Below are 71,112 nucleotides of genomic sequence, written 5' to 3' on the forward strand. Positions count from 1 at the left end.
TTATTTTCAGAGCCATTTTAGGCACAGAGGCTATGATTCAATTATTCCTGCTGCATTTCCTTCTGTGGGTCACTGCCCATTCTTCACTGGTCTTGCATGGAAACTCATCTTGCATGGAGATCATCTAGCCTGGGACATTTTTTGTGAAGGATCAAATGGTTGCTAAGAGATAATGAAGGACTAGTGATGCAATATGTGCTTGTGGTGGCCACAGAAAGATCCCTTCTTAAACCAGCAGCAAAACCAACCAGGAATAGGGTGTCAGCCTGCCACTAAAGACTTGGCAATATATGGAAATATCGATTCTGTAATATCTGAGAATGAAAAGAGAGGGGAGAAACAGGTATTGCTGCCTGAGAGCAAGCACCTCAGCACAGACATTTGAGGACTCTACAGCACTCACTGTCTCCACAGGTTTGTACTGTAATTACACCAATTTAGCTTACAAACACAAATTAATGTCTGGACAATTCTTGAGAAATTCTAAACAGCGCTACAAAGACTACAAAATGGACAAGAAAATTTATTGTCTATTAAGAGTAACTAGGCCTGGGCATGTCTTGACAGAGCAAAAAAAAAATAATTGAAAAATTGAAACTATTCTTAGATAGAAAACATCAGTCTACTAAAAAATAGGACTCAAAGAAATTATATTCTTCTAGATACCTCTGATTCCACTTGTGAATGGGCAAGGGAAGATTGTAAAAGATGGCCTAATATCAATTTCTCTACAGCATAAACCATTACATTTCACTCACTCCTTTGTGAACCAAAGGACACTTGGGCAGAAATGCCAGGAAGTGCCATCCAGTCTGGAGGTGAAGGCATTGAGGGGATGAAGACCCAGCCCATCAATTATGTTCTGCCTGTAGTTGATCGCCATTTATCATCTAGGAAGCCAAGCCCTTTTTTTTTTTTTTTGTTCAAATCTATCTTGTTTAAACTCCAGCTATCCATGTCTCTCTTTAGACTGAAGTGAATTCCTAGTACCAGGAAAGCACTATATGATTCATGTCTACTTTTTTGTTCTTGTTGGTATTAAACAGCTACTGACTTTTTAAGCATCCAAATTCTTTTATAATTCTTTGTGGCCTCTCCAGTTTTTGGTCAATTTAAAAAATACAACCCAGCAGATACAAACTCACCTTATTTCTACTACCTGCTCCACTGTGAGCATCCCCAAACAGCACCAGCCCTTTTTGTCCCCCAAGTATATGATGCTCTTTTTGAGGTGTCCTGTGATTGTGTTAATATTTTCTGAAATTTCTGCTTTCCAGGATTCAGAAATATCCTCTAGGTACATGATTTGCATTCATTAATCCTAGACACTTAATTTTGCACTTGGACAGATTAAGACATAACTTATTTAAGTGGTTCAATGTACAGAGTAATCCACTCTGTGTAAAATAACGCACTCTGCATTATTGCCTTTCCCTCATCATCTGTATGTATTTATTCCAGCACCTTCATCACAGCCACAAATAAAAACAGGAATGACTCTATGATGACATCTAGATCATGATGGAAATGTTGGGCCATAACTAAGGTTCCATCTCTTTGAACAATCCAATTGTTTGGTTATTTCTGCAATATTATGTATTTCTTCACAACTGTCAGTCCATCAGCTTTTAAGCCATTTAATGTATGATACTGAAAGAGAGACTTGGGGTGTGTAGGGTGAACCACCTTACCCAAGTCTGCTCCATCTACACAATTAATGTTGTGCTGAAGCTTCTCACCTACTCTAGTAACGAAGTTTGGTGTGTCTGACATGATCATTTTCCCCTAAGCCACACTTACTGGTACTAGTTGCACTTCTACCCTTTTATGCCTTATGAAAAAAATTCCATGTTTTCTTTTCCATTATTTTGAAAGAATTGACTTTAACATGACAGCCAGCTTATTACCCAACTCAGACAAATGGGCACAGGCCTTTTGAGATTTATTGTTATAAATGAACTAGCTAGCTCTTCTGCTGACAAAGGCAGGCAGGAGTGCATTTTAAAGCACATAACTATATTTCCCTATACTTTTACTTCTCACTAGGCATTTCCTACCGATTAGTGACCTTATGAGGTCTTACAGACTTTTGGTCCGACAGTTTCTCCTTTGTTCCACTCAATTTTAAGACTTCAGGGTTGTTTGGACCTGCAGATTAAACTACCAATAGAAAGGCTGCTTATCCCTCATACTTTCTTTGTTCTGGGACATATTTTCACAAGGATTAATTTTCAGTAAAACTGTCACAAATACCATACATGAAAGTCAGCAGCTACTACAGTTATGAAGTAAACCTTCATACCACTGCAAGGAACAATCTCATTAATCCTCCTTATTCATTCCTTTGTAGTCCAATGACTGCAGGTAAATATTGGTGCACTTGCAATATTATTAACAATGAAAAGAGAACATTATGGAACATTAAATACTTGATTTCCTTTTTATAGACAAGTTTCAAATAGAAGTTAGAAGACAGAAAAATTACTCCAGAATTTCCATGAGAATATATTAACAGAGGACTGTTCTGGGAGAAATTAGAACAATCCCCCTTCACTTTCTTTCCTACCCAACCTCCATCACTGTGGTTGCATAGGAAAAACATGAAAAGATAACTTCAGCAGGCTCATGTTTACTGTACAGTGACGTAGCCAGCTCACAATGAACCCTCAACACCAGCTGAGGGATCTGTGAAGGTCAAAAAATGGTTACCGAAACATAATCAGGTAGCTAGATAGTAAAATAATTCTATTTCCTCTATTTCACAGATGAAGAAGCAAACACATGTATACTTAAAGACCAGTCACCAGAAAGCTGCCTAAACTCAAGTTACTCTCTTATAACCTGGGGCTTGGCAATAGAGGTCCTACAGCTTGAGAAACCTGGGAGTGTTACCCGGCACAATGGCGTTTGCTACACACATTGCCAGTACCTGGAAAAGATCTAATTAACAAAAAAACCAACAAAAAAAGGAAGGAACTGTGACTAAAAATGCCTAATTAAAAACTTCCATCATTTATTGACAAGTAAATTATCAGCAAGATGGATGAAAACATTAGCCACGCTGACTTGGAACTGTAACCCATTTTTCAAGACTCAACAGTAAGTCTTTTAAGATTCCAAGATGGAACCTGATCACAACATAGCCATTGTGATAAATACATGTCTAAGTATGAAATTAGCAGCAGGTATCTCCATAACTAACTCAACGACTGCTAAGGTCAGGTATGACTTTAAGAAGACACTCAGCAAAAACCACCAACTTAATTTGTTTTTGTGAGCACAGTACCTACTCCTGAGTGACACCAAAACAAACTCTAGGGAAAAATACAAAGGAACAGTAGATGACAAGTAAAATTAGAGTTGTACTGCAAGGGGTCTGTTCACTGTACTGAAAATAACTGAGCTATAAACTTTTCTATACAAGTTGTATTCTCTCTCTGGTGTACCAAATCTGACATAACCTAACTACCAGTCAAGCTCAGAAATCCTATTGCTTACAATCTAGTTTTACCCTTCGCTTACTGAATTCCAGAAAGTGCAAGTTACAAAAACATTTCTGCAGGTAAGTAAACCTAAGTTGTTCAAAAGTGGTGCCAGCACACCCATGGTACCTGCAGTTTCCAAGAGTGTTCTGCCTTTGGATACCTCTGTTGAATGTGGGAGCAGAAAGGGCTGTGAATATCAGCTGCAAACACAGCTTCCTTCCTGGCAGCTGCACCCATGGGAGTTACCCTGTTTCTGACCACACCAGGGTGTCTGTGGCCTATTGAAAACCAGAGTGGCTGGAGAAAACATTGAGGTAATGGCTCCATCAAGTCAAAAATTACACAAAAGACTCAAAATATGCTGGTATCTTGCTCCCCAGTGGTGAAGAACAAGGAGGTAAATGTGAAATAGTTATATACAGACAAGATGAATGGCCAGCCAGTCAAGAAGATAGGATTCAGGTCTAGTAAAACATCCAGCCATTTGCCTTTCAATGGTATTATAGTTTTCTGAAGCTCTTCCCCTGCAATAACATGAAAACTGGCTATGCTGAATTTTTGAGGGCAACATCCCCTGCATTCTAGATTTCCACTGCCTATGTGAACAAAATTAATTAATGAAACGTCCCTGGAACTAAAGACCTGATAGGATATTGTGCTGTTCACTGGAATTTTCTATGCACTTTATGTTTGTTGGAAAACTGGCTCAGAAATCGTAGAATCGTTCAAACTGGAAGGTACTTCAGAATGTCTTCCCCAACCCTCCTGCTCAGAGCAGGGTCACCTACAGCAGGTTGCTTAAGGCTGTGTCCAGCTGGGTTTTGAGTATCTCCAAATCCAGAGGCTTCACAATCTCTATGGGAAACATGTTCCACTGTTTCAAAGAAATTCAGTCTTAAATTCAAATATAAGGACAAATAAATAAATAAATTTTCCACTTTTAAACTTATCTATACTAGAGTTATCTTGCTATTGATTGTGAACTAACCATCATCTTTCTCTGTTCTTTCCCTTAGCCTCTTCCATCCTGGCAAAAATATTTACTTAAGGCTATTTTACATTAATATTACATGTATGGTCAAACTCAGAAAACTTTGTTAAGGTCAGTATTTAGGACCCCTTCCTGAAACCGTCTGGGCTGAGTCTACAGAAGTTTTACTATAGCCTTCATAGAATTAAATAAAATTAATTTTTGAAGTATTACTGTTTCCATTCTGTTCTCAGTGTCCTGGTGTGCTGGGTTTATGCAGGCAGGTCTTGGTAGTAGGGGTGCTACAGGAGTGGCTTCTGTGAGAAGCTGCTGGAAGCTTCCTCCATGTCCAGCAGAGCCAAGGCCAGCCAAGACCAGCTCCAAGATGGACCTGCTGCTGGCCAAGGCTGAGCCCATCAGGAATGGTGGGAACACATCTGTGATAACATATTTGAAAAAAGAAAAAAAAGGTTTTTTGTGCAGGTATAATTGCAGGCAGAGAAAAGCAGGGTGAGAACCTGTGAGAGGAACAACTCTGACACCAAGGTTGGTGGAGGAGGGGCAGGAGGTGCTCCACGCACCAAAGCCAAGAGCCTGCTGCAGCCTGTGGTGCCACCCATGGTGAGGCAGCTGTGCCCTGCAGCCCATGGAGACCCAGGCTGAAACAGGGGGATGCCTGAGAGGAAGCTGTGAGTCCATGGGAGGCCCATGCTGAAATGGGCTCCTGGCAGGGACCAGCAGACCCAGGGCAAGAGGAGCCCATGCTAGAGCATGCTTTCTGGCAGGACTTGTGACCCTTTGGGGGACCCACACTGCAGCAGGCTGTGCCTGAAGGACTGCATCCCATGTGCAGTGTGACCCACCTTGCAGCAGTTTGTGCAGAACTGTTGCCTGTGGGATGAACTCATGCTGAGTTCATTAAGAAGCTAACTGAGAACTGTCTCCTGTGGGAAGGACCCCATCCTGGAGAAGGGGAAGGACTCCCATTTCTGAGCAGCAGCAGAAAAAATCTGTGATGAATTAATCATAACCCCCATATTCCCATCTCCCTGCACTGCTGAGGGAAAGGAGGTAGAGCTTGGGAAGAAGAAAGAGGTGGGGGGAATGTGTTTTTTAAGATCTATTTTACTTCTCATTATCCTATTCTGATTTTGTTGGTAATAAATTAATAACCCCAATTTGAGTCTGTTTGCCCTTAGGTATTTGCTGAGTGATCTCCCCGGGTCCTTATCTCAACTCATGAACCTTTATTATACTTTCTCTTCCCTGTCCAGCTGAGAAGGCAAATGACAGATCAGCTTTGGTGGGTGCCTGGCATCCAGCCAGGGTCAACCCATTACACACAGTTAAACTTTGCAGGGTGCATGTTTATCAACTATATTGAAATAAATTCCAAGCATCACCCAACTTAAGTTTTATGCCTGTGTATTAAGATAGAAAAGACTAGAACATAAAATTAAAGTGGAGTCAAAGCTGAACCAGAGGCTTATTGGCAAAATAAACACTACATATTTGCTCTTCTCAGCCAGATAAGTCACATTTGCATCATTTGATAAATGCAACAGCCAATTTCCTTCCAGTTTCCTTAAACGTTAAAAACGCCCCTTGAAGAAACCTCTTCAAGGCCTGGCCCCACAATTATGCAACAAATTTGAAGGTACCTCCTCACATCCATGAGGTTACCCACTTAATTTCTGATGCCTCGAAAACTTTAGGGTGCATGTCTCACGGATCAACAGCAACTCTCCCCTTAAAAAAAAAATTAAAAATAATTCTCATTAACATTTATGACAAGGATGAGAAAACGCCTCTAAACAGGCCTTAGGTTTCAACTCCAAATTATTTCTAACTTTCCATAGTCCACAAAATGCGACCCTCGCCACCCCCGTACTGCTTTTACGCGAGTGCTAGTGGCCCCCGCGGAGCGCTGTCCGTGTTCTAGGTGGGGACCCGGGGTCCGGCACCGCACCCCGCTGCTTTCCGCAGTCCTTGTTGCTCCCAGCAATTCCCGCCGGCAGCCGCGCCCCGCACCGGGGTGACCCGAGGCCGGCCAAACCGCGGCCCTCGGCCCGCGTCCACCCCTGAGCGGAGTCCCCGCACCCTAAAAACCGCTCCCCGCCGTGCAGACCAGAGTCCAAGCCTGCGGCGGGGACGCGGAGCCTCCGGCCCACACTCCAGGGCTGGGCCGGGCCGGGCCGCGGGCCTGGCGGCGCGCGGGGGGGAACTCGCCCGGCATGGAGGGGTCGGGTGGGGAGGGGGTCCCGGGGCACCGCTGCGCTCCGCGGGCGCACGCCGAGCCTCGGGCGGCGCAGCGCGGCCGAGCCGCGGCGGAGGCGGCGGCAGGAGGAGCCGCGGGACCGAACGCCGCCGCCGCGCCGCCCCCGCCCCGCCGCCCCGACCGCCGCCTCGCCCGCCCCGCACAGGCCCCTGGCCCACTCGGCCGCACCGGCCCCGCGGGCGGGCGGGCGGACGGCCCGAGGCGGCGGTGGCGGCGCGCTCCCTTCCGCCTGCTCCTGGGCTCTCTCGGGCAGTGACGTGACGTGCTGACGGCGGGCCCGGCCCGGGGAGCTTGGCCGCTTCCACTCAGCTCCGAGCTCGGCCCCTCCCTCCCCTCCCGCCCGCCCGCCCGCCCCGCCGCAGCCGCCGCCGCCGCCGCCGCGCTCGGCCCAGTCGCGCTGAGAGAGGCCGCGCCGAGCGAGCGCCGCCGCCCGCCACCCGCACGGTAAGAGCCACGGGCCGGGCCCTGCCGCCCGCCCGGCCCGGGCCTCCCCCTGCCCGCACAGGCCGCGGCGCAGGCCGCGAGGAGGCCGCAGCTAGGCCGCGACAGGGCTCCGCCACAGGAGCGGGCCGCGGGCTCTGCGCCGGCGGGTCCTGCGCGCCCGGCGCGGCCCGGGGCGGCGGGGGAGTTGGCGTGAGGAACGTGGAGTGGAGGTGGGTGACTGCGGGCCCGGGGGGAGGCGAGTAGGGCCGGTGAGGGGCCGCGGGCCCGGCCGGGGGGGGCTCGGAGGTGTCTGGAGGAGGAGACAAAATGGCGGCGCGCGGGGGGGGGCGGAGGGCGCCGGCGCCATCTTGAATTAATCGCTCGCACAGCCGGGGCCCCGCGCGGGCCGGGCCGGGCTGGGTTGGGCCGGGCCGGGCGGGGCGGGGGAGCCTCGGGGCTCCAGCAGGGACCGCCCGCAGCCTTCACACCCTCCCCGCCTCCTGCTGCCACACTGCGAGGCGCAGCGGAGCGAGGCGCGTTCGGCCCGCGGCGGCTCCCTGCGCGGCCGAGCGGGGTTGCCGGCGAGGTTCTGTCCTGCCCCGCCATCTCCTTCCTCTCCTTCGGCCGGGGATTCGGGCGGCGCGGGCTCGGCAGCGCCGAGAGCTCTCCCGCAGCCGCCTTCGCCCACACGCCCCGTAAGCAGCCCCCTAATCCCCTTGGGGCCCCCCTGGTGCTCGTTCAAAGGTGCGCCTGGGATCGGTCATTTTCCCTAATTTAGGTTAAGAATTAGCGTATTTCCTTTGGAATTACTGTCGTCTGGCGCACAACATGCCAGTGAAATCTGGAGAAAACCCTTTTCTTCAACCGGTTTCTGCAAATACCCCACCACTGAACTACAACAAAGGGGAGAATGACTTGAGGGGTTTTTTTTACGGAATTGCAATGAAAACAGCAGCACTGATTCTCCTGCCAAAACTGAGGGAGATGCGTCAAAAAATTAGCAGCTGAATGATCACATTGTTACATTTGTAACATCGTTTTTATTCTTCTGTTTCCCCACCTAGTAATAACGGGGGTCGTTTCCAAGGCAGGGATTCAATCCTATAGGAGGGTAATTTTTTTTGCTTTTCTTGTGTGTGCGACCGAGGGCAGTGTGCGTGTGTGTGTGCCTGGCATTCCCCACAAGTGGGTCACGTCAGGCGAGTTGTGACACTGCAGCAGTGGCGTGGAGCGAGCCCAGAGCTGCCTCGGGAGCACCGCGAAGCCTCGGCGGCTCGGGGCTCTGACCCAATTGGGACATGCCAGGCGTGCCGCAGTTTTTAATGGGATGTAGCAAGGCACGACGGGAACATGGTTGTGGCTGTACACTAAGTCATCCCAGCGTGGGTAGGGGCCAGCACTTGCACGTGGGGAATTTTGCTGGTTTATGCCTTGATTTGTACGAGTTTCGCTACCTGGATATTCGGTTTCTGACCTTATTGCAAATTAGAAGCAGGCAAATGACTATGCTATGTATTTCTTTTTCACTAGGATGGCTTTTCTGAAGTTTCCCATTTTTTCTCTTTTTCCTTTTTCTCAATTTCCTTTCCCCCACTCTTTTTTTTTTGTTAATTTGGTGAAAGCAGAGAAACAGTTTCTGTGGAATATTAAACCTCTTTTAAGGAACTCTATTTTTAAAGTTGCTGCTTCTTTAAAGCATGACAGCTTGTCTATTTCTTTTTGTTTCATCTTGATTACCTTGCTAGGTCTATTGAGTCAATGAGTTGTAATGTGGCAGGCCTGGTGCACTGTCTGCATTGCTTTTCTTGACTGATTGTTCTCATGATCATTGATATTTTGGAAGATTATTGCTGATATAGTAATACCTTTTCTTCCATTAATATGTGATTTTCCATTTGTCCTTCCACTTGAAAATGTTACCTTGACTTCCATAAAGCAAAAAACAGCCAAGTCTGAGTAAATAGGTAAAAATCAGTTTGTTAAGACTAACTGTATGAACAGAATTAAGTGTATTGCAAAGTTCTGTTGGTTCTTGATCCATTTGAAGCTGGCATGGACCCAAGCCAAGTAAAAGGTGTAGATGTTTAGTTCTTTTCAGAGATTATAAAACCTGATTCTAGGTGCCTCAGGATTTTTTTGGCACAGTGGTAGAAAATTGTTACTGGAATTCCTGACATTTGAACAAAGAGCCACATAGTTGAGAAGGATTAAGTGTAGGGACATGGCTGGGCAGTTGCTTTTCTTTGACAATTTGGGTTCCCAAGCTGGAACTGAAAAATTGATTTTCTTGACTTTGGTGGCACAACCAGGTCCTGAGGTGAGTGTCAGCTAGAATGTTTTGGAAGGACTGAGAGGAGTTTCTGTCCTTCTTGAAATCTTGCAGAAAAGTGAACAGCTGGAATTGCTTCCTGGCCTTTATGGTACCACAGAGCTTTGGGTGCATGCCAGGGAATTGAAGATATTCTCTGTGGTGCTTGCAAGAAGCAGCTCTGGTATTTCTCGTGTCACAGAGCTGCTGTTACAGGTATAGAGCCCTGTGCTGTTCCTTCTTTTGTGTGGCTGCATCTTGTGCTCACCCTCTGCTCAGAAGAGCAAGCAGGAAGAAACAGTGTTTTCTCATCTCCTGGTTAGAATGCTCAAACCTTGAAGTGATTTTGGGAATATTTTCTATTTTTTTTACCTCAGCCATAGACAAATTACTTTATGCCTCTTTGGACTGCAGATTCTGATTCAGACACTTTCATTATTTCAGATAGTTCAGTTAATTCCTGTTTTAAGTGCCTGCATCCTCTTTTGGTCTTCTTGTGCCAGATTTCTGTGGATGTGGGGCCTATGCCCTTGTGGAGCATTTTCAAGCTCTTTATGGTCCTACACAGGGGTAAGAGTTGGTTTGTGTTGATGTGTTATGTTTTGTGCTAAAGCACATTATGAGACACATTAGTAAGAGATTCGCTGAGTGAAAGCATTGAAGTTTGTTTCTACTCTGGAACAAGCACCAAAGCAAATGTTGGTTGCCTTTTTAAGACTCAGACTTGAAAGCCCGTGTGGCCAGGAAGTGTATTTGGTGTGTTGGAGCCTGAACCTTTGTTTTGAGCACATTTTGCCAATGTGGGTGAAAAGACTTGGCCAGTGGAAAAGAGGCCAGAGTTACACAGTGTGCAGGTGGAGGGTGTGCTGTGCTGTCACTGCTGTGAAACTGCACCTCCTGAAGACCACAGGTCTTTGCCTGGAATCCAGCAGGAAAAACAGGAAGAGATTGTGTCAGCAGGATTAACAGGAAGCTGGGAAATAGGTGATGGAGACCTATGCATCTCATGGGTGAAGAGGATAGATAGAAGGACAGTGAAAGAGTGCCTCACTTAGTGAAGTGAGGAATTTAGGGAGCAGATAGGATAGAGAAAGTACAGGCATGAATCATAAGAAGTAGGAATTTGTGGTGGAATGATGGTCAGGTGGGTGGTGAAAGCAGGAAGCAGAGAAAACCAATGCCAGTTCTTGCAGCAGCTGGTGGTGAACTGACGCTTCAGGCTGGTCAGGTCGTAGCAGATCACAGGCTGATGTGTGTGATGTGTATGTATACAGCCCTCAGAAGCACAGGCACAAAGGGCATCTGAACTTTTCCCACAGAACTGGACAGAGAGTTCCATCTTCTTATGTGTGTGTTGTCTGAAGAGAGGCAGTTTTATTTCTGCCAACCCTTTGTACCCCACAGGGATGAAATGAGCAAGGTGAGGTAATGAACATAGTACTGGTGCAGGCACAGCAAAAGTTGGAAAATAAGTAACAGAAGAGAAGAAACTGAACAGTGAAGGCAACATGGAAAGTATGACAAGAGGAATAGGAAGGGTATTGGTAGTAGACTGACTGGGTGTTTACTGAATAGATGGAAGGAGAGCAATTTGGGTATGAATAATTCTTGCTAGAATTACTGTATGGGATTTTGTTACTCTGTTCTTGTTTCTGTGGTATGGCAGAAGTTAATTGCCATCAGTCAAGCTATTTCTTGCATCTGAGGCTGAGAAACACTTCTCTTCTGCTCTTGGTTCTGAATTAAAGCATTGGGTGAAGAACTGTTCCTCTTAATAGTGGGCACTTCTGGTCAAAGTGCTTCACAGTCAGAATAATTGGGAGGTGATTTATGTCCAGTTGGATACCACAATGACTTGTTAGGACAACTGTCTTCAAAATACAGAGGCCTTCTAGCTGAGCATCACACAAATACAGAACACCTTGGAAAATTATTAGTGTTCCACTATTTTTCATCCAGTTCAATGTCTGGCTATATTTCTCCTTCAAATTCTATAAAAGACAAGGCCTGAGTGACTGCACTGGAGGCTGGACAACACCCAAGGGAGAGTTCCAGAGGTGAAGAGTTGGGAAAATTTGGGCTAAAAAGTGGGGCAGGTTTAGAAAATACTTGTTCTAGATTAAGGGTTTAGATTTGTGTTTCGGACTAGTTAATTTTTTCTTTTGTATAGCAGTTTCCCTGATACAGACTTAATGAATGTAATGTTAGTTGATGTAATTTGGGAAGATTGTGATTCTTTTGGAAACCTTGGGTAGAATCTTGATATTTTGTTTGTCTTTTGTGAAAGTATCACAGAAATGGGGAGCTTTCTGCCTGAGAGAAATGTTGGGAAGAAGAAAAATAACTTCTTCCACTTCTGCAGGAATACAAGCAGAAACATGAAGCAACATTCTGTTGCCTCTTGTCATTCTGCACAAAGAAAAATAGTTGGATTTAAGTGCAAGGGAGTAGTACAAGTTTCTGTTAAACTGCATTTCACCTAACTAGGTTTGCCTGATGTAATGCACATATGTCCTGATGTAATGCACATATGTAAGCAGCAGAATTTAGATTGCAGTTTCACATTTTTGCAAGTATTTTGACTTTGTGGTTTTGTGTGGTTCTTCCATGAAGAAGATTGAAATATGAAGTCATTATGCACTGAAATGCTGGCATGCTGTTAAAAAATTTTTGTAGAACTTGACATTTGGTAATTTTTGAGAACTTACTTGTGATACTTATGGTACTTTGTCTTAGGGCAAGAGTTTTGAAAATATTTACAGATCTAGGTTTGAAAACGTTTGATGTTACACTATGGAAACAGTTTACATTTATTTCAGTTCCTGAAGTGACATAAGAGTGAACTCTTCCTGACTGTCCAAGAATGAACACAAGGACATCAGAAATGGTGTGCATTTCTGATAATGAGCTCTCTGTGTTTAACTTAGCATATTGAGCCTTGATGATTTGACAGTTCTGTATTCCCATCCAACAAGGACTTGAGTTCCTTGAGTAGGAATATGTCTTAATTTTATTTTTTTTTAAGATGATAAAGAAATAGTGTTTTCACATTTCATTATGCGCTACCTCTGTGTTTATGAAGCCACAGGGTTTTGAGAAATGGACCCAGAGTGTTGAACCTCACAATCTATTTCAGACAGTGGGTGTTTGGTCATCCAGAGTAGTGTTGCTAGAATCCCAGACTGAGGGACCCTGAGTGAAATCTGATTAATTTTAAAGTCATGAGGTGCTGTGTGTTAACTTCTGTGTACCCAAAATTTCAAGTTTCTGTGCATAGACAGAGGCAACCTTCTTCACCTAATACAAGTGAAATAACGTTTCTTCTTTATCTTCTACAGACACTGTGACTGATGAGAGTTAAAGGCCATGGATGAAGATGGGCTTGAATTGCAGCCACATGAGCCAAATGCATTTTTTGATCCAACAGGTCTGTAAGGAGATAATACGTAGATAAGAATGTTCATATTAGATGCAATTGACTATTGTTTATTCTGCCTTTGCTTAGAAGTGCTCTGCTGCATCAATGCTTTTCTATAGAGTAGTCGCTTTTGAGTTTGGGTTGTTTTTATTACTCAGAGCAGTATGAATGAGCTACTGTTCTTTCAGTCAAGTAGTAGTTGTTTGGGTATTGGGGAGAGTCTAAAAATTGCAGATCTTTTCTGGGAGAGAAAATCTTGTTCATCTTTATGTTAGCATCTACTGAGGGCTTGCTTTATCTACCTATCTTAATAGTTCATATGCTGTTATACCTGTTTTACTAAAATGCAACATGGTGTAAAAGTTGAAGTGAAACAGAAGTAATTTCAGTTATTAACCGCCTAATGTGAGACAGTTTTACAATTTAAGAGCCATTTTAATTGTGTTTTTCAGGAGCTGATGCAGCACATATGGATGGAGATCAGATTGTTGTGGAAGTACAGGAAACAGTATTTGTTTCAGATGTAGTCGACTCAGATATAACCGTGCATAACTTTGTTCCTGATGATCCAGACTCTGTAGTGATCCAGGATGTCATTGAGGATGTTGTTATCGAGGATGTTCAGTGCCCAGATATCATGGACGAGCCAGATGTATCTGAAACAGTCATTATTCCTGAACAAGTGCTGGACACAGACGTAGCCGAAGAGGTTTCTTTGGCTCATTGCACTGTCCCGGATGATGTTTTAGCTTCTGACATAACAGCAGAGACAATGTCTATACCAGAACATGTACTGACAACTGAGTCAATGCATGTACCTGAAGTTGGACACGTAGAACACGTAGTTCATGATAACGTTGAAGAAGCAGATATTGTCACTGATACTCTGGGAACAGATGTTGTTTCTGAGGAAGTCTTGGTGGCAGACTGTGCATCTGAGGCAGTGATCGATGCCAATGGAATCCCTGTGGAACATCAAGATGAGAAGGGCAACTGTGATGATTACCTTATGATTTCCTGTAAGTGTTTGGGTAAAGCCATCAACGTTCTTATGATATGGGCTTGAAATATCTGAGGGAGGGATTAAGATCATACCCAAAGCAGAATTTCTGTATTTTTTATTGAAAGGCAGATTGCACACAGAGGGATTTTTAGGAACATGTACCCGCTAAAAGTTCTGGTGAAGCTAATGGAGAGAAATACTGGCAAATGCACCTCTGATAATCAGTTACTTCTTCAGCAATTTATAGCATATGAATGAAAGAGTAAGAATTCCAGTAAACCAAATGCCACATACTTAATAAGAACAGAAAGAAAATTAATGTGACAATGTTTAAAAGTACTTATATGTGCAGGTTACTAAGATGACTAACAAGACATTAAAGGAACAAGAATATTTCATGGAAAAGAAAGAGTAAAAACCTGTGGTTTCTGAAAATCTGATCCTTGTCTTGTTTTTTTGCTAAACCTCCACCTTTTGCACTTTTGTTGGATACAGATGGCAGCATGGTTTTCTTTGCTGTTGTGTTTTCTTCTCTTGATTAAGCAAAGGACAGAGGTATGCAGCTAACAAAAAGACTAGCTATTGCTCCTCATAACTGAGAAACTGAGAAGTGAATATCTTAATCTCCCTTAGGAACAGTGGCACAATCCATTTGAATCATATTTCAAAAGGCTTAAATAGAAAAATAGAGTATATCATCAATCCTTTTTCTACTGAGGATATCCATTTGTGTGAACTAGAGTTTACTCTAAGTATGTTACTTACTATAGTGATTACTCAGTGCAGCACCTAGGAACATCACAGTGTCATGCTGAACATTTATTGTAGAAATAGAAAAGCCTTGTTGGGCTGGTTTGTTTAATTGCCATTTCAGGCACTTGAGTTTTGTGTGGTGTTAAATGATTCCATTGATCAGGTGTACTTTGTGCTCTGCTTCAGTTACCTTTTTTTTTTTCTTTTTTTTTTTTCTTTCCCCCCACTTTTTTTCCCCTTCTTTACTATTGGACACATTTTTGAAATGTATAATAGCTTGTTTTAATTTTATATTCTGTACTTACGAATTTTAATGTTGCTTCTCCTTACCTAGGATCACTGCATTTCTTAATTTATCATCTCTTGAGTTCCTTGAGTAACCTTGTTGCAGCCATGTTTTGAGTTTATATGAGGTACAGTTAATTCTCTATTATCTGGGAAAACAATGAAATGGGATAATGCAAAATGTGGATCATACAAAATACTGTAAATTAAACTGCAGGATTGTACTGAGGTGAAATAGGTCAGGGGATCTGTTCTTAAATTGTATTGATCCAGACTGATAAATGCACTCTTGTCTAGTGTGGTACAGATAAAACTTTCTGATTCTGGACTCAAGTCAGATGAAAGCAGCTCAAATGCTTCTGAACCTGCTGCATAGTTAGACAACAAACTGGATAATCTGCCTATGGATAATTGAGGCCTGATTATGGTGGTGATCCTTCCCTCTTCCATGTCCCTGACTGTAGCTCTTCAAGGCGCTGTTGCTCCTGTCTCTGCTCAGCCCTCCTGTGCAGGTTTTCCTCCTGCAGCAGAGCAGGGCCTCTGGGCTGCTGCCATGGAGCACTTTGCAAACCATGCCTGTGTAAATCACGGAGAGGGGTGGGTGGATGTGTGTCCTGTTCATCACTGGCACTGGCTGAACAAGGACAGAATGTCTTGGTTGAGGCCATTTTGGATGATCCCCATCTAGCTGGGAAAGCTTCTTAGATGTACCAGTTATCAACAGGTGGTGACTTTCAGGGAGCACAGAAATTCAGTTGTTCTCTTGTGCTGGGGTATTCTCCATTTTCAGTCACCTATTTCTGCAGTTTCATACTTTGTTTATTATTATTTAGATCCAGAACCTTAAATAAGCCAGTATTTAAAATAATCGTTACACTACAAAATATGCATTCTGTTTGTGTTTAATGTTCTACAGTTCATTTTAAAGGGAAGTCCCTACTACCACCTACTGTGTTTAAAGCCTGCATAACAAGTTCTTCTGGTTGTGAAGGCAGAGTCTGGTGCTTTTCCATCAAGTAAAGGCTGTCTTGCCAAACAGTCTCTTTGTTGTATGAAAAATACTATTTGAATTATTTTTTTTATTTTTTGTTTGCATCAGCAGTGTTCATTGATCTGATACTTGTCTCAGTTCTTCAGTTGAACTTAGTTTTCAAAAGGTAGTAACATCAACCAATTAAGTTTTGGGTTTTTCATCCTGGCAAACCTCCCTGAACTGCAGGGACAGATGTTGGAATGTAAATCTTGTATGCCATTACAGTAGCCAAATGTTACTGCTTCCCGGATCTGGGAGCTAGACTGTGTTCTTCAGAATGCCTTTGCCTGTCTTCTTTTAGATAGGCACTTGAAAAGCAGGGATGACACTTCGTGTTCTTTCTGTCGTAGGTTTCTCCATCTGTTTTCTTCAGTGGAAGCTATTGGCAAAATCTTTTTGCTTTTTCCTATTTTGTGTCTCTCTTTAAGTGTTTCCATTTTTTGTTCCTAACAAGATGAGTATACAGACATCTTCTTAGGATAATTTTCTTAGGTTTATCCTGAAAATTCATGGTTTGAAATGGTTAATCTGTGTGTACATTTTTTTTAATGTTATGTTTCTACCTTCTTTTTTGGTTTCAGACTGGTTTGTCTTTTCAATGAGTATAGTTCCTGTGGGTTTCATTCTGTGACTTTGCTTCAATGAGCTCAGTATTTTAATACTTCTTTTCCCAGATAGATTTAATTTAGCTTTGGCATTAATATCGCTTTACTATCTTCATTTTCAAGGTAATGTTTCTTGGCACAGCTTTATATCATCAGTTACTTTCTGATGGACTAAATTTTTTTCTTGGATACTTTGTCTTTACCCTCAAGATTAATTCTTGTTCCATGGTAGATTTGGGGCACTCACAGCAGAGTAGAATACAAACCTACCAGTTAGTGGCTTGAAAAAGATTGAATGAGGGTTTGAGTTTGATAGTTTCTTCCTTTATTTCTTTTGCATGTTCCATAACAAACCAGTTTATGAGTTAGGTCAGGAAAGTATAAATTGTGCTGTGACTCACACTGGTACTAATTATTTGGTAGCATGGAAAACCATTTATTTGTAAGTGAAACTGAGTGGTGTTTGTCAAAACAAAACAAACATCCTGAATTTACTAGCCAAGGAAAGCAGTGCCCTGCGCCTGACAATGGTGGCAAGATGGAAGTTGAAATTGTTTTTTTGTCTGATTTCATTCTGTTTGCCAAAGATAGACACATCCTCTGGCATTAACTGATTCTGTAAGATGAAAAGTTGTATCCTGATACACTCTTACTGCAGTAAAAATAATGAGGCACAGAAGTTTGACAAGAGTAGTCTGGAAAGAGTGAAAGGCAGCCCCACAAGGCTTAAACTGCAGCTTTAAGAATTTAAATATTTGCAAATAAGGGAGCTGTGTTATATCCATCCATCCATCCGTCCATCCATCCGTCCATCCATCCATCCATCCATCCATCCATCCATCCATCCATCCATCCATCCCCTTGCTTTTCTCTGAGTTACACACGTCTCTTGTTTGTTTCATTTGTATTAACACTTTTCCTTACAAGAGTCCAAACCCAGGGTAACTCGCAGAGGGAGAGAGGTTTCACCTAGGCCTATGAAAACCAATCTTTTTTTCATCCTTGTTGGATGTTTAAGTTGAAAGCAATGGATCTGATGAACCAAGCCATAGGGTTCATGCTTTTCCTTAGGGCCATCCAGTAGACTTAGAGTCAAGAAAGCAAAATGCTTTTAATTGCTTTTTTTTGGTGTAAATATCTCCCTCTTTTTTTTCCCTGGAGGTTGCTAAAGATGCAGGAAATGACATTTTTCTTTCTCAGAGGTAGAGCTTGCTGCCGTGCCTCTGTCTGACCACTGGAGTGGCACCAACAGTTGTTGCAGCTCAGGCTGCTCAGGTGGTTGCCCTGAAAGGTGATGGAAATAAATCACTCATTTGGCCTGAGTGATGTCTCAGAGCTTAGTCTGGTTTGTGTGCTGACAGCAGAGGACAAGAAGGACAGTGTTAGATCCCAGCTGGGAGCTCAGGAGATACATCTCTGCTGGATTAGTACCCTGGAGGGACCTTTAGATGCATAGGATATACTCATGTGTAAAGGCAATGGATTAAAATGAAAATGGGGCAGATTTCTCTTTTCCCATAGGTTAGGAAACCTGCTTTGCCATTCGAAAAATAAGTGTATGGTAAAAATAACTTCTTCCGTGGACTTGGAGTTGTGTGCTGTTGAGTGAAGTAGATGTTTTTGTAACAAATCACTGAACAAAGTCAGGGGAAAACAGAACGCTTTTAATCTATTTTAGAGAGAATAGTTAGTAATGGCTTTTTTCATTAAATATGAGTAAATAGGGTTGTTTATTTTGTAAGCAGATAAGTGTCCCATGATACACATTTTTTTAGCAGCTAAGAGAGCCATTTGGGAGCGTAAAGGCTGACAAAATAGACAATATTTGTCTAATTGTTCCATTGACACATTTTTAAGATCTGTTTAACTGATATAGATAGACTTTTCCTTAGGTTGTTTTGGGGTTTTATTTAGCAATAAGTTTTTTTTACTTGAGAAAGCTTTGTGCTTAAGGGACTTTCATTTTTCACAATCCCACACAGAGGAGAAATGGCAGGAAAGAATAAGTTTAAAAAGTTATGGAATCCATTAAAAATAAAGGCAGTTATATTTGCATTTTTAAAATAGAAATACACCACTGTAAGGGTACAAAGTCTTTATCTTGCTTCAAATATTTGCTATAAAAAACTAAAAGCAACTTCTTGGTGACAGTGTGTGTGTCATGGTTAAACAAAAGATGTTCTATTGAAGCAAGTCAGGATCTTGGCCTACTATTTATGCTTCTGTGTGGGGAAACTGGCCTCAACCGGGTTTTAAATATGGAGTTTATTGTCAATGTATAGGAGCTTGTTTCTGTCCCAAAAATGCCATTGGATGTGTTTTAATAGAAGGGTAGAGATATTGAAGGTAATTGTTCCTTGGCTGTTACTAGTTTAACATATGATTTTTTTAGAATTAAATTCAATACTTTCTAGGAAACAAATGCTATCATTGTGATAGATCACATCGAATCTGTTGTTATTGTTACCTGTATCTTTTATTTCTTTGCTTTATTCTTTATTTCTTACTCTTTTTTTACCTGTTGATCTTTTTGTTGATCTCCTTGTAAATGCTAACTAGACAGGTTTTAGATATGCCACGGCTTTCATGTTGTGTGACACACTTTTCCTTCTCATCTGTTTGTGCTTTTAATAACAATTCTAGCATTATCTTTGTATGGAAGCAATTATTGCAATATTGTTGGAGCACATACTTACTTGTTTCTTGCAGCTCAGAGTATGCAAAGAGCAGGCTGCTCTAATCAGTCAAGTTTGTGAAGAATTTTGGCAAACTAACCATAGACTGCATTCTTGCAATTCATGTAAAATAATTACTGTGTCTAGTAATTCTTCTGGTTTTTGTGTTTTGGGTTTTTTTTTTAACTCTGAGACTTAGTCTGTATCTACTTGTTTACTGCATGAAAGCTAGTAGCTAGTATAGGAGCTAAAAATCAGAGATATAAAGTTTCTAGTGTCTAGTTCATAGCTGATAAAATGGAGGCACAAGGTATGACAGCACTGCAGTATGCTAGCCTGAACTTTTTTCCTAGCATGTGACTTGTGATTAGTTTAGTAATGCTCAGTGGCTCTACTTAAAAGGAAGTGGTCTCTTAGAAGCTTAACTAATTCTTTTAAGTACTTTCTTGCTTAGTTGGGGTTTTTTGTTGTTTTTTGGGGTTTTTTTCCCCCATGTCAAAGAGGAGCGATATGAAAGAATATCAGCCATGGATGGTAATTTGTGGCACCCCTCGATGGGCTATGAATTAAAATGAAAAATTAATATCTGATCAAAGTTCCACCTTCAATACTTGATCAGTCAAGTATTTCTGAATATCATTTTCTCTGATTATGAGACTGAGATACATAGAGCATGCAAAAACTTTGGCCAAATGTTAAATAGAAAGCAGATTTCATGAAACACCGTCAGTGAATCAGTATAAATAAATGCTTGTGTAGCCACAGGACAAATTACCTTGGAAATTGTACTTTCTGTAATAAATACCCTTTCTCTGTCACCTTGTCTCTTCCTTTGATTTTTATCTTTTTTCCTATCTTTTTCTTTCCATGCTATTTTTCATCCTGTTACCTGCTTGTTACTATTCTGCAAATATTACTGCTTTTCAAGCCCATCAGAGATTTAAGTTTTTAATGTGTTACCACCTGTCAAGAGCGAATTATTTTCCTTTTGGATAAGAAAAGTTGTCCTCATACCTCCTACACATCAATTTCCTTACAGTTTAATGACTCTGTTAAAAAATATTTAAACCAATTGTTTATTTTTAAAACAATCCTGAATATAAAGGGAATTCAGGGATAAACAAACTCTAAATTGTGTAACATTTTTTTATTATGTTGGATAAAATTATACTTAGAATCAAGTACAAGGCTTGAATAGAGCATGTTTTTAAGACCTCGAATTCTTCTTTTATGTGAAAGTATCAATGGATAGTTCCATATATAAATGGAATTTAAAATCTCTGGTTTGGTTAAAAGAAATGGGCCTGTTTCACATCAGGCACACAGGTTTGTTTTCTCTCTGATTGACTCAGCCATGTTTTCCTTCCCTGTGGGTATGTTCCAGCATCAGTTGATCTTGGTGGCAGTCTTCCCTTTTGGCTTCAGAGGTGTAAAGTCAGTCTACAGTGATTTGAAAACTTTCCAAGTACATGTGCCTGACACTGGAAACAGCCAAGCTAAGGGAGACAGCTACAGAAATGTAGTGTAGGAACAAAAGCAAGTTTTCTTTTTTGTCAGAGTTCCAATGACATTTGGTATACCATGGATATGACAAAGAAGTCATGAAAGTCTGTTGGTAACTGAATATACACACTGTGGAGCTACGTTGTTAATGTGATTCAGAAGAACATCTTGCGGTTTTTACTTTTAAATGCTTTGGGGTTTAGCTACAAGATGTTACCTTGTCCCATGACACAAAGGAATTTTTAAAACATCCTAGTACTTGAAACAGTCTGTGTGGTGGCCACTGATCATGATCTTGGCATTTGAGTATTTAATGTTCTTTCTGCTCTTCTTTTGGTAAGGAGAAAGACAAACTAATTTATGCTAGTGCTTTGTAATTAATGTTATTCATATTTTTTGTGAGTAATGATGCCTAATTGAGAAATTGTACTTAAATACATTTGTGTTTGATACATGAGACAGAACATGTGATAGTTTATCTAATTCAAAGGCTAATTTATTGATTTCATGGCAGGAAAATAATAGTAATAACGTTTTGAGCTTTTTTTAAAGCATGTATTAAAATAAATGTAAGAATGCAGTTATTGAGTAGTAAAGCTATGATTTATTGATGAGGGTAGTTCAGTGAGTACTTTGTGAAGTATTTGATATGTGCTAGGCATGGTAGGTAAATATCTTTCACCATTTATAGGTCAGTTCTTAGACTTGTATTAGTATAAATTCCATGTCTTTTTCTGTCATGAACTGAAGTCATGCATAAATTTGAGGGAGTCTGTCTCATTAAGAATTCTTAAATAATCTCAACACTGAAGAAACACCTGGGGCTTCTGAAAACTGGTAGATTCTCCAGAAGTCTTGAGACTCTGGATTTGGTTTTTGGTGAATGCATATTTACTATTTTTTTCTTGAAAAACTGTTCTTGGTAAAGTAAGATGAGGGGGAGATGCCCATGTACAGTATGCCTCAAAAATCCAAGTGTGTTTGTCACCCATGGGTATGTGGGATTCTGGGCAAGTTTCAGCAGTTCAGGCTGGAACATGGTGTGGGTGCCCTTCTGGAGGCAGGAGAGCAAAGTTTGGGAGTGCACAGGGCTGCAGCAGGAATGCAGTGCAGGGCCCTGTCAGGAAGGGCACCAGGGACAGGTTCCCAGAGCTGCAGTGGCAGGGCAGCGCTCGGGCACAGTGCTCCATCCCCAGCTGTGGAGGACATAGCCAAAGTGGAAGAGTTTCATCCTACTGTTCAGGTTTCCTCTCCCGACAGCTGGAAAAGCATCAGTACCACTGCTTTGCAGGGAGCAGATAAGGCTTTTGAAAAGAACTATTAATGGCTTATTAGTTGTGAAGGAGAAACCAATTAAAACTGAGAAAATGAAATTATGCCACAGAGTGAAGTACTGATGTGTACTTGCTTCCTACCATCATCTTGCTGCAGATCACAGTTCCCTTATTAGTATTGCCTGATGTGGTGCTTGCTTCTAGTTCTGTCACTGCAGCATTCTTGCACTTCAACCTTAACTAGAAGATAACAGCTTGAATTTATTTTTGTGTTTATTGTCACTGTTTTCAAGGATATGAAAAAAAATATTAATAGGTAGGTTCTTTATCACAGGTTTTTAATTTTAAATTGCTTCCAAATTTGAGTCATAAATTAATAAAGTCTTTCATGTATGTCTGTCTGCATATGACTGGGTAATTGTAATAACTTGTTTTTGTAGTGGATGATGCTGGTAAGATAGAACACGAAGGTTCTGCTGAAATTACCATGGAAGCAGAGTCAGAAAGTGGCTCTTGTAAAGTGGATGGCATTTGTCCAGAAGTCATCAAGGTCTATATATTCAAAGCAGATCCTGGAGAAGACGATTTAGGTAAAATACACTTGTTTGAGAATACTCCAATCTGACACTTGAAATTTTGCATGAGACTGTGGTTTCTCTCAAGTGGTCTGTAAAGACCTGTGAGTCTGATACTAAAGAGTTGACAAACTTCCATTTTTTTGTGGTTTAGCATAGATTTTGGTCAAGTGTATTTAAAATATTTTGCTCTGGTCCTTCTCATTAGGGGGCACAGTAGACATTGTGGAGAGTGAGCCAGAGAATGACCACGCAGTTGGATTGCTCGATCAAAATAGCAGTATTCGTATTCCAAGGGAGAAAATGGTTTACATGACTGTAAATGATTCTCAGCACGAAGATGAAGACTTAAGTAAGTAGGTGGCTTTCCTTTGGGAACAGGGATTTTCACTTTCAGCAGTGCAGCATTCCTATTTTTTTTTAAACTTCTTTTTCTCTTAGATGTTGCAGAAATAGCTGATGAGGTTTATATGGAGGTGATTGTCGGAGAGGAGGATGCCGCAGCCGCCCATGAACAGCAAATCGATGACACCGAAATTAAAACTTTCATGCCCATAGCTTGGGCAGCAGCTTATGGTAAGTAATATTCAAAAGAATTATTCTTGGTGACACTGCAGCAAAGTGCCAGAGATTGGTTTTTGGAGGGTAGTCTACAGTATTTGTGCTTTTGTGTTTGGTTCTAGAGTTTTAGTAAGAATGATTTCTTAGCTTAATGAACCTTAAGAAGGAAAGGAGAGAGAAATTGTAAGACCAGCTTCTTCTTGCTCTATTTTAAAAGACATTTTCCTTCAGATTTTCATGATGTGAGAGGCAGAAATACATGAGCTTCCAGCTAAAAAATTGAATCTCAAGTACATCTGTTCCTCAGATTTTTGGGACACAGGGAGAGTTGGCTTGGGAGTGGAACTGAGTATTTTTATTGGGGGGAGAAAAAAAAGAAGGCGGATGGGAATATATAAGATTCAGTGTAGCAGTGAAAAGCGACACTGAGTTCTAGCTTGATTTAGATGTTTTCTAGAAGGGTCGTATAAATACATGATTTCATTAATGGCAATAATTAATTGATTAATGACAAGAAGTTGGAGCGAGATACTAAAATTGTAGCAGAACCTTGAGAGTATTTCCAGCATGCAGAACTGTTTTTCTTGATCATTGGTGTGTGAACACTAACTGCTGCACAAACTGATTTCCCAAACTTTGGTAATCTTAAGACCAGAATTTCATCTGAAAAAATGTTTCTGTGTTGCCCCTTTCTCCTTCTAAACAAAACAAAATAAATACTGGAGTAGAGGACAAAACACATCTGCATGATGTGGATCATGGTGTTGGTGCCAGCAGATATTGTGCTGGGAATACAGTGGGGGCTGGAATCTTGGAGGGCAAGATTTCAGGGAGCAGCAGTGTTTGTTTAGAAGTTACTCAGAGGATGGATGGTTGTGCACCCAAAGCCTTATCTTAGGCCGTATACTGGTGAGTCCAGTTTGAATGAGAAGGAAATTACATAAGCCAGTCTGAGCGGGCATTAAAAATGAAATCGAATTAACTCGAAAAATTGAACAAATTTGAAAAGAAACATTCAGTGATTTTGGAGGAGGGGGAGAAAATTGAGCCGAATGTATTAAAAATAGTGAGATGGAATTGCAAGGAGAATTTAAGAATGTGGGAAACAGTGGAGTGGTTGCTTTGTCAGCAGTAAGCAACCTAGCATGCAGGGTGAGAGATGGTGGGGACAGGAGGAAATTAAGCATGGCCTGAAAATGGCAGAAGAACACTTGAGCTAGCATATAGATGAGAATCTTCAGGCTCTGCACATGTGCCTAGCTCTGAGTCTCCTTACCTTAATCATGAATATTAATTTTCAGCACTCTATGAAAGGAACAACTATTGAGCATCTTGCACTTTCTTCCACTTGAGTCTTCCTGTCTTATTTGTGTGCTTTGCTTTCACTAGGAAATGTTGGCTTTTATTCATTCAAGTAAATACTTGACCACAAAATTTATTATTAAAAGTTTACTTATACCTTTAAATCACCAATGTTAAACTGATTGCCAATAAATACCTTCTTGACCGTATTTGTAATTTTCATGTTTGTTTTACATACAGTGATACCATTTGTGTGTTAAACACAAAGCTCTGTGAGGCAAAGACTCTTTCCTTCTTTCTGTTACACAACACTGAGCATGCTCTTTGTTCCCAGTAGAAAGAATTTGTAAGTGCTAAAGCATCAGGTGTATAAATAGTAAGTAGTGTACTTTGTTTGCCACTTTATGGGCTGTTCAGAAGGATTCTTGGATCACAGCTCCAGTTCAGAAACTTGGTGTGTGATAAACTTCAGTGAGGTGAATTCAGACATACAGAAGCGAACGAGAGCTCACACACAAATGTGTTTCAGGACTGAGAAGAAGATTGGGCATAGTAAAAACTGTGACATGCTGTTATTTACTAATGTTAAACATTTTGGGTATAGTTAACCAAAGAGTTTTTAAAATGTTATATTTGAAGGAGAATTCTCTGTGTATTGAAAAGCCATTAATTCCTGTACAATTAGGTTAACAAAGCAAATGGCTCATAATACCAAGCATAATTCCTAGGTTGCATGGTGAGACATGTAGCAGCTTTTGCTATACATGATTACAGTTTGATTAAATGACCAGATAATAGTTTATAATTTCTGTTGCTACCATTGTAGAATTTGTGCTCGAGTTATCTGCAGTGCTGGTAGGTAACGTTTTAACTTCCCTTGGTAGGTAATAATAACGATGGCATCGAAAGTCGGAATGGCACTGCGAGTGCTCTTTTGCACATAGATGAGTCATCTGGACTTGGGAGACTGGCCAAGCAAAAACCAAAGAAGAAGAGGAGGCCTGAGTCCAGACAGTATCAGACAGGTGAGTATGTGGTGCCTGGCTCTCCTTCATCCAGGCACTTGCCCATAAACAGATGCATGTGGAGTGTCTTGTAAAAAGAGGGATTTGGGAAATTACTTGGTTGACAACACTTCTGCTTTATAAATGAGTGCATATTTTACTTTATAAATTTTAAATACGTGGGTGATTTGGATTGTGGCAGGTGTTTTAAAGGAAGCCATCTCTGACACAGGAAAAGGTATTACAGCAAAAGTTTAAAATGCTATGTACTTAACTTGCCACGCCCATTTTAATGTTTTATGTGACTTTTTAAAAGGTGATTTTAGATAAATGGTGTTCTGTAATACTGCTTTTAAAAATCCTTTTTGTCTTTATTGAAAATATATAGAACAATGCATTTCATTGTATCAACTCAGTAGGTAACTGGAAAGTCTGAACATGTTAATGCTCAGTAGTGCAACTTCTATACCCTTTCCTGTTTTAATGGTAAAATAAAATTGCTTTGATGTTTGTGCCCTTTTCCTTTCATCCGTAAGAATGGAAGTGTTCTATGGCATAATTTGGTTTCTGCTGTTACTGTGTTACAGTCAGAATATTTATTTGGTTTGATAAAGTTGAAAAAAACACAACTTTTTTCTTCAGTAGCCTTGCCTTCAATAATACTGAAAGTTTCTTTCCAAATTGTGACTTAACTGTAGGAGTTCTGTTTTGTTTAGCCTGAGTTAGTAAACTGTGCAAATTAAAGTTGGCCTTTAGTCAGTTCTCCTTATAAAACATTTTTGGACAAGACAGCTTTTTTAACATGCCTAGGCAAATTCGGGGTAAACAAATCAGGGTGATAGATGAATGCACATAATTTCCTAAGCTTTCAGGTTCCTGTGTGTGAAACATGTTCTTATTGATTCCTGCTTGGTACCTCCTCAGACTGTAGCTGTGACAGATGGTGTAAGGAGGAGGTGTTAGTTTGAGGGCATCTGAATTGTAGTCAGTGGTAGGTGATTAAACTGCCAGATTAAACTTTTATCTACAGATTTGTGGAGAGTCAAGATTGTGTGCTTTGCTTACTAACTGATTCTCAGTTTAATAAATTGGCTGCTGTTCTTTGCACCAGCCATTGGTTTCTGCATGTGTTTAATGTGTGAACTTAGTCAGAATTCTTCAAAACAGAATTAATTGAGGTGAAGAACATCTTTGGTTGTCTCCATCAAAAACAGTATTTCTCTTAGTAATAAAAATGAGTGAAAGTAGTAATTCCCTCAGTTTCTTCTGTCTAACTCAGTAACAAGCTTGTGTATTATATAGTAAAACGTATGTATTCCATCTTTCTCAACAATTCATCCTATTGTTAACATCTGGCATTTATTGAAGTGTAGTATTGTTGTATAATACTGATAGAGGGCTTTTTTGTTGTTTTTCAGCAATAATCATTGGCCCCGATGGTCATCCATTGACAGTCTACCCCTGCATGATTTGTGGAAAGAAATTTAAATCCAGAGGTTTCTTGAAAAGGCACATGAAAAACCACCCGGAGCACCTTCTTACTAAGAAGAAATACAGATGCACAGACTGTGATTACACTACGAATAAAAAAATAAGTTTACATAACCACTTGGAGAGTCATAAGCTGACCAACAAAACAGAAAAGCTTATTGAATGTGATGAGTGTGGGAAAACCTTCTCTCATGCAGGAACTTTATTTACTCACAAGATGGTGCACAGGGACAAAGGAGTTAATAAAATGCACAAGTGCAAATTCTGCGATTATGAGACAGCAGAACAAGGGTTACTGAGTCACCACCTTTTGGCTGTCCACAGCAAGAACTTTCCTCACATTTGCGTGGAGTGTGGCAAAGGGTTTCGCCATCCGTCAGAGCTCAAGAAGCACATGCGGATCCACACTGGCGAGAAGCCCTACCAGTGCCAATATTGTGAATACCGATCTGCCGACTCTTCCAACTTGAAAACCCACGTAAAGACTAAACACAGTAAGGAAACGCCGTTGAAGTGCGATATTTGTTTCCAGACTTTTTCAGATACCAAAGAGCTACAGCAGCATACACTTATGCATCAAGAAAGTAAAACACATCAGTGTTTGCATTGTGACCATAAGAGCTCAAACTCGAGTGATCTGAAACGACACATTATTTCAGTCCACACAAAAGACTATCCTCATAAGTGTGATATGTGTGATAAAGGCTTTCACAGGCCTTCGGAACTGAAAAAACACGTGGCGGCTCACAAAGGTAAAAAATTGCACCAATGCAGACATTGTGACTTTAAAATTGCAGATCCGTTCATTCTGAGTCGTCACATACTCTCAGTTCACACAAAGGATCTTCCATTCAGGTGCAAGAGATGTAGAAAGGGCTTTAGGCAACAAAACGAGCTGAAAAAACACATGAAAACACACAGTGGCAGGAAAGTTTATCAGTGTGAGTACTGTGAGTATAGCACTACAGACGCCTCAGGCTTCAAACGGCACGTGATTTCCATTCACACAAAAGACTACCCTCACCGGTGTGAGTATTGCAAGAAAGGTTTCCGAAGGCCTTCAGAGAAGAACCAGCACATTATGCGACATCATAAAGATGTTGGGCTGCCTTAAAGTCTCTTTCACAGACTTATGGCTGGAATTATAAAGGAAATTTGCCTTTCAGGCAGTTAGCTTATTTTAAAGCCAATCACCTGCGATCACACACACACACACAAAAAAAGAAAAACAACAAAAAAAATACTGTGCATTTGATTTGTTGCTGTATAAAAATAGGATTATTGCTTGTAGTTGACTTTTATACCTTTTGTTCAATAGCGTGTTCTGAATTCTATTCAGTTTGTTTAATAAATGAAGAAAAGATGGCAACAATAAAGTTGCATTTAATAAAGTAAACCCTGTCTCTTACTGAATTTTTCAACCGTAATAGTTTAAGTATATTTATCTTACTGACCTCGTTGATACTCACAGTGTCCATGTTAATGCAGTTTTGTCGTGAATTTTAAAAATACGAAATTTCTCTTTATGAAATTGTCAGAGGTGTGTATAAAATGGGGAATTGTCATGTTGACAGTAAAGTCACTAGGGCCCACCTGATTGTCCTGTTTTAACTATACAGACTTTGTGGCAGGTTAACTATTTTCCAGTTGAGGAGTTACAAGTCTCATGTCGTGTTTTCATTCTGGTTTCAGAGAGAAAAATATTTTAAAAAATGGTTTGGGGCGGTTTTTATCTTTCCTGGGCAAATTTAAAAGTATGCGCAAATATTACATTTATTGTTCTGTGCTTCTTTGTCTTTGAAAGGTTTTGTGTGTTACAAAAGAGTTGGGTTTTTTCCACTTTACTCCTGTCTTAAATGTTGGAAACGTAAAGTACTCTTGTTCCATTTGCAGAGTTAACAATAGATCACAACTGTCTGTATGTGCTGGTAAACGTACCTCAAACTTTATGCTTTTATGTATGTTGGATTTCTTTGAAAGAGCAGTTTGTGGTTCAAGTCACATTTTTATTGTTAGTTGTTTTAGAATAAAATTTAAGACCAAGAGGTGCCTCGATTTTGGAAACCAGATGTTTGCAGTGAGAGCTTAAGGAAGTGGAGCAGAGCAGATGAGTTCATAAGGAGTAGAGACGTTGTAACATAGATATCCTTAATAAGAAAAGTAACTTATGATAGATGCAGTTCTGGTATTAAATTAAATGTTTTTCCTGAGCCATTAGTAGCTGTGTTCAGCTGCTGTTTGTTAATTAGTACAGTATCCAGAATTAACCTAGTTCTTTTAATCTGTTTATAAACAGCTGGGAGAATATTACAATTATTAGATGTAATTTTGCCACCTGAAGACTATTATAAAGTAGCTCCGTATCATTTGCTAATTGCAGTGTAAATGTACCGAGCACAAAGTAATGTACTTTAAGAACAACCTTGGAGCAAAAAGCCCAAACCATTTTAATTACAGGCCAGATTTTAGGACCTGGCCCTGCTCCCCTGGGTCAAATTTCCACCCCAGCCACTGTTTGATGGATTGCAGAGTTCAGTCCCGGCTGCCTGCCAGATTAAGATAGATTTGTAACCAACAATTCGCTAATGGAAAGGCTCCAGAGACTGGGCCGGTGTTAATTCCTGTTTCTAGGCAGGTAAACTTCCAGTTGAAATCAAACTGGAATTGTAGTGATGGCTTCAAGTCTGGGGTGATAGAGGGAGAAAGGTTTCCTTTTTGGATGTGCATCTTCTAGGTCTTTTGTATTTTGTCTTGTTACCGAGCCCTGCCCCTACTGCTCATCCCTCCTGTGTCACTGTAAGCTGAAATACTCGTCTGTAGTGTGCAGTTCAGGAGAGTCCAATGCCATGTCACTGCCTGTGTTGTAGGATGGTTTTTTCTTTCTTTGCCTGCTTGCAGTGCCCCCAGACTTGCCAGGTGTGCTCTTGTGTAATATTGCTACTAGCAGGCGTGACCCTTTAGCGTGTAATTCCTGGCTGTGCTGCATTGTGCCTTCCTAGAAATCCCTGCTGAAGCCAGTGGATTTCCTACATGGCCGTAGTGTCCGCTGCCTGCTGATGCCAAACCAGATGCAGTAAAACCCAGCAGAGATTCCCACTTGCTTCTTGCAAAATACCTGCCTGTGACTACTTTTTTTTTCCTCTCTTATGTTCAAGCATTTTCTAACTGGAAACCTGGAAAGTGTACAAAATCTGCATAAATTCCCATAGTAGTGCTGAGGACTTTAGCCATTTTGAACTTTATTTTTTTAAATAAGCTGAAAGACAAAGAACACAATTTTACACATTTTCTTTCTCTTACATAGCCTGGAATCATACACACTTTTTTTTTTTTCTTTTTTTTTTTTAAAGCACAATGTTGAAACTTTTTTTTTTTTAATAATTAAGGGTTTGGTCAAGTGGATTTTGTAAAATGTATTTGTCTGTATAAAGAGAAAATGAAATTATAGTTATTGTTAATGTACTGACATTAGTTACAGGTTAGTTTTAATTCTTAAATAATTTGCTTAGCAAATGCTATAAAATGGATGTTTCAGTTTAATGTTTAAAAAAGGTACAGATTTTTACAAGGACATAATATAAATTATTGTTCTGTAGAAAATACCCTGTTAAATATTGTATATGTCCTTCCCTCTGTACACTTTGTAAAAAAGACAAAAGAAAAAAACAAAATACATAGAACCATATAGGGATGTGTGACATTATTGTAATTGTGTACTTGATAATAACGTGAAAAAATAAAATTCAAAATATTTTCCTTTTAAATGAACGTTTAGTCTATTTGATGCCAGTTCTGAGATGGAGCCTTATTCTGAGGGACACAGTCACCTGCAGCTCTGCTTTAACATCCTTTCTGCTCCCTGCTCTTCAGCTCGTTTTGTGTAGTGCTGGAGCAGGGGCGATTCAGTCCCTGCTGTGGCTGAAACATTCCTTTTCCTGGAAGTCTGCAAAAGTGAAAGGGATGGCAGGTCTTCGAAATCCATTTTAATGCCTGGTTTTATATTAAAGAATTCACATCTGATAAATTTCTGATAATGCCTCTGTGTTTTTCAGCAAGGTGGTTACCTACCAAGTTCTACTACACTGTCCCAAAATGCCCCACCAGACCTTGAAACAGATGAGGGGCGCTGCTGTTGCTGGGACTGAATAAATGTTTCCTGGTGCCGTTTTTGCCATGTGAGGCTCAGCAGGAGCCCAGCTCCCGCTCTTCCCGCGGGGATGGATGAGCATCATGCAGCTCCCGAGGGAGGATGCCCGAGCTCGGCCTCTGCCCGGCTTCTCCTCCTGCTGCTCCCTGCGCAGGGCAGTGGCCGGCTGGGGGTGCAGAGGGCTGGTGCCTGTTCCCACTGCTTCAGCCCAGTTAGACCCAGGTGGGAGCTCCTTTGGGAATGCTCTGTCACCCAGCATGTCACACAGTGCCAGCCCGTTGGTCCCACGAGTGCAGGAGGTGCTGCTGGGTGTCACTGCCCTCTATCTGCACCTGCCTTCCAAGGGAGGAGGTGGCGTGTCTGCTGGCCCAGATACCTTCAGGACATTTGTACCAGTTAGTTCACTCTCACTGGCACCTTTAGGAAATGCTGACTTACTCCTCATCTCAGTGATTCAGCCCTACTGGCGTTGGGGAGCTCTTCACAGTAAGGATCTGTCACACTGCAGAGCCAGAAATCTCCCTTTGATTTGGTTTTTTGTTTCCTCCATCTACCTGATACTACTCAACCACTCATCAGGAAATTGTACATTGAGTACCAGAGACATTCAGGGCACTGGAGAAGAAATGCACCTGCTTCTGGCTGCATCATTAAACGGTGAGGAAGGGCCAGGAGTAGTTACCAGCTTTAGGCTCCTGCACAGTAGCAAGTCCCCCCCCATCTCTAGGATCTCCCCTTCTTCATCTTGGATTGCTGTAGCTGTGGAAGCCTCACTGCTCTGCTGGAGGATCCTCCACTTGCCCAGTGCCTGCAGCCCACATGGGTGATTTCCCACTCGCTGGGACACGGTAGCTAAGGCACCCAGAGCCTGGATGCCAGCCTGAGAGTTCTTTAGCAGCCTTGCAAGCCAAAGGCTGTGTCACTAAGGAAAATATGCAGCTTCTCACTGCTGTTCCTTGGCTTGTTAAAGTAGTAATTAAAATTAAATAATGTATCATTAATAGGAAATACAATTAACACACTAACAATTAGGACAGGTAGAGAACCGACCAAAGGAGGGGCTGGCTGGAGCCAATGAGAAAGTGAGTAGAGGGGTTGGGGCAAAGAAGTGGTTGTTAATACAAGTGGAAACCTTTCCTTTGGTTTTTGAGAAGTTTGAAGAGGGGATTGGTTGATTTGGTTTCCTGTAAGTGCTGATGCTGAAAAGGCAAACATTTTGATAGTTTATTCTTCTATAAAAGTTGCTTAAGTGTCAAATAAGGCTGGGGATGTTTTTTTTCAGACCTGTGACAATCAAGATTACTATAGGCCAAGAGCATTTAAAATCTACAAGCATGGTTCAGAGGCCATGTACAACACAGACTTTTATAATATTTACTGAAATCCACAAATCTGGAAAAAATGTTACAGTTCTAATGAAGACAAAAATTTGAGAATCATCTCAGCGCCAGTCCAGGCAAAATCAAGATAAAGAATCACAGCTGCTGGGACCAAGTAAAAAAGGAAACATAAAGAGTTAAACGCAACAAACTCATATTATAGTTAGAACACATATGCCCTAGCTTTAAACAAACTCCTCTAGTGCTGTGGTAGTGCTTGGCTGTCCCTGGTGTGACAGCACAACTCTCCAGAGCCAAGCCCCATGCACCACCACTGCTTACCCCTGCTCTGCCCCTCATCTTATTTTCTGCTGTGGTTTAACCAGTGCTGGAGGTTCACTCTAACCAGCTCCACCATGCAGCCAAGTGTGGGGTGTCAACAGCTTCAGACAGGTGACTCCCGTTGTGGTGCTTGTTCTCCTTGCCTCCTGGCTGGGGGATGCCTGTCAGGCCCACTGCCCTGAAAGGACAATGCTCCTGTGCTGGTCAGGTGCTGAGGAGCCTGAGTGAGTCAATGTTGAGGAGCCAAGTGCTTGAAATCAGGGTTTTGATGGAAAAACATGCTCTGTAATCAAAGCACCACAAAGCACCAGCCCCGAGGAGAGTGTTTCCAACAGGGACCACACAGATGTTCCTGCCCTAGGAAGCAGAAAGCCACATTTTGAGATTTTTAAACTAAAGTCTATCAGGTTGGCTAGAAGCTCAAAAACCAACCTATGAGCACAGTGTCAGGGTTCGAAAGCCCTGCCTTGTCCTGTTTAGATTTCTTGGTCATAGTTCAGTTGCTCACATCCAGGTACAAAAGCCACCTGTGATTGATTGTCTTGGGACTCTCAGGTGCATCCTGAGGGGAATCTATGCATGATGTGTGCCCAGAAACAAGAACAGATGAAAAGACACCTCATGACAGACAAAAGGACATAACAGACTTGCTTTTTCTCTTGCACTGGCATGAGAAATTTTTTTGTTAAGTCTGATACTGTAAAGTTAGTTCTAAGAAAACTAGGAGATATTTTGTTTGACACAGCCCAGGAAAAAAAAGAAGGCCAGGATTGTATCCATTTGAAAGCATGAATCATAATGAACAAGCACTCACAGGTACAGAAGCTGAGGTGTTACAGCCAGTCAAATGACTTACAGAGGCAGAGAATGCTAAGAATAAAGAAGTGCCTGAAACGAGGAAAATTAATATATACTTTATATATTTACTCTATTTTAAAATGTCATTATGGTATCATTAGTACCATTTTGCCTATCTATCATGGCCCTACTAAGAGAGCACTTTGGTTTTCTTACTTCTCAGGCTTTTAATGCAGCAGTTTTGTGAAAAGTTTGTGGCATGGAGCAGTGTGAATTCTCTGTGAGTAGTCAGAGCAAAGCCAACACTTGTCCAGACTCACTGAGCTCCTTTGCAGCAGTACCCAAAGCTGTCACCACACTGGACAGTTGACCAGTATCACAATAAAACTAACATGGATGCAGGAGAAAACACCCCACAGCCCTATATTGCCATGCAAGAGATCCTCCTGTAGTGCAACAAACACCTTGCAGAAAGACCCCAGCAAGCCAGGATCGTGACACCATCTCAGGGTCACTGCAGAGCAACAGGAGCCCTGACCCTGCTCCTGTTGGAGCAGCTTGGGGCTCAGGGCTGTCACCACAAATCCAGATGCTTCACATGTGCAGGCACAGAGCCTGGGAAGGATCAGAAGAAGCTACTGCTGCAGAAAGACGAAGAGTCTGTGCTGCAAGTAGCCTGGGCCAGGATTTCTGTGCAAGCCTGAAGAGAATCCTGGCAAGAGTGCAAGATTGGCTCCTGCATAAGGCTGGGTGACCATGGATCCATGCCACTGAGGCCAGGTAGCTTTACCTGCAAATGAAGACCAAACCTTCCCCACAACGTGGATATTAAGCTCCTGCTCTGGCAAGGCTGGCAAGCAGGATCCTGGTTTGGACACTTTCCTGGGAGTCCCAACTTGTTCATGGGGCCTCCTGACAACTCCACACAGAGATGGAATCAGCCCCCTCTCCTCCTCTGGCCCTGCCTGGAAGGAGAAATGGCTGCTGGGCTGTCAAGAGTGGCTAAGCAGCAATTCCTTTTCTTACTAGATATTCTTTTTCTTCTTGAAATGAGCTTAAGACAATGAAATGAAACCCAAATACCAGCCTGGCCACATGCAGGAGGCCAGTTACAGAAAGGACTGGATAAAAAGATATTTCCTTCTTGCATCAGGGGGACAAGGAGGCTGGAAGGGTGCACCAGCAGCTAAGCACGAGCTGCCATGCATTTCCCAATGTAGAAGACCATTAAAGCAAAAAGAAAGCCCTGTACATACAGGGCCATTGCTGGCTTCTCAGGGAGGGGAAGGACTTGATTTACCACCTGCGTTCAAATACAAATGGGACAAGTGATATCCCCCAGAATACACACCCATCTGTCAAATACACCAGTGCTTGAAAGACAAAAAGATTTGGAAAGTGATGTCTCTTCAGTATGACACAGCTCTTACTTAAAAGAAAGCTAAATTAATGTGATCTTGACTCTGAAACTTGAAAGCGATTTCACATTACAAAACAGCCTCCTAAGAGCTGAACTCCAAGTGCCTAAAAATAACATTTGTTCCCCTTCTTATTTATTTATTTATTTATAATTTTTGGAAAAGCGTACAATGAGCTATATTGCAAATGGCAGGTAACATGCAACTGGTCCTGATGGCTTTGCCTGTAGTAATCAGGAGGCTGGATACAAGAAGAGCACCTCTAAAGGAGAGAATCAATGCTGAGGGCACCATGCCCATCCTTTAGTCACCCTGGTGGCTTCTGCATGTTTGGATGCCCAGAGTCCCTTTTGGGGTGCAAGATCACCCCAGCAGTGCTGGAGATACCATCTGAACCAGAGCCCTGTGCCAGCACACCCTGCTGCTTCCTGTCAGGTGGGCTTTTCTTCTCCATTTCATGCGGGAGTAAATTCTTGTATCCAAAGCCTTATCAGACCTACTGGTACTTAGCTTATTAGTACTAAGAGGCTTGTGAGTCTTAAATCGGTGATCCTATTAGTGGGAACAATATTAGGAATCAATATCAGGAGTCCTGTTCCCTCTTAGTGCTGCCGAATTCAAGGGGCAGAAATCACAGGGTTTGCTTTTGGTTTTTGGTTGACCTGGCCAAGTTAAGCTCTGCTGACCAACCAAATGATGGCCAGGTCATGGGTGCACGGCTTTTCCTCCTCTGTCACCACAGAGGAGAGTCCATGAGCGTGTGATGCTCCCGGCTGCAGAGAGCGGATTTGAGCACCAAAATGACACTTGGAGAGCTTTGGGGAGAGGCGGTGGAGCATGTCTCCAAACCAGAGCAAGGCTGGGCAGCTTTCCCAGCTGATGTGTGCTTAGAAAGCTTGTGGTGCTCCTGACCTGTGGCGCTCCTCTTTGAGGCCAGCAAGAGGCAGAGGGGGCGAGAGGAAGGATCGGCTCCGGTGGAGCTGAAAAGCCTGGCTGCTGCAAATCTGCCAGAGTCACGGTCCCAGCCCCTCCGCGGCAGCACCGAGCCGCTCCTGGAGAAGTCTCCCCTGTCCCTGTCCCCGTCCCCGTCCCCGTCCCCGTCCCTGTCCCTGTCCCTGTCCCTGCACCTGCTCTGCCCCTGTCCCTGTCCCTGTCCCTGTCCCTGTCCCTGTCCCTGTCCCCGTCCCCGTCCCTGCCCCTGTCCCTGTCCCTGCCCCTGTCCCTGTCCCTGTCCCTGTCCCTGTCCCTGTCCCTGTCCCTGCTCTGCCCCTGCCGGTGCCTCTGCCCGGGCGCGGCCGGCAGGGGGCGGTGTCGGGCAGGGCCGGGCCCTCAAGCACCGAGCGGCTCCGCCGAGGGGCCCCGATCCCCCGATCCCCCCGATCCCCCGATCCCCCCGATCCCCCGATCCCCGATCCCCGATCCCTCCGATCCCGCCGCTGTGCCCCCGGAGCTGCGGGTCCTGGTCCCCGCGCTGTGTCCCGGACCCTGCTGGCACAGCTGCTTCCCAGGGCTCCCCGAGCCTCGGGCATCCCGGACTCCCCCCCCCGCCTCGGCCCCTGCCGGCCCTGCTGCCTTAGCCCGGGACGGAGCGAGACCGGAGGAGCTGCCCTGGCAGCCAGCGGAGGGACTGCCCCAAACTTGTTGCTCAGACTCGGCGTGACTGGTGTCCTGCCAAACTCCCGGACCGGACAAAGCCCAAAAATGCCCACCCTGTGGGCCATGGCAATGGGCGAGGAGAGCAGGACACCATCCCATGGGAAAGCAAGCTCAAGCCCCAGCCGCCGATCCTCCGCGAGGGATGCTGCTCAAGGCAAAGTGAGGAAGGGATTATCCATTGTCTCCCTTACTCAGGCAAATTCGCTCACCACAGCCACTGTTGTTACAGCGAATACCAAAGGAATTAATGATTCATCACTTAATTTCCTCTTCCCCTCCTCCCTCCACCTTGATTTTGCTTTAATATACTGGTCTGGAGCCAACTGCAGCATCAGGTTAATAATGACTTTAAGCACCATTTATGCCGCTATCGTGGCAATTTAAGTTGTCACTTTCTATTAAAAGGTCTAACTCCGAATGGGTTTAGCTGAAAGCATTGGCACTGACAGTGCAATTAAATAACGAAACTCTTTTTTGGGGATGTCAGTGCAAACACATTTTAAATAGGGGGTCAGAAGCACCTAGCTAATTTAAACTACAGTATAGCTTTCTTGTGAAGAATAATACCTGATGCAGGGATTTTTTTCCCAAGCTGCATGACAGTTTTCATTGTGATTGTAAGAGACTTAAAGAAGTGATGTGCCAAAGGAGTCCAGCAGCCTTTGAAAACCTCTTGTCTTCATGATAAACTTGGGCAGTGCTGCACAAGCAAGAGCCATCATTTCTCAGCAGATACACACGAAAATATATTGATCCTAAAGGACTCAGATTTACAATCTTGATTTCCTCCAAACAGTTTGTAAGAACAAATCACTTTACTGGGTATCCATCTGATCTTTTGTCTCTAGCTTTACTGCTTGTCTTTCAGAAACATACTGCGTATGGCGCACCTTGCATGTCTCACATTCTTTTTATCTGTGGCTGTGGAATCATTTATAAACCATACTGTTCTGTGGGAAATACACTCCTGTGTGTAGGATTTTTACAGCTCACCGGTAAAAATCACAACCAGTTCCTCAACTGGCTGCAAAACAAAAGCTCTGTATTTGCAAGCTCTGTGTGGCAGCGGCAGTGCCAGTGCCAGGCTGTCCGGCCAACTCCTCCTTCGCTCCTGCTCTGCCGCAGATCTGCCTCCTCTCTGGGTCTGGCCCTTTCTTCCTGCACAGGGCACAGGCTGCTCCTCCTTTACCAAACACCTCCTGATCTTTGACTCTATCCCACATGTTAAGCTGTTTATTTTTTTGGTATCAAATAAAAATCCTTTTGTTGCAAAAGGGAGACTGTGAGGCTATTTCACGTGTAGAAAGTGTTTAACATCCTAATCAAATTACCTAGCATGAATACTACAAACTATAGCATCACAAAAAGATGCTTGCTCAGCTTGTGTTCCTTATTCCTACAGAAGAGGCAGCCTGAAAGCAGAGCCCTTTGCTAGACAGCAGACAGAATAACACAACTGTGATCCTCTGTGTCTGTGCCTTAAACACGAAGTTAAAAAGTACCTGAACAGCTTTAATGGTTTGTATTTTAATTTTAACAGTTTTAAAAGTTCTCCAGTATATGACAATGTCCCTTATGTTACGACCACTGTGGATTTCCTGAAGTGCACTGCATGTGCTGGGAATAAATGAATGATTGCTCATCACATTTAAGCTCCCCCATCCCATTCTCAGTTGCTACAGTCATTGCTCTGAAGGACACAGTGACACATCTTGGGATAAATATTCCTAGGATGGCTAAGGATACAATATTTATGTCTACACAACTACATTCCTAGATACAGAGAACTCCACTTTTTACCACTTCACTGAAAAGAAAAAATGCAGTGGCAGGTTGTGTAATGGCTGGCCCCAATAAAAATAATATGCAAGAGAATAAGATCAAAAGTCAATTTCTTTACAAAATTATAGATGTTATTCTATTGTTTTGTTTGGTTCTTTTTTTACTTTTTTTTTTTTTTTTAAGAAAAGGAGAACAAGAAGAAAAATATACTGGTATTCTGAAGAATGAAAGAAAGGGGTGAAGAATTGTAGATGTGAATCGAGAGTACATGCTGTTAGAACTTTTCACTTCATAATTTCGTCATCATAAATACCACATATTTATTTAAACAAAAACTTTTCATGAGAACAACCCCACCTTCCAGTCCCAGTGGAGCTCACATTCTGTGCAATGCCTGAACCCTGCCTTTCTCTAACATTTCTCTTCTGGTTTTTCTGTCTTCAACCTTGCTAAGCACACCTGGAGCAACCTGCTCGAAGTGCCCCTGCCTTGAGCAGAGTAGATTCTCTCTGAGGGTTCTGTCTGTCCTCAAAAGCCCCCATCCATTCTGAAATTCCATGAAATGCAGCATGACAAGGAGGTGTTTCTTCAAGAGACCATCACTTGCTGTCCCTGGGTGTCCTGCCCACGGATGATAGGGTGGGATAGAGAACAGGCACTGGCAAAGAAAGCAGTGAGTGTCCTGGGCACAGGCTTGGTCTCCTGAAAGTGATTTCTGATTCTGTTTCCTCAGGGGAACACACAGCTCCACACAGTTTTATACAGGGCAAAAGAGTTCCAGTGGGATAGAAACAGCTTCCACAAAGGCCACTAGTGGCAGTGGGAACTGCAGGAAAAAGGAAGTGAAGGCAAAGGAGGCAGCCCTTCTTCCAGAACTGCAAGGACCAGGAGCACATGTGTGCATTTGGTAACTGTGCTGAGTATATAACAACATCTGTGTCTGGTTTTAAACATGAGGCATTATACCTGACTTTTAAAAGGAAAAAGTTTGTCAAGTGTTGCAAAAAATAGCAAAGAATTATTAAAAATATGCTTTTGGTTTGAATACATTTTATCCAATATTCTAGTTTATTGGACTAAGCTGATAAAAGCCTATTTTAGACAACTGTGAGATTTAAATACACACACATATACATACATGTCTATGTCCATGTCTGTCTATGTCTATGTCTATGTCTATGTCTATGTCTATGTCTATGTACCCCTTTTACAGTATTCTGTTAATTTTTTGTTGTATGTGTTTGGTTTTTCTTTAGGATATAGATCACATTTTCAATATTTTTTGTACAAAAATGTATTTTAAAATTGGACTTTTATTTTGGGCAGAAGCTGAAATTTTTGCAGAAAATAAGACTGCAAGAAAAATTTTAATTATTAAAATAATTTAATACTTAAATACCAAGTATTTTGAGGCTCCTGTTTTTTTCTACAGAGATAACAGTGTGGCTTTTCACAAGCATTTCACTGAATTAGCTTTACTGTCATGAATGTTTTCAGTCATAGTAAACTCCAAGCAACTGTTGACAAATGTTTATACAAATTACTTTCTGGACATACATGTGTTTGCACTGCAGAAATTGGCCCCTAAGTATTACCTGTCAGTCAGACAAGGTAATAATTTTCTGTCGTGAGACTTGAATGCTTCTCCCTTACTCCCAAATACACAGCTCAACATTTGGGTGGAACTTATTCAAATTCTTGCTTCCACTTACAAAGTCAGAATGAATTGGTGGGGAGTAAATGCCAGAAAAACTGTAAACTGACTAGGGAGAATTGGGAGAGAGAGAGGGAAAAGAAACAAAGGGCATCAGAGAAATTTTTCTCTGAAAATTATTATGCAGGACTGACAGTTCTGAACCAGGACAGGTACCACATTATTCAGCTGTCAGCAAGGGCTGAAGGATGCTGGGGGAACTGTGATAGCTGCTATATGAAGGTGCTAGTCAACTTGTCAAATGCTAGAAAAGAGGAAATTGGTGGCAAGAGGAGATAATAGAAGAGGCAAGTAGAGATAAATCAGAGAGATGTTAGACTAAGGCAGAGATAACAGATGCTGCCATGGGAACTGCCAAGCAAGAGTAGAAAAGCTGGCTTGGGTCTCAGATAGACCACACACCCTGCAACTTACACATTAACATGAACAATGTCTCTTGTGAAACAAACGTATATTCTGAGAAAATATCAAAATGATGAGGGGATGAGAGAAAGAGGCTATCAGGAATGTAAGAAGTATCTGGAAATATTTAATGAATTTGTCAAGACAAGAGAAAGATGTTTTGCAAAGGTCTCTCTATAGTCTAGCTCATAGTATGATAAAATTGCTTCTGCCTTTTGAGCTTAGTTGCTGCCTAAGGTTACAGTGTCACTGTGTCACTGACACACCTCTGCCTCTGACAGCTCTTACATCTGAAATCTTTCCTTTTTTTTCCCAGTTTTCTCAAGTCAGGCTAATAAAATTATCACTTCCTACAGCTTTGCCTCACTACCATGCAGAACATCTGTTTTTCTTTCTCTTTCCTATTTTTAACAATCTCTGTGTAATGAATTTTGTCCCCTCGGGAACTCTGGAATATATCTATTCCATGTCCTGAGACGATGAAATGTAAGAGGAATAAGTAACAGCTGTTTTGAAAATGGTTCAAGAAATAAGGAGAAAATGCCCAGCAGTTCAATTCCTAGTGGCTCTAAACCATCTCCTTCCTTCCTGAAGCAGATGCTGATGAAATTCACCTTGATCCTTTGCATTGGGAGAATAGTGTCCTGAGACAGACATGAAAGGAGGATTTTCTGGTACTCACACATGGATATGCATCTGGGATATGCTGCTGCAGTTGTCCCCATTCCAGCAGAAATGCCACAGAAATCAGCTTGCTGCCTCCAGAGCAGCCTGTAGAGATGGGGCTGGTCTCCTACTAAATATCAGCTGCTGGCTGTGGGTGAGAGCCCAAAGCAAGTCCTGTACTCTCAAGGTCCCAGTTCCCACTAGAAACACCCCACAGATCTCTCCTTCTTAAGCCCCAGCCTTCCTACAGAGGGAAATGTGGGATGCACAAGGCCTACCCAAGCAAAGGTGAGTCACCTCGATGTATCTTTGTTGCTCCGGTGTGGATCTTCTGGAAATGCAAGAGAGCCAAATGTCTGACATCTGGAGCTGGAATTTCTATTTCAGTTTGAAAGACATGATTAGGACCTTCCAAGCTGTCTACTGGAAGATACTGCTTTTGCTTCCTTATGGGAAGGCAGGCTCTGAGTTTCACCTAATGAAATGGGCATTGAGCCTTTGCCAAAGAGACCCCTCCTGAGTTATGGCAGGTGTATCCTGAAAGCTCTGCTCTGCTGACCTCTGCAAACTGGAGCCCAAATCCACAGTCACTCAGGAGCCTTTGCCTCCATTCAGGATGGCTGAGGTGTGTGCCTACGTGTTTGCTCCAGATGGAAGAGGATGACAAATTAACATTTGAAGTAAGCAGGATGAATGTGTGCCAGGAGTAGAAGAAAACTGCACTCAGATAAAATCAAGTTATGTACATAGTAGATGACAATACTCATTAGAACCCTATTCCACTTTAAATTGCTTTTCATCTCTGGTAGATCTTTGCAAATTTGCTTAATTTGTAATCTTCCATATCAATGGATCATGAGAATTAACTCTGTCAGGTGTATGTCAGTGCTGCTTCAGCAGAGCTGTATTAGGAGAAGGTGGCATTTTTGCAGCATATTTGATTGAAGCATAAGAAATGAAGCATGGCTATCAGATTACATTCAAAGCTTTGAGGGGGCAGAAGGGTAGTGGAAATGAAACTTCTATATAAAGATTAATATATGCTCACTATATAATGCTCTCTGTTTATTTTTTAAGGCTGATGTGTACTTATTCTTACAATTATTTGGTGAAGACCTTCTGTATTACTCCCAACTCCATTTTGCTCTTTGGATAGTCACAAATTTCTAGCTGTACCCCCTGACAGCTGCTAAGATGATATGACAGTTGCTGATATGATGTGATTTTTAAATTTATTTTATTTATGGCTCATTATGCTCAAGGAGTAAGCTGATCTGAGTAAGTCTTTTGGCTAATACAAATGCCAGATAATACAGCTATCCAGACTCCCTGTGCAAAGGAGGTTTTTAACCTTATAGTTTGGAATAAATCATAACAGTTCTGCCCAGCAAATAAAATATTTGAATTTGGTTGCCACTTTTTAAAGTATTTTTGAAAAATGATGCAATTCCAAATAGTACAAGCATCAGAAGAATTCACTTGTCTATTTGTGTGATGATCAAGAAACATTAATGCTTCCTGTTCTCCTGTATCCATCTCTGGAGGGACCCTTTCCTCTACACAAGTGCACAAGTGCACTTCTGCTCAGATAAAAAACCCCAAACTCAGGCTGCTTGATTCCAGAATAGTTCTTGCCAAAACTAAGCAGATACCAGAGCTATTGTGAATCTCCTTCACTGTATTCACAAGACCCCTATTTCTGCCCAAATGAAGATACAATGGAAATAAAACATTTTAAGAGAACAGTATCATAAACCCTCAGAGTGGTACAGGTTATTCATTATCAAGGCAATATCAGCATAATGTGAGTATTCAGCTGTTTTATACTGGAAATCACAAAAAACGGCCATTCCCTTGGGAAGGACTCAGTTGCTTTCTTCAGTGCTTTGTTTCCCTCTGGCAGCCTGAGTTGCCCTGCCTGTCTCTGTGAGCTGGGGGAGAGGCAGTGGAACCCCTGGGGGTGACAGTGCAGGTACACAGACACACCAATTCCAGAAGAGAAAACCCTCTCAGGTCACCACAGGTGTCAGAGCTTGCAAAAACATCCAGGGGTGTGCAGAAGAAGGCTGCAGGGTCTTTTGCAAGTTAGTGTTTTTAACTTTTCTGCAGAACTACAAACAATTTTGCAAAGTTTGTAAGTCCTCGAGTAGGGCACCCTCAGTTTCAAGGCAACAGCTGCCCCTGGATTTGCAGTTTTACGTCTGGGGCACATTTCCTCAACACGTGGAGGAAGACAGGGAGCTGCACTACAGACAGCCGTGCAGCCTTTCTCTTGCTAACAAGTTTCATAATTTTCTGGTTTACTGTGACCTGTGTGTTATTTCATAACATCCCAGACCATGCAGTTATCTCTGCACACTTCAGGTGTTTGTCTGAAGCTCAGCTTCCAGTTTTCATCTGCAGACAGTGCATGGTTGAGCTATTACAAATGTGTGCCTAATGTCTATTTGAAGCATAATTTTGTGCTTTCTTTCCAGCCAAACTCTGTTCCAGATGCTCTTGCTTCTCTACCAAACCTAGTCACCTCTCCATTTGGCTCTGTTTGTGCATGGACTACAGGACAAAAATTTAATGTGGATGTTTGTGCTCTTTTGCCTACACAGTTCACTACTAACTCAGACACTGCCTGTGGCTTTTCGATGTTTTCTAACCATGAATTTCCCACGCATGTAGCAAGAGCTAAAGCATTGAGGCAGCTTTCAAACAGCAACATTTTCCTGACTGTAACTTTCAAAATAAATTTTTTATTAATTACCTAGAGGAGAAAAAGCCCAACAACTAGGAGTTCCAGTTTTTTCACAGACTGTCTTTATAAAAAAGTACAGTTTCAGGCTGTAGCACTGATTTTGTGGGTAGACAGTGCAGGATTTCACCCATGCCCAGGCTGCTGGCACAGGCAGTCTCACTGCCATGGTGACTAAAGCCCATGCTGACAATATTTTGCATTCATACATGTGTGCTCTTTTCTCCTTGCTTGCTGGTGGGTGCCCTGCTTGCTCCACAAAACAGTATATCCCTGGTTTTGAAGTAGTGAAGTTGCGTTTTGGGTTTTAAATTATATTACTATATTTTAATTATAATATATTTCAGTTTTTTAGTTGTGTGTGCATGTTCTGGTTTTGGGTTTAGTTTTTTTTTTTTTTTCCTTCCCAGTAATAGCAGTACAGAGGGAGCAGAAAACATTTCTGTCATGTTATGACCTGTTGGAAGAAATGCATGATGTGTCCTGCCCAGCACCTGAATGTTGTGAAAAAGTCAGTCTGAGTCATAAAGGGCAGAGTGCCTGAGATGCCCCAGTCAGATTAATATGAGTAACTTCTGAAGGAAACCCTGCTCTCCCCTCCAGGATACTGCTGTAAACCATGATCTCCAGCATGGTTTTGGCTCTGGAAACCCTATTCCATAAGGAGGTCCTCAGTTTTTTCTAAGGTCTGGTGTCCTGAATCAAGCTGAAAAGCAGAAACTTCTATTAAAAAAAATAATTAAAAAAACAATGAAGTTATGTAATTTCCTCACTTTGAAGTATTGTGTTTTTATTTAATTACTCTTTTATTTTAATGATTTTCAAAATGTTTCATATTTCAAAATTTGCTTTGAACGGCAGATGCAAAACAATTCCTGTAGGAAATGTCAAGCTGAAATGTTTTTACATAAACCAAAGTTACAAAAAGCTTCCTGGCAATAAAGCTTTTAAAAATCACCCCTCTTATCAGAAGCCTCCCTTCAGATGAACTGGCATTTTTGACACAAAACCTCAAAATCCTTGACAGCCCTGCTCTAGAAGTTGGGGGCTATAAACCAGGACTGGAAACGAAAAATCTACAGAAATTCACCCTGGAGACAGAATTTCTTAATCCTTATCTATTCCTTTTGATGCTCAAGATCTGTGAGGTTTGTCTTTGCCCATCAGTGCCCTTGGATACATGAGATGCTCTCAGAGTGGCATTTACTTGGTCCTTAAGGCATATTTGTCTTACTGCTCATCAACACTCCTTTGGGGAAAACCTTCTTCCATTGCTGAAAAGCTCTGCAATCAAATATGTGTACTTTATCAGAGCAATGGCAGGGAAAATGCACTCCCTGCCTCTGCTCTCCCTCAGGATGCTGATTGTTGGCTGCCCCCCTTACCACCAGTTTGGGGTCCTAATTTTATAAGGTTCTTTCAGCTCTTTGTTCTACTATGAACTACTCTGAATTTCCTTTCTGTTCTTCTACTGACACGGGCAATTGCTCCTAAGTTACTTTAAAAGGGTAAGACAGGGCAAATAATTACTTGTAACTGGAGGAAAGTGTAACAATGCATTAAAAAAATTAATAGTTTGATTCTGTCTCTGTATTTCTCCCCTTTATTGACTGCTAGAAACTGATCTGCTACTTCTGAAGTAAGATAAAATCAAATCTGTTAGCTTCAGATTTAATGAAAGCCTCTCTCTTTTCTCTTTTATTGCTTCTGTACTGATAAGGGCCTTTGTCTAAGCTTTCCTCTTCAGAGCTTGAAAGCTTCTGGCACACCTGATATTCTTTTTAACGTACAAATTTGTCCACCTGAATAAGCACTAAAATGATGATTCAGTTGTGTTATCTTAATTTATTTAGTTGTCGTGACTGTATTTATTTATTTATTTTTATGGTTGTTGTCATGATACAGATAACAAGCAAATCCCTTTATTATTTATTTTAGAGTGATATAGATGCTCCTTTTCTTACATTATTGACCCACCTTTTCTGAAATGGGTAGTTTATTACTGGTGGTTGGTGAAAAATCAACAGATTTATAGTGGAAAAGGCTGACTTGCATGTATGTCCAGCTGTACATTATGTTATAGTTGAAAAACAGGATTTAATATGTACATTCCTTTGAAATCTGAACAATTTTAGCTGTCTCTTCTGGTTCTTATCTAGGTATCCAAGCTTGTGGGAAATGTGATATATAGTCCCCTATAGCACTGAAAATGGATGACTTATTTTTCTAACAGAAGTTTCTCCTGTTAGCTTGAACTCTGCTTAACAGGACAAAACCTCAAAAAGTTGTTTTTTCTTCCCTGTAATTTCAGCCAATTCCTCTGAATTTTCATCTAGTGCTTCATGTTTCACTAAAGCATAGCATTGTTTTGACAGAGCACACAGAGGGAATCTAAATTTTTTTCAAAAGGAAATTGGGGATACCTCTCTTCCTGAGAGTGAATGAATTAAGTCTGGGTTTGACATTATTTTAAATCATCAGTTAGTATTATTTTTCCTCTCATCTTTCATTTTTTCTTTCCTTTCTGTGAATGTTCCTTTTCTTTATTTCTTGCTTTCTGGCCATCACAGGGAAAAATGAATGAAGAACCAGTTACTTTCATTGTATTGAAATATTAACCCAGGTTTAAAGACTCCTTTACACAAGTTTTTACTGACATTATGAGTTTCTTGCATCAGTATAGATTACATCCTTTCATATAAGCATAGTTGCAAGTACTTTTGTAGTGCTCCCTGTGCCCACACTCTAGCAGAGGTACTGTTTAAGTTCTACCTCTTTTTCCATGAAATTAGTGTAGAAATGCAGCATTTCAAATTCAGCAACAGCACTTAAAAGGATAATTATCTCTCCCATCAATGAGTGTTAGGCCCTTTCTGGGATGATTCAGTTTACCACTCTGTATCAGTTAGTCTCCAAATTGTCTTAAGCAAATACAGTGGGAGGAGGTTAAACACTTAAAATAATTTGTGTCTGTCAAACTGGCTGATTTACCCATGTGGTTGAAGCTCATGACCAGAACTGTCAGCAGAAGAGAATCAGGTAGGCATAGTAACCTTTCCTTCTGGCACCTCTGGAGTATGTTCATCTACAACTCAAATCCTTTACTTTCTTCTACAACAATCCTTTACAATGGAACTGAAATGCCCACCCTGTTTTTTAACCTTACTTAGCCAATGCAGCTGCTCCACATACTGGTATCTGACCCTGGAGTTCAAAGTTGTTGAGGCACTTTCAGAATCAGCTTCTCCAGGTGATGTACATTTTCACTGACTAAAGGAATGTAAGGGTTATGAAGTCTGTGTTGCCCTCCAGGAGCTGAGTTAACCTTGCCTCAGAACTGTTTGCAGTGTTAGATTTGTGGCTGGACTCAATCATCCTAAAGGTTTTTGTCAGACTGAATGATTCTGTGAAAGGGGCTGCATTTCCCACCTTTGCCACCTGCACTGATGATGCTGACGTGTGCCGCCTACAACCAAAATGCCATAGCCTGTCCTATGTATCCTGTGCAATGGAGCTTTGAGATAATCTGCAGGATCTCCTCCTGTTCAGTTTCTGAGCCAGGGCTGACATCAGGTTTTTTGCCTATAGGGTACACCAATATGGGGTGGAGGGGCTGTGTCACCTTCTGAAGGCCAGAATTCCTCCACAGATGGCATCAGCTCCTCTGGACCACATGTCATGGGGCAATGATCTCACCAGGCATCCTGTTCCACAGAGCTAAGAGGACCCAGTAATCCCTGCAGTGAGGCAGGTGAAAATGAAAGTCATCATAAAAATGGAAGAAAGATAAGCATCTGCAGTGCTCTTTAAAAGATGAACACAAGTGGAAGCAAAGAGGCAAAGTAGATGCAAATTTTCTTGGGAAGAAACAAGGCTGAGCTGTGCAGTGTCTGGAAGGGGGCTGAACCACAAAGTACTCGAAAGCCTCTGGTCAACAGAGGCAGGGAATGTGTTCAGAGGTGGTTTTTATTCTGTGACAATCTCTTGATCTCATCTAAATCTCTCTCATCTAAATGGATACGTGATCCACTTATAAATACTCTTCTAGTGCTTTGGGGTTTGGTTGGTTGGCTGGTTTTTCATGGAAAATACAATCTATTGTACTAAAAGGTACAACCTAAAACTGGAATAGTGAAGCTGGGAGGAAAGCATACTCAGAGTTATGGGAATTTGAAGGATTGGTGATGTAGAGACATGGCATTTGGCTCAGAGGGCAGAGCAGAGAGGTCACTGCTAAAGAGTCTGGTCCAGGAAAGCGTGCACAGAGCAGCAGCCCTCTGGCTGTGGTAACTGGGGGATCATGGCACATTGTTCAGTTTGCTTTACTCATTAAAATACTGTCAGGCAAATATTGCTGCCAAGACACAGTCCAGAATGTGAGGAAGAGGTGATGCATGCTCCCCCCAGGACATATGGCAGCTTTTAAGGAAGTGGGTCCAATGTTTGACCCAAAAATGGCAAATGGTGTTTTTAACAAAAGGGAATCACAGTAGGTCTGTGGTTCTCTTTTTAGACTCTATTTTGTATGAGATACTCCAGTATAAGAGAATTGGAGAGTTGGACCCCTACAGCAGCAAGTGGGAATGAATCCTTAACCTCTAAACTTCAATGTGTTAATTTTCTAGAGGTTTGGGACAGGAAACTTTCTAATGCCATGTTCAGTGTCTGCTGCAGTATTTGTTCCAAACTGGTATTTCTGAATGGCTTAAATATGACTGTCAATGACTCAATAGGACTATTGAGTTCAAGGAATTCTCGAGTCCTTTTCACTTAGCGTATGAACGTCTTTAACAGAAGCATTGCCAAACCTGCCTCATTCAGAAAAAGGAATTCACAGGTAAGGGGGTTTTATTTTTAGCTTTCAGGGAATAAAGGACCTGGCAACCAAAACAGCAACAGATGGGAATCCTGTTGTGTCTGCTTAGGAAGAACATTCAAAGGCCTTGGGCCATCTTTAAATCTCAGCAATCCTAATGAGCTTTCAGTCACATTTTGGAATACGTGACCACCTGAAAATAGCTGGTTTAAAAAAATCAAGCAAACTGTGTAGAAAATGAATGATCTTTTAAGGTCATTTGCCTCTCTATACCAACTGTTTCTTCAGGATGAGAAAACAGACTTTCAAATAGAAAATAAGCTGGAACAGTGTTTCATGGATTTTGTATGTTTCTGCAGCTGGGCAGCAGCAGATGTGCTGGGTGGAGAATGCTCTGGGCATTTGAGCAGATACCACATTCCAACAGTAGCTCACTGCTGCATCCCTTCTGGTTGAACTGGAAGGCTTTCATCCTCACCTCTCAATGCAGTGAAAACAATGTAAGCAATGCCAAGGAGGACTCGAAATAAATGACTTTGTTCTGTAACCAAGCTCTCCAGACAGTAACAGAAGCCTCATCTGCCCTGCTCCCAAATCCTGCCGCTCTGGAAGGAGCCTGCCTTCTCTCAGTTGGGTACCTGCTGGTGTTAGGCAGCAGTCCAGTTCTCCCCTGCATCCCTGCACTCCTGATAGCAGTGTTTCAGTGTCCAGCCTGTCCTTCCTGTAAAACCTTCGGAAATCCTGTGAAACTGCAAGATGACAGCCTTTACCAAAAGGGCCCTTGGTGCTTAAATTCTCACCACCTCACTTCAATTAGTTCAACTTTCTAGAACACCACCCTGGTGAAGGGAGACCTCTACATGTATTTTCACTGTTTTGTGTCTTCTTTTATTTATCCACAAATTCCTTGCAGTCCTTTGCATTTTGTCCCACACTGATTCTTGCTGTCATTCTTCAGGACTATCCACTGTGCCCTCAGGACCTTTTTCATGAGTGGCAATCGTGATTAGGACTGTCCTCCCCTCTGACACCACTCTGGTCATTGTTACAGCGTGTCCCTGTCATTTTGTCACTCAGCGCTGTAACATTAGGGCTAGCCAGCTTTCAGCCCGAGTATCCTGAACAGCTTGGTGGGTCACCAAACTCCATCATTTCAGTACTCATTTCCCTTTTCCTGGAAACGACCTGAAAATGCTCAGGCAGAAAGAATCCTTCCAGCAGAGGAAATGTGTGGGAAGGTGGAGAATCTCTCCGTATATTCCTACCCGCACTGTGCTCTCCAGCGTCTCACCTCGCTGCAGCCAAGATGATCGGGAAGCCTTTGCTGAAGGGCTCCATGAAAAGCCCCTCCAACACCTGCCCCAATGACCGAGCAGCTTTCCGCCCTGCCCCGGGGCTGCAGCGAAGGCGGACACGGCCCTGGGGATCCCGCCCGCCCCCCGGCCGGTTCCAGCCCCCTCGGGCCAGGTGCCCCGACACTCCGGGGCTGTGAATATGGGCCCGGGGAGGGCCGGCTGGGCTCCGCGAGCAGCTCCACCGAGGCCGGGCAGAGACACGGGGAGCAGCCGGGAGCAGCCGGGAACAGCCGGGAACAGCCGGGAACAGCCGCGGCCCGGGGCAGGCGGAGGGGGCGCGGGGTGGGAGCGCTGCTGCCCCGGGCTCGGCGCTGCCCCTGCAGGGGTCGGTCCCTGGGGGGTCAGTAACTGCGGGGTCGGTCCCTGTGGGGTCGGTCCCTGCGGGGTCAGTAACTGCGGGGTCGGTCCCTGCGGGGTCGGTCCCTATGGGATCCGTCCTTGTGGGGTCGGTCCCTATGGGGTCGCTGTCTGTGGGGTCGGTCTCTGTGGGGTCGGTCTCTGTGGGGTCGGTCTCTGTGGGATCGGTCCCTGTGGGATCGGTCCCTATGGGGTCGGTCCCTGCGGGGTCGGTCCCCGCGGGGTCGGTCCCTGCGCGGCCCGCCCGCCCCGGCTCCGGGGTAATCATTAACCGGGCCCGGCCGCCGGCACCGCGCCGCTCATCGCCGCCCGCACTCGCCAGGGACCGGCGGCCGGGCACGCACCGACCCCGCCGCCCGTCCCAGCCCCGGCACCGCCAGGGCACCGCGCCGCGCAGCCATGGAGAGCGAGGGGAACGGGACCCTGGGCACGTCCTGCGGCTCCAGCGAGCCGCCCTACGCGGAGGAGCTTCTCCGGAGTAAGTGCGGGGCGGGAGGAGAGGGGACTGCCCGCCGGACACCCGGAGCGGCCCCGGCAGTGCCCTCGGCACCCACCCGCGGCGGGATGGCGGGGGCTGGCCCTGGCCCTGCACATCCCCCTGCTCCTGTCCTTGTCCCCCTGTCCATGCCCGTACTCCTGTCCCTGTCCCTGCCCGTGCCCCTGTCCCGGTCCCTGTCCATGCCCCTGTCCCTGCCCGTACCCCTGCCTCTGCCCGTACCCCTGTCCCCTCCTGTCACCGTCCCTGCGGTTCCTTGCCCCTTCGCCGTTCTTCCCCGGCGAGGAAATCCCCGAGCAGAGGCCAGCATCCGCCTGTCTGGGGGCCGAGCTGGCTCCGGGGCAGGGCGAGATCTCAGCACGGCCCCGGCCCAGCCCCGCGGGTGGCGATGTCACCGAACGGGGTCGGGCGGGACCCGGGAGCTGCGCCGGGTCTCGGGCTCTGTCCGGTGAGATTTCAGGAGTGGAGATGTGCACTGTGACATGCACTGCCCCGCCTGCAGCCAGGTCTGGAAGTGCCGGGGTGCTCTGAAGCAGGTTAGGTTAGAGAGGCTGGGGCAGAGGCTCTGCTTTGCCTTCAGATAGGCTGCGGGTCCGGCAGGAGTTAGTACTGATGATGAGCATGAACTTCTCCTAAATTAAACATGACTCCACTGCCGTGCCTTTTTCTGTCTCTGGAAACACATCTCTTGGGAGCAAATGCACTTCAACCATCAGTTGTGGGTCAAAGTTGATATCCATACCCAGTGTCGATGGAGACATAAAACCTATTCCTTATGGGTAGATGTTCATATCCATATGCAGCTTTAAGAGAGAAACAATAATAATTTTGGTGAAGGCATCAAGTTTTATCTCAGGCTAGGTATATCAGGGGCTTTTCCTTACATTGTGTGCCCTACAAAATTCCACCAAGGTTCTGGTAAGTTTGCCTGCTTAAAGAAGTTGCATGTAACATGCCTGTGAACATATGATGGAAGCAAGAGAACTAACACTGAGTGAATACATGTTTGCTAGTAGCCTGCCTGGAAAAGTTCCCAGATTATGTATTTATTTCTGCTACATATTTACATTTACCTAAGGATATTTGTCCTGAAACTCCTTTCTGAAAGGGACTATTGCATAATGCTTTGAGAAAGTGAAGGTGTATTCCTTCACCGGCTGTCTGTGGATCCTGGAAAGATTTAGTCATGAACTTCAGTATTTGAATGGTTCTGTGGAGTCTGTGGTCTGCCTGTGTAACTAGGGATGAGTGCAAGTGTTTGCAGGAATAGGGCAAAGAAGCCCCTCAGAGATGGTATTGTTCCATTTATGTTTGAAAATTTTATGAAATAAATCAGACCTGTCTGCCTTCTTTTCTTTCTCTGCAGGCCTTGACCTACCAGGGAGATTTCTCTTTGCAACCTTGACTCTGATGACGCTCATTGCCATTCTGGTGTTTATAGAGGAAGCAGTCTACATCTACAGGAAAATCCCCTCCTCCAAAAGATCAATCATAATTTGGATTAATGCTGCAGCTCCAGTAAGTTAACATGGAAACGAGATAAAATTCAATGTTGAAAATAGGACTTCCCTGAAAATCCACAGGAGCCACATGAGCTTTATGTCTGCCCTTCATACAACCTTCCTCCCTTTTCTCTTTAGGTGATCTCTACTACTTCATGCATTGGCATGTGGATTCCTCGCTCAGGAATGTTTACAGATTTCACAGCAGGAATGTGAGTATTCTGTTTCTAGGTATTGCTCCAAACCCCGAATTTCTTCCCTTTAAACATCTGCTGCTCTTGGTAACACAGTCGTTCTGTGAATTTAACAATTCAGTAATTTTTTTGTTTGAGTTGAAATCTCTTGGCAGCTCTTTCCTGGGAGGTGGAAAATGCTGAAACAGTTCCCAGTGCTACAGTCCCCTAGTGTGGGAACATCAGTATGAAGGATCTGTGACTCGCATGTAATTGATTCCTTGGATTGACAGTCTCTTTGGAGCAGTAGTCTGTCTTTCCTCTCTCTGCATGTCATGTGGAATGAGAGTCTGGCCTGTGACTTCTTCCCTGCACTTTTACAAATGATGAACCATGCAGGTCTATTATTAATGGTGCCAAGTGAGCCTCCAATGACTATATCAATGTAAAAATGTGCCACAGTTGTCCTGATAAAAGCACTTTATGTGTGAGCATGACAGCTCTGGCATGCTCAGAGAAGAAGGGAGAAATGTGGTCCCTGCTTTCTGGAGGTGATGGCACAGCCCTGGTGGGCAGGAGCAAGCAGGGTATGCTGTGGCCCTGAGCACTCCACATCTGGAGATCAGTAAAAGAGTGACAGAGGAGGGACAAGGCGGTAGTAGAGAATGCTGTTGGCATGTAGCAGTGTGTACAGGTAGTGCAAATTGCCAGAAATTTCCAGCAATCCAGTCCTGTGGCACTTCAAGCATGTTTAAATTCCCTCTTCTCCCTTGCCCAAGCTGCAGGCAGTGCAGCAGACGACCTCTTTTATTGATTTGATTTGATTTCCACGATTTGCTTTCTTTTTATTGATGTATTGATTTGATTTCCGTGTTTGGTGGCATTATCTGTAGTTCCTGGGTAGGGTTGAGAATGTGCAGCAGGGGAATTAGGGAGAGGTGGGGTTGCAGCAATCAGTGCTTTTTCTGCAGAGGAACCACACCCTGCTTGGGCCAGCACATTCAATGATAGCTATTTGTGTGAACCTAGCCATGTTTGTTGGTTGAAAGCCATGTTTGAGGAGGAAGAGGACTTGTTCTAAAAAGTTCTGGCTAGTCAGAACTAGATAAGTTATGGAAAAATACAGCCAGAATGACTGGGGCCAGGAAAACCTGTGCTTTAACAACTCTGCCATCAGCCACCAGAGTGGCTTTGGGGGATTCCACACCTGTTCTGTGCCTCAGTTTATTCCTCTTTCAGTGAGGTTAGGGCAGTTCTGCTCCTCCAGGGTGATGGAAAGCAGAAGGTGTCTCAAAGGTAAAGTTAGAAATTTTGTTGATTGCAAAGTATAAGCTGTAGGAACCCTGTACAGAAGATGGCACTGGCCTGCACAGGCATATGAGATGCACAGGCAAGTTTAAGCTGGAATTCTCTTTCTCTCCTAGATTTTTTGCCATAGTTATCCACAAGTTCCTGATTATGATGATTAAAGAGTGTGGAGGCCAGAAGGTGCTCCTCAGACGGTTTGAAAATGGTCACTTCACCATCAGCACCGGCCCCTGCTGCTGCTGCTGCCTCTGCCTCCCTCGTGTGCCCATCACCAGGTGAGTCACCCCTTTAAGGACTCCCAGCTTGAAAACGGCTGCTGGAATTCAGCCAGCTTGGCAGGACCAGGATTACAGTAAAACTTCCCAAAAGTCAATCTCAGGCCATCTCAAGCTGTCTCTTTTAAACAGTATCATCTCTTTGGGGCTGTACACCACCACTAATTTATTTCATTTCTATAACGCAGAGGTGTGTGGGAGGATAAATTTCTACTCTAGAAAACCTAACAATTGACATTTCAGTTTCTTTTCATTCCAGAAGGGAACAAATGTCTTGAGATTGGGTATTTTTCACAAGCAGAATTGTCAAATGGAGGCTCTCCTGATAGAAAATTTCTCTCATTTTGATAAAATGGAAATGTTTCATTCTGATTTTGACTTCAAAACTACTTGAGATTAAAATAATTTTTAGAACAAAAAGTAGATGTAATTCTTGTAAAGCTTTGTACTGACTGAAATGGCATTGTCTGGTGAGGCAAAAGCAGATGTTTTCTTTTTCTTAACTTAGTATTAAAGCATCATTGAGAAGTGAGGTAAGGATGGAGAGCTACAGGAGCCAATATACTGTAACATAAACCTGTCCTTTGAGCACTGCCTGCTAGAGCTCCTCCTCTGGTTAGTGCCACCCTGTCACTTACACACCACTCCACAGCCTGGAAGCTTCATGTATTTCCCTGAGCTTTCCTACTGGCATAGAGCATGAGACTGTTTCTCTCCTTACAAGCAAAATCTGAGGGACTAAATGTGCAAAGCTTTCTATGAGGATATGGACTTTAGTGTCAGAGGGACCTAAAGGACTTAATGGTCTATTTAAAGGAGACCATCAAACAGAACAAAGCACAGTGGTTTCTGATACATTTTCAAAAATTCTAATTTTAATTACAATAATTTTTGCCTAAACTGCCTCCTTTGGTATTAGAATTTAAACTTTGGTTTCCATAATTTTATTTTAATAGAGTAACACTAAATATTTACATGGAGGGGGTACCAAGAAGAAGAGGTAGTAAACCAGTTAAAAATGTACCTATATTTGTTTTTCTTCCCATGTCTATTACCCTGTGTATAGCTGGGAACTTGGGAGAGGATCCCCTACTCTGCCTTCTGTTGTTCAGCCCAGTGGCAGCTTATGCAGGATAATGTCAGCTAATATGGACTCATTTCAGGAGCTAGACAGTGCCTACTACAGCTGGCAGGAAGGACAGCTGTCTGTAAAAAAAAAAAAAAAACCCAAAAGGGATTTTTGCTTTTCCAGTGTCTGTACTACTGGGAAACCCATGTCTCTCTGCTTCTAACCTCTAGTCTTTTCCCATTGCAGGGTATCATTTAAAAAAAAAGAAAAAATATATTGGCAAGCTATAGGAGAGAAAAGTCAGTTTCTGGTTCCTTCCATAGGTATTTTATGGGGAAACAGGAAGGTACCTCAAGGCACAGATTCATTCTTTAAAAAATAAAATAAAAAAATATATATATCTGCAGTCCTGGGGAACATAACAAGGTACAGATGAGGCAATGTAACAATCCATGCAATAGGGAGAAATGTGGCAGAAGAGGTCTGGTGATCAGGAAAGATGGGCCTGTGCTAACAAGGGAAACAACTCGTGGCATTGCAGTGACTGCACTGTTTGTCATATGTATTATTATTCTTTAAAGCCCTCTGGGAATAATAAATCTTTGAAAAGGCACACATTAAGTGGCTGGCCCATTGCAGGTCTTTCCACATGTGTTTGTGAGACATCTCTGATGGCAGTGCCAAAGGCCCAAGGAACTCCAGTGAAAACAGCACTGAAAGCATGGGAAATAAAGCACAGTAACAAACTAAAGCATGAGGCAGCTGTAGCAGCTGCAACTTCTCCTGTGGAAGCTGAAGGAGAGTTCAGGCCAGTCAGCTTTCATGCCCTCTGTTAGAAAGTTCATCTTCCCCTTCCTGGTGGCCTTTAGTGCTGGCTGGCCAGCAGGCTGTGTTCTGGACCCATTTTATACTGGCAGAAGTGAAGGAATCCTGAGCTGTCCTGCTGTCCTTGTGCAACTTGCTGAGTGAGAGACTGTTCCTTCTGTTAGACCACAGAGGAGCAAACCCAGATGCTTACGTGGTACTCTTCATGATGCTCTGGAAAACCACCAGTCCTTTCACCTAGGTCTGTGTGATTCCCTTTCTTGACCTACCACAGGACTGGAAGTGGCTGAACAGGCTGATTTGTCCAATTTCATGGGAGAACTGAAATAATAAGGCAACAAGGCAAGAGCAAATGGCATCATTCAGAAACCGGTTATGCAGCTACTGTCTCCTGGCTGGCTTCAGGGCAGAGAAAGACATCATGTTTTGCCCAGCTTTGGTTAGTAGCACTTGCTGCAGAGCAGGAAAAGTACTGTTTTTGTAGAGACTTTATTAAATAAACATTGGGAAATTCTTGGAAATATTTTCTAATCTTGAAGCCGTTTCTCCCCAGATTTTAGCCACTGCTACAGGAGTGGAAATGTTTTGCAGTTGACAGTATCCAGAAAATGTTATTAAGGTTGCTAATATGATCTTGGCCTATCTAACTTATTTGTTGTTTATTTTTTTGGCCAGGAAAGCCCTCTTTTGGCTGAAGCTGAGCACCTTCCAGTTTGCTGTCTTTCGGCCTGTGCTCGTATTTTTATCGATAGTACTTTGGACTAATGACAATTATGTCGTGTACAATGTAAGTAACTATTTTAATCAGAGAAGGTCCTCAAAATCCATAGGTTTCAGGGCTGATGTAACTATCTTAGCCTCCAACTAAACTGTGAAATCTGGGACCACTTCCAGGTGAGTCCTTCCTGTATTCTTTTGAGACCAGAAGCATATAATTTCTGCTTTCCCTGACTGTCTTGGAAAGAAATTTGGCATCGAGGGGGTTGGGCATCAGATTATGCTCCAATACATTTCCCAGCTTGTATGTTTAGAATAGAAGGACTGCAAGTTGCCCTGTGGGATGTACCTGCCCTGTGTTTTGTAAGGTACTGCCTTAAGAAACAACTATATATACTGGCATGTTAACAGGAAGCCTAATTCTACGTTTTTCAGCAAGTCATGGTGATTTTTATATCTGTACAAAATGAAAAGATTGTACTGTATTTCTGCTTTGTGCCATGCAACTTGTAACCTGCAAGATGATGGAGAAATCTGTATCTGATAATAATTTGGCACCTCTTGGATAACTCAGACTAAAAGCAATATTTTTGTTGTTGTTTCATGGTATAAAATGAATGACCCATCTGAGATGTCAGGCTGAACAGGCTCTCGTGAGCTGTTGAGCACTCTAGGTGCTGCTGGGGTCTCTGAAAAGGCACACACTCCATGGCTGGCAATTGCACCATTGAGGGGTTGGCATTTGGCACCTCCCCAGGCTGAACACATCTCCCTGTTGGTGCCTGCAGGAGCAGAGCCTGTGCCAACACTCCAGTTGCTACTGGGCAGTTTCCCCATGCAAAACCCAGCAACTGCTGCTGCAGCTGTCATGGAGATAGAAACAAGTATTTAACTTGTTCACAAGTTCTTCCTGCAAACAGTAAAGTAAGGCTCTGTAAGATTGTGTGATTTGCTTCTCAGTTGTCTCCCAAAGGACCTGCACTATGGATCAGCTGCATTGTTGGTGCCCTCACCCTTTTTGCTCTGTGGGCAGTAGGAATCATGTTCCGAAAAGTTAGGATTCTCCTTAAGTGTAAGAACATTATCCCAAAGTTTGCTCTTTATCAGGTGAGTACTTTAATATTTCTGGTAAGAATTTCTCTTAACTGCTGATACTACTCTGCCTTTCTAGTTCTTGCTCCTTTGTTGAAAATTTGTTATTTTTTCCCATTAAATACACTGTGCAAAGCCATATTTTTCCCTGATTAAAGCTGCATCCCTTTCAAGCCCTCTATTTGGCTGCTGTTCAGTTTCACTTTGAGCCAATTTACCTCTAGTCTCTCAGGACTGCTGGAGATGTGAAAGCCATATAAAAACAATTTATCTTTAGACCATTGAAATCACAATAGCACTTTCTGTGGGGCTTGAAGGAAGCCTTGTAGATGTGGTGTCCTGCAATGCAATGTTAAAGGGCTGGTGTGTGCCTCAGGGAGGATGTGTTGCATTGTGTGGGTAGCTGTTGTTTGAACTATTTCTGCATTCCACAATATGCTGTTTTAACACTATTTTTCTTGGCCATTCTGCACTTCAGAATTAGATAATAGTGAAATACTGGCTGTGAATCATTAAAGAGTAGGAACAGAACCACATAGGTTAGATTGGAAAAGCACAGGGACAAGACCACCTTCTTCCACATCACTCTGAATTGAGTCCAGCAGAATCCTTGGATATGTGTCCTTCTTGAACAGGACCTACATCAAGGCTGGTGTGCTGAGGTTAGGTAAATAACTAAGCACTTATAAAGGCAGTAAACAGGATGGTCACACCTGCAAAGCTGTGTTTGGGTGAATTCAAGTTCAGGATGGCAAACTCTGTTGATGTGAGGGTTAAGACTCAGGCAGTTCCACCAGCAGCTACAGAGGCACTTGGATAACTCCATGGCAGTGAAGGTTTGGCTCAGTGTAATGTGATGTGCAAGGGGTGATTGCTGAACTCAAGCTGTGAAGAATTCCTCATACCTTCTGGCAAAGAAACCAGTCTCATATCATTTGGGGACCACTACATCTCCCTGCTGTGGCAAAAAAAAAGGGAGACAACAGGAAAAATACTCTTTGAGTCTTTCTCAAGGAAGAACATGAGCTCATGGGTCAAATTAACTGTCATTTTTTAAACATCATTACCAATTATTCAGAACTCAGTATTATTTGAAATCCCTACTGGGAGGTCTGTGTATAATGTACCTCCCAAATTAAGTGCTGAGAAGAAATACCTTTCAAGTCCAGGATTAATATAATACTCCTATTCAGAGCAGTATCATCCTTATCTTAAGATGAATTTTGCAGAATGGCAGGGACCCTGCTGGTAGATGGGGGGGAAAGGGAGGGCAAGCAAGGAGGAATGAGGCAAAAAAGGTTCTGTTATTAAAGCAGAATTGTTGTGTGAACTATAAATCCCTTTCTGGTAGCTAAGGCATTTGTTTTCCCTTTCTGGTGCAGTTTATTGTCATTCTGAACCACCTGCAGATCACTATTATCAACATGCTTGCTACACAAAAAATCATTCCCTGTGCTCCACCACTCTCCTCTACAGTAAGAGGATCATGTAAGTTTTTGGGCAAAGAATGTTCTTTGTTTACTTATAAAAGTACCAGTTCAATGTTGGTAGTGGCAATCTCTGATGTTTTCCCAAAATACAAATTCCTTGGTGTCACTAGCTGTTGGAGAATCTAATTTTTTAGCTTAAAAGCAAGAACCAAAGTTTTATAGCTGTCATGGTCATAGAGAACAACTTGATAATGAGAAGAGCTGGAATCAGAAATGAGAGGGAAAGAAATCAACCTGCATAATTACTGTTAAATCTCTTGTGGTTTGGATGCTTATTGATGGGCAATACTGGAATTCTGTAATTGATGTCATTGCTGAATGCAAGAGACATGGGGACAGGATGACAGAGTTTGTTCATTTTGCACAGGTGAAAATTGACATAATTTTTTGTCTGATAGTAATTTCCCCTTTTGGGGGCTTTCTTTTGTCTCCCTTTTTCTCTTTTTTTTTGGCAGATATAGCCCATCAGCTGCTCATCATGGAAATGTTTCTGATAACCGTAATCTCAAGAGTGGTCTATCGGAGAAAATACCATGACCTAGAGCCTCCAGAGTGTGTGGCTGAAGAACCCACGGACAAGAAGCAGACTCCTAAGATTATCCTGAATGGTGCAGTTGTTGAAGATGTATTGACAAAGGTTTAGAAGCATCCTGTGCTCCTGTTATGCAGGAGCTGTAAGATCAACTTCAGGAACTTGTATATTCTTACACCAAAAACAGCCACTGTCTATGTTGGAACAAATTCTGGCATAAATGCCTGTGAGCTGCAGTACTGAAAGGACCAGTACAGATAATCCTGTTGATTATCCAACAATGTTTGCATGGTGTGAGTCTTTTCACACCATGTAATTTACTAAGATGGGATACCATTTTATACTGTTACTGAGCACTTGATGGTGCCAAGCTGTCATACAATATGATTTTATTTTATTTTATTTTTTATCTATTAGAATGGCTATGATTTAGAGTTAATTCAAAGTGATTATTTTTCATCTTTTTTGACTTTTAATTTTTTTTCCACCCTGGATTGCTGTCATATGTCCAACACAGCATCTTTCCGTGCTTCCTCCATTACAGTAGATCACCTCTCACTCTACACCATGAGCTCACCATAGCTAATTCTGATCAGTTAATACAGTCTTGTATGTTTGTTCTGAAATCCCCAAACCCATGTGGGCTCTCCACCTACAATGAAACAATGATCTCTAGGGCAAGACTTTTTATTTTCCTTGGCAATTCACTTCCTAAATTGGTAAATACACAGTTAATGTTTATAAATACATCAGGTGTTCTTCCTGTGGACAGCAGGTTCTCTGTCACCGGCCTGGAAAAGGAAAGTAGGAGTTAGAGGCTGGGATGTGTTCTGCCACTGGCCTGTGGTGTTACATGGTGCTTTGGCTCTCTGCTTGGAAAATGGGGATAATGATACTCAGGGTCCTTGCACTAACAGGGTCCATAAGGATGGGAGCGGCTGAAAGGACTGTTGGGGGTGCTGGTCACCAGCCAGCTGACCATGAGCCAGCGTGTCCCCAGGTGGCCAAGAAGGCCAATGGCACCTGCCTGTATCAGCAATAGTGTGGCCAGCAGGACTAGGGCAGGACTGTCCCACTGGTGAGGCCACACCTCAAATCTTCTGTTCAGGTTTGGGGCCCTGACTAAAAGGACATTGAGATGCTGGAGTGTGTCCAGAGAAGAGCAAGAGAAGCTAAGCGGATAGAGTCACAGTATGCTTTGGGTCAGAAGACACCTTTGAAGGTTATCTAGTCCAAGCCCCTGCAGTGAGCAGGACATTTTCACCTAGATCAGGTTGCTCAGAGTCCCATTCAAGCTGACCTTAAATGTTTCCAGGGATGGAGCACCTGCCACCTCCCTGGGCCACTCATTCCATTTATTTACACCTCTCACTTTAAAAAGTCCTTCCTTGTATCTAACCTACATCTACATTCTTGTAGTTGAAAACCTTTATCCCTTGTCCTATTGCAAAAGACCCTGCTAAAAAGGGTGTCCTCACCTTCCTTGCAGTCCCCTTTAGGTACTGGAAGGCCACAATCAGGTGGCCTCTTCCCAGAACCTTCTCTTCTGCAGGCTGAACAGTCCCATCTCCCTCAGCCTGTCTTCACTGGCTGAAGTGCCCCAACCTTCTCGTCATTTCTGTGGCCCTTCTCTGGACCCACTCCAACACACAGTGGGGCTTTACTTATGGCTTGCATGGAATTAAAACATTACATTCAGTTTGGGAGTTGGTGGGAAATGAATTATTCTGAAAGCAACTAGTGAGCCACCTGAAGTAGAAATTTGGGCTGACTTAAAATGTTTTCTTCTTTCTGATTGAGATCAGAAACAATATTTTCTTTAACAACTGAAGGATTCCATTATAATAGAAAACTTGAATTATTTTTGTTTTGAAATGGTTGATGTAATTTTTATATTTAATCTTTTTTTCTAAGTAGGCAGTTTTGGAAATTAATACAGACTCTTGAACTACAGTAATTTGAGAGAATCTGCACTTTTTCCTTGAAAAATAATTTACGTGAAAATTTTTTACTCTGCATTAGAGTGAATTAGAATTAACTGGGATCAGCTAACTTATTCTCAACGTGAGAAATCTTCTTAATGTATTTTAACATTATGACTATTAGCATATTCCTGGTGTTGCTTTATATCAGTGTAATCTAGACCACAGGTACATACACAGGTTTGAAAAGCAATACTGAATTTCATATAACAGCTTTGGGGTGGTAGGCTGCGAGTTCAATCAGCTTCAAAATTGGAAAATAAAATATTTTGAGTTAATAAGGCATCTTTGTATTTTCTTAGCAGTTCTGCAAGGGAATGCTTTGATGGGTGGGATCTGTGGCATGGAAAACAGATCCATGTGCTATAGCATGGGGAGTGCATTTGAAAACAGATGGTCTGTGTAAGAAGTGGTGTCTGAAGGTCCAGAGTAGGCTGCTGGGGCACAACAAAAGTCTTCACTCACCACTGTTGGGCTGGTATCTGTCATGTCTCTGCAGTGCCTGTTAAAATATATCTTGCAAATATCAGTGTGGGCCTGATTTAGCCATAGGTATCGCTAGTTGTTGTGTTTTTGGATAGTTATTTAATACTTGTTGTGACCTTCTTCTGACATTCCAGCAATAAGATGTGCTGTGGTGATTGTCAAGCAGACTTTGGATTTGGCAGCAAATCTGTTTACTATGTACAGTCACAGAGATCTCATACCAAACATCATTTACTTACACAGAAACCTTTTCAGAGCAAAATTAGACACATATTTTCACACATGCCTAAGAGCTTTCCTGAGTTACAGCTTATGTGACTGTAGCAGAATGTGTAGCGGGCCTTATTGCTACAAATTTTATTTTCCTTTTTTTTTTTTTTAATTCATTAAGATTGTCTTGCCCTCCTCTGGCTCAGACCAGTAGCTGTGTCCTGCCTGGACAGGACAGGGGCAGGTGGCCTCCACTGCAGGCCCTTCATTCAGGTACTCTTGAAATTAAAACATTGCAAGTCACCTCCTCCGAGCTGGACCTTAATCAGTCTGGGGATGGAAAAACAAAACAGAGCTGGAAATTCCTTTAATCTCAGTTCTGATAACCATCCCTTTCAGGTCACTTTCAACTAGGTTTTTGTGATTGAAGTATTTGAAAACAGTTGACAAGAGCTAGAAGATAAATTTCACAACTTGTTTTATACACCTGTAGTAAAGCAATAAATGTTAGGGTGAGTGCATAACCTTTATGCCATGTTTGCCTGGGATTATGGTGTGAGGAAAGGTAAAGGTAATATTATCAGTGTTTTCTGTGGTTAACACATGGAACAGAGATAAGGATACACACAGGTGTGTGATTGAGGGTTGAGACGCTTCAGGCACGTGGAAGTAATTCATTAGAACGTGGGAAAAGATGAATCATATGCTTTGGGTGTCCATGTGCTAAAGATGCAGGCAGGAGGGTGAACAATGGCCATGGAATCTCCTGGAGGGTCATGTAGGGGCACACAGCCCACACACAAGGAGGGAAATAACACCTGGTAGTGCTGCAGGAGTGGGCTGGTAAACACAGGCTGCTCCATGCTCTTCTTTTCCACTAGTCCTTCAAGCTGTTAATTCTAAAGCAGCACTAGCTGAATCCCTTCTGTTTCAGAAGACTGTGGTGCTGGCTCTGCTGGCTGCAGCGTGGGCAGTGCTGGAGCCTTGCAGAGGTTCCCTCAGCAAACCCCCCTGAAAGCCAAGGCTTGCCCTGCCCTTGTGTTTCTCATGTCTCAGGCCTCTCACCAAAGGCCTCATGACTTAATAGCCCAAGGATGTGCTCCAGGAGTTAAGAGGGTGCTCTGCTGGCTACAGATCTTCTTGTCCCTACATCCCACCCTACAACTGTCCTGTCTCATCCTTCACCCTTGCCTCTGCCTTGTTCTCCCTTGCTTGAGAAAAATCCTCTGGGCACCCATCAGAGATGATGTGCAAGGGTGTAGCTCATGCCTGCAGACCCAGGACACCCAGAGCCTACTTTCCATGCAAGTCTGTTTCCAAAAAAAAGCCAAGGAAAATTACCCACAGCAATAGTTGTGGTCCTATGGTTCCCAGAACTGGAGCAGGGGGGAGAATTTGGGTGAGATTATTAAGCTGTTAGACAGTGTCCAAAGGAGGCCATGAGGGTGGTGAAGGGCCTTGGGGGGAAGCTGGTGAGGAGGGGCTGAGGGCACTGGGTCTGCTCAGCCTGGAGGAGACTGAGGAGAGACCTCACTGCAGTCACAACTTCTTTGTGAGGGGAAGAGGAGGGGCAGACACTGATGTCTTCTCTCTGGTGACAATGACAGGACCAAGGGAATGGCCTGAAGTGTGTTAGGAGAGGTTTAGGCTGGATATCAGGAAAAGGCTCTTCACCCAGAGGGTGGCTGAGCACTGGAACAGCTCCCCAGGGAAATGGTCACAGCGCCAGCCTGACAGAGCTCAAGAAGCATTTGAACAATGCTGTCAGGCCCAGGGTGTGATTTTTGGGGATGTCCTGTCCAGGGCCAGGAGCTGGACTCGATTGTGGGATGCTACAGTCTGCTGTAGTTTGGGATGGAGTCTGCTGGCTGTGCTGTGAGCAGGTAAAGGACATGTGGTGGTGCAAGGGGCAGGTATGGTGAGAAGCTGTTGTGTGAGGGACAGTCAGGGTTAGGTGGCTGGGAAAGGGACAGGTTGAGTTTAGCCGGTTGGGCAGAATGAAAGAAGGACTCAGTACTGTGGGAAACTGCCTATAAGAAAAGGAGAGAGACCTGAGAGAGGTCTGTGAAAGTGTGAGTGTTCTAAGGAAAGAAGTTTCTTAAGAGAAGGCATGTCACGATGCCTTGGTGGAGTTTGCTACTAAAGGACGGGTGTGATACCAGCCACGTCCATCTCAATATAATTGCAACTTGATGAGCCTGATGGGTCCCTTCCCCCTTAGCATATTCAGTGATTCTGTTGGAATACAATCAATGGCAAACAGGACAAGTTAGGGCATAAACAGATTTAGTGGAAGCTGTAGAGAAGCCCTGAAGACTCATGGATAATAGAGGAGACAGCAGTTGTTTGCTACATACCTAAGGCAAATGCTAGAATAGGTCTGTTGCAACAACTCCACCTAGTCAATAATTTGAATAACTTGAGGCATTTGGCTTCCTTACCCTTTCAAAAAATGTCTGACTGCTGCTTTTGCTGACAGCCATTCATGTGTTCCTTCAGGACAGCTCATGAATCTACTTGCACCTCCTTAGCTCCCGGGTAAAATGTATGACTATTTTTAAGACTCAGTTTTGGGGGAAGAGGGTTATATAACATACTGACCTCCTAACTGCTTTAGATCCCTTACAAAGTGTTAGCTAGACGATTCTAACAATTGCCTGAGTCAGCATGATCATCTTTGTTTCAGCAAAAGGGAACCAAAGCAGGGAAATCTAGAGACTATGTCTCCATATTGTCGTGGTTGACAGTATGAAGACAATCAAAGCAGTAGATTGAAAGAGCTCAAAATCTATTTCTGAAAAATATTATTTTTCTTTCTCCCCATTTCTCTATCTGTTGCCATTTCTTTGCATACTAAAGAAGCTTGCTACACCTATACTGATACCACTTCCTGAGAAATAATTGAGCAGTTGGTGTGCTGCTTAAGTCTCAAAATAACCTTTATTGTTCCTCAAACAAGGAAAAGAAATCCATGCTGTGTGAAGTGCACTGAAAAACAAGAAGATTTTATTCAATAGCCTTTATATTTTTGTGGGGAAAATCAGACACATTTTGACAATAGTTTAGACAGTTTTGATGAGCTCTAAAGAGAGAATCATCCAAAGGCAACTTTCTTTTCATTTGCAGATGTCTTTTTCCTTCAGAGCTACGCCTTGGCCCCATTCTCTAAGGCCTAACTGCCCAACATCCCTTATGCAGGTAGGATCACAGCATATGTAGAGAACTAGTGGTAGGATAAAATTACTTTTGTTTTCTTTAATGCAGTTTAGCAGCTGAAAAGTGTCAGCTCTAGAAACTCAGGCATCAGATCACAGATGTCATCTGGGGACTGAGGAACAGTTTCCACACAAGCTGAAATTGGTGCAGACATCTTAGAGAACTGCTAAGCTCTGAGAAAGTGCTACCAGGCACTGTGCAGAGCAGAGCCACAGGGAGAAAGGGAAGGTTGCTGCCAAGGGGCAGAGTAGTGACACAGAGACAATTAGCAGCTCAAGGGTTCTCAATGAGGGAGAAAAAACAACACAAAAAGCATTCAAAACTCTGTAGGAGCAAAACCAGGTAGCCCAATAATAGCAGCTGAGCAATATCAAGGCTCAGCCTTCTCCAAGCAGCCACAGAGACCAATCCTTCCCCTCTTGGCTAAAGCAGCCCTGCCTGACCCGGTGCCTTATCAAGGGAGCACCTCAGCTTGTTGGCTCCACCCACGTGCTGTGCATATTGACCGATAAATCAGGAGTTTAACTTTCTTAAGCTGTGAAATCTATTTTGCTGAGGCTTGGTACCTAGCAGAAAGGAGAGATGTTCAGTATAGGCAGCACCTTCTCATCTACCACTCTTAGCAAATCCGTGCCTTTAGGGACAAAGCAGGAACTAGAAGGAGTATGGCAGCAATATTTGAATTTATGTTATCCTTTATTGCTAATGACTGAAAAATGTGAGTTTTTCAGTGTCTCCCTGTAACCTTGTCATACCCAGCCAGCAAAGGGTGTGAGCTAATTGTTAAATTCAGCTCAACAAGTTCCTCATTAGGGTGAAATTACCTGAGTTTGAAATCTGCTAATTTTCCAATCAGGGTGAGTGTTTGCACTTGTGATTTGGAAATAATTAACACATAGTATAACATCAGAACCTATGTAAAGGCTAATGGTAGAAGGACTAATTTCCTTGGCATGAAAGTGGTGTGCTTGGTTTCCCCAGAGTTCTATTACTCTTCTTTCAGCATTGGTATCTGCTGTGTAAGGTATTCTTGTGTTTACTTTGACTGTTTCTCCCCAGAGTTATACTTTTAAACGATAATTTTGAAAAATTAAACCATTATCTTCCAGAGTTATGGATATTTTTAAAAATTTGAAGTGTGTTGTATTTCTTCTTCCTCCTGTTAATGCAGACTTTCCTAGAACTAGTTGTTTCTATTTTTCCTAAAGGGAGACAATAAACTGATTGGGGCTTTAACCTGAGTTCTGCAAACTTTCAAATGTACCTTCTTAGGACACCCTGTTCTGATCCTTCAGAGCATTCCTAGGAAGTAAATGCCCTGTAGTACTTAGAAGTAAAGGATGTCCAGGTAGGACAATTAGTTAGGAAAGCAGCTGTGTACATGGGTAAAAAAAAGGTAGTTGGAAAACACAAATTTTGTATGCTGGTTTCAGGAACCCTGAATTGTAACATCCTGACATAGTTGGTCAGAGCACAGTGCCAATAATGCCAAGGTTGTGGCTTTGATCCCTCTGTGGGCCATTCTTATAAGAGTTGGGCTTGATGATCTTTGTGGGTTCCTTTCAACTCAATATATTCTGTGATTCTGTATTATTGGATAACAGTAGCTGATAGAAAACAGGCATTTTTTCTGGTAAATGATGCTACCCTTGTAGCTTAGAGCATGGCACTAGGACACCAGAGTGCATTAGTGACCTGCCACCACAGGGCTCACAAAGGAGAGGAATGACTTTAATCTCTGGTAGCCAACTCCACCCAAGGGTTAGTCCTGGTGTGAGCGTGCTGTGGCTTTTGACAAGCAGGGTGTGACTTGACAGGCACTGACAAGGAGAGGAGCTCTCTCCCTGTGGGCAGGCAGCCCACCAGAGGTGCAGTTTCAGCCAGGGGAGCAGAGGCACAGAGTGTGGTATGTAAGCTCTGCTTGCCTACGGTTGGCACTTGGGGCTTTTCTTTGCTTTTTCTCACAGCATTGCCTTTCAAATCCTAAGACCTCCAAGTAGAGCCTCACACAGAAAAGAAAGCCATCAAAGCTAGGGAAGTTTGAAACGGCATCTGATCTCCCAAAGCTTTGTCAAGCATCTTTCTTTAGCAGAAGGGCAGCCTCAGGAAGGCCTGGGACAGAAATGTGGTTCTTTCTGGGCAGCTCTGTCCTCTTGCTTGTCCACAGATATCTATGGCAACTGTTTGCACTGAGATAGGAATTGTGTTCCAGGTACCTGTGAGTCAACTTTCAGGAATTCCCTTACTGGCATAACATCTCTGACTTAGATAACGTATTTTGAATGTTTCCAGTACTCTAATTGTTTGGAACTTTCTCCTCTCAATGCGTTTTTTGATGAATGTAAATAGTTTGCTTTTCTTCTTTCACAGTGGAAGCATTTGTGATTTGTCCCCATTCCCACCGCCAGAACTGCTACACAGAGGTGGTAGGGATTTGCATTTTCATGCAAACAGATGACTCCCTTTCTTGGTCAGTTTTGCTTTTTATAGCTCATTGCTTATGAGCTATTATTGCGTGTGAAATTCTGGGCTGTGAGTCTCCTATCCCTTTTTTTTATTGCTCTATTTCTGTTCACCTGCCTACTTTTGTTCATGACATCAGCTGCTGAGGCTTCTGTGCCTCAAAAGAAATTGTTCACCTCTGATCTGGTTACTTTGGTTATGGGCAATATCTCCTAAATCCAACACCCAGAGCTGTGAGACCATCTTCTTTTCCCCCTCTTGTGGCAAGCATCCCCCCATACTGCTTGTATTTTGTGTGGTAAAAAGAGCACACCTGAGTGAGAGGAGCTGATATGTTAGCACTCATGATTTAGATTGGAAATATTTATTTTCCTGAAGATGTTTGTTTTCCCTATGTAACTTAGCTTCTACTTTTAAAAAAGATTGAGTTTCAAGTTCTGGTGAAGTAATATTGGCTATTTCAGTTTGGTTCCTACTGAGCAGCTGTTGTGTTACAAAAGACACCTGGCAACTTGGGGATAACTTTTCCTGCAGTGCCAGGTGCCCTGGGAGTTGCTGAAGAACCCACACTCTACAAGCAAGGAAGATCAAAGCCTTTAGGTCATCTGGCAGAATAAGTCCTGTCTGTTGTCTGCCTGGGAATGATGTTAAGGAGATGAAACTTAACCAAGAGTTTTCTTTTTCTCTTATCCTTTTGGTTACATGCTGCTTTCTACTAGGCAACCTCTTCTCTCACGCTTCTTCCTCCCTTTGAAATTCTCTTGTTGGAGGCTCAAAGATCACAGTCTCCTGCCCCAGATCACCTGGGGAAAATGGTCCTTACTGAAATGGGAGATGTCTGCCAAAGTCCCCTTGTGAGATGCTGCCTTGTTTGGCTGCCTGTAGGATTCTCAAGGCAGCTCTGAGCCCCCAGGTAAGTGACTGAGTTTAAGATGGTCTTTGCTATCAGAATAATTATGTGTCAGAAAACCAGATGGCTTCTGGAAACTGATAGTAGTCTCGAGGCATTCTCTGCTTTTAATATAAATTGCCCTGGTTTTTTAGTGCTGGCCCAGCAGACAGCATCCCCTGGAAGAACACAGGGAGGTGTCTTGTTCAGATCCCGAACAGCCAAAGTGGCTCCTCGTGTTGCAAGACAGTGACCAGCAGCAGCCAGGTGCAACAAGGAACCAGGTCTCAGGTGAGCCTCACTTCTGTCCTGTGCTAGAGCTGCTTTAGCAAAGCTGCATTCATGACTCCATTTCAAAGGAATTAATTAAAATTGTTCTTGTAATGATTTTAGTGGGACTTTGAATTGCTTTTGTAACATTAAAAGAGACAATGCTAGTCTTTTAACCAGTCATCAGTCTTAGCCTGTCTCTCACTAAAAGAAAATAGTGCTGATAAATGGAGAGAGATTAAAAGGATTTAATTTGGATTTATCATTCTTATTTTTCTATACTTAAACCCTCTCTTGCTCTTTTTGAGGAAGTGATCTGAGTCCTTTATTAGTTTAATTGGATTTGGCTAATATTACTGACCTTATCCCATTCTCAAGCAGGATTTCCACCATCAGACTAAACAGATTTTCCTGACACTATGGCAAATCCTCTCTGTAAACAGTTGTATCTGAGATGAGACTTGCTATCAGTGCTTTTCTTCCACATGAGTTAGCAGTCCTGTTGAAACTCTCCTAAAGAGAGGTGAGAGAAGTGTGACAAAGTGTCAGCTGGCTGTTTGTTTTTTCTCTAAAATTGCGATTAATTACTTTAAAGTTTTCTTATCTTCTTTTTGTGTTCTTCTGCCACCTGAAGCTGGATGAAAAACCCCTGCAATCGTGTTGCATTAAAAAAATTGCAGTGAGATGATTAGGATCATTAGTCTCTGGGGTTCCAGCACACTGTCACCAGGACGGCAAAAGCGGCTGAACTTTGTCATGATGGAAAATACAGCTCATCCCCATTTAACTTCTTTATATTCCAGTCTCTCCAGTGGTTTCAGTACCATACAATGATAAAGTTAATTGTGATAATGAAGTAAAAATCACTGTTTTTGAGAAATCCCTGCTTCTGTTAGAAGAGGGTGGGGGGAAAGCAATATGATAAAGTAATTGTCACATCTCTACGCATCCCCCTTTCTGTTGCCACATTTTTTCCCAGATGAGGAATTCACTGTAGCAGCCTATGTTAGTTATGTCACAGATTAGAGTGGATCTCCTCGTACAATGCTCAGGGACTCCACCTAAGGATGAGTGGTCTCTACAGGCTGACCCCACTCCCTCTTAGCTTCTCCAACCACCAGGTTACCAGCAACTGCGGGGTGAGGCGTCCGGCCGCACATCTGGGGCTCCCGGCCGCACATCTGGGGCGCCCAGCTGTGGGCGCAGGGGGCGGGAGGGCTGCGGCGGTGCCCGCAGCAGCACACATCACTAGATGGCACACTGAGAGCGCTCTCTGCTCCTCAGCAGCCTGCCTCTGTGCGTGCTGGACTCCTGCTGCTGCTTCCTGCCTGCACTGCCAGGCTTGCAGCTGATTGTCGGCACGCGAAGCTCAATTTCTTTGTCTTCGGTTGTAGTTAAGTAACAGTGCGGTCTTTGGTTTTGGAGGAATGTCCGCAAGCAGTGATGACCCTGGCTGCCACTCCAGCAGCAGTCCCACATCTGGAAGGTTAGGGGAATCTGTGATTTATCTGGGGGGAAATAATGCATGGTGCAGCCCCTCCTGGATAATGATTTGAAAAAAACCCCACATTTTTTACAGAATATTTTTACCACTTCCATCGTTTCACTTGCAGTTTCCAACAGGATTTAAGGTTGCTGTCACCAATACTATAAACA

The 71,112-nt window shown here is 42.9% G+C and overlaps 2 protein-coding genes across 3 annotated transcripts; both read left to right on the forward strand.

The window, feature by feature from the left end:
• Window positions 1-7,114: 7,114 nt before the first annotated feature.
• ZFX (zinc finger protein X-linked) lies at window positions 7,115-30,931 on the forward strand. Of its 2 annotated transcripts, none has more exons than XM_033051929.2 (8): window positions 7,115-7,177; window positions 12,803-12,891; window positions 13,335-13,901; window positions 22,454-22,603; window positions 22,797-22,940; window positions 23,030-23,164; window positions 25,336-25,476; window positions 26,874-30,931. In XM_033051929.2, exons 2-8 carry the CDS (start codon window positions 12,831-12,833, stop codon window positions 28,058-28,060), a joined length of 2,385 nt encoding a protein of 794 aa, XP_032907820.1. In that variant the 5' UTR covers window positions 7,115-7,177; window positions 12,803-12,830; the 3' UTR covers window positions 28,061-30,931. The 2 variants fall into 2 exon arrangements, with proteins under 2 accessions (XP_032907820.1, XP_032907821.1); XM_033051930.2 differs by lacking the exon at window positions 7,115-7,177 and adding an exon at window positions 7,370-7,386.
• A 19,929-nt stretch (window positions 30,932-50,860) lies between these two features.
• LOC117009975 (organic solute transporter subunit alpha-like) lies at window positions 50,861-62,151 on the forward strand. Its single transcript, XM_033084355.1, has 8 exons — window positions 50,861-50,939; window positions 52,324-52,475; window positions 52,598-52,671; window positions 54,057-54,215; window positions 56,785-56,896; window positions 57,787-57,933; window positions 59,301-59,406; window positions 59,864-62,151. The coding sequence occupies exons 1-8, from the start codon at window positions 50,861-50,863 to the stop codon at window positions 60,049-60,051; spliced, it is 1,017 nt and encodes a 338-aa protein (XP_032940246.1). The 3' UTR covers window positions 60,052-62,151.
• Window positions 62,152-71,112: the final 8,961 nt, after the last annotated feature.

Source organism: Catharus ustulatus, chromosome 2 (genome assembly GCF_009819885.2).
Source record: "Catharus ustulatus isolate bCatUst1 chromosome 2, bCatUst1.pri.v2, whole genome shotgun sequence".
NCBI classification, from domain to species: domain Eukaryota; kingdom Metazoa; phylum Chordata; class Aves; order Passeriformes; family Turdidae; genus Catharus; species Catharus ustulatus.

What these genes read in the sequence shown, in the direction of transcription:
- LOC117009975 (XM_033084355.1), top strand. Translation starts at nt 50,861, where the DNA reads ATGGAGAGCGAGGGGAACGGGACCCTGGGCACGTCCTGCGGCTCCAGC. An exon ending in CGCGGAGGAGCTTCTCCGGA is followed by an intron (nt 50,940 to 52,323) that starts GTAAGTGCGGGG and finishes CTTTCTCTGCAG; the next exon opens with GCCTTGACCTACCAGGGAGA. An exon ending in ACAATTATGTCGTGTACAAT is followed by an intron (nt 56,897 to 57,786) that starts GTAAGTAACTAT and finishes TTTGCTTCTCAG; the next exon opens with TTGTCTCCCAAAGGACCTGC.
- ZFX (XM_033051929.2), top strand. Translation starts at nt 12,831, where the DNA reads ATGGATGAAGATGGGCTTGAATTGCAGCCACATGAGCCAAATGCATTT. An exon ending in TCCTGGAGAAGACGATTTAG is followed by an intron (nt 22,604 to 22,796) that starts GTAAAATACACT and finishes CCTTCTCATTAG; the next exon opens with GGGGCACAGTAGACATTGTG. An exon ending in AGCTTGGGCAGCAGCTTATG is followed by an intron (nt 23,165 to 25,335) that starts GTAAGTAATATT and finishes TTCCCTTGGTAG; the next exon opens with GTAATAATAACGATGGCATC.